A 72089-nucleotide genomic window follows, 5' to 3' on the forward strand; every position below is an offset into this window, starting at 1 on the left:
AATGAGAAACATAAAAACATCTTACAGATGAGCCCTTGTTCTTCTTGGTGTCATCCCCCTTTCCATCTTCGCCATCATCCGAATCGCCATCACTCTCTGGTGCGGGCAGTTCAGGGTCCAGTGGAGGCTCATACAAAGCTGTGTTTAATGGCAGATAGCGCAGCTCATTAGGAGAATACCTGCAAGCACAAACAGGTTATATGTATGTGATTGTATGCAAATAAGGCCACAGGTGCTGTGACAAGTAAGAGTCAGGAGTTTCTTCCATCATTTATTCTCCCAAAATGTTTTGCTTGCTGAACTGTACAGTGCGCCAGGAAAGTATTCACAGCGATTCACTTTTCCCACATTTTGTTATGTTACAGCCTTATTCCAAAATGGATTACATTTATCATTTTCCTCAAAATTCTACAAACAATACCCTATAATGACAATGTAAAAAAAAAAGTTAGAAATCTTTGCAAGTTTATTAAAAATAAAAAACAAGAAAAAAAAAAGAAAAAGAAAAATCACATGTACATAAGTATTCACAGCCTTTGCCTTATCCCTTTGCTGAAAACAACTTTGGCACCAATTACAGCCTTAACTCCGAGTATGATGCTACAAGCACATCTATTTTTGGGCACTTTTTCTGATTCTTCTTTGCAGAACCTCTCAAGCTCCATCAGGTTGGATGGGAGTGTCAGTGCAAAGCCATTTTCAGATCATTCCAGAGATGTTCAATCAGGTTCAAGTCTGGGCTCTGGCTGGGCCACTCAAGGATATTTTAAAAGAGTCATCCCATGGCCATTTCTTTGTTATCTTGACTGTGTGTTTAGGGTCATTGTCCTGTTGGCTGATGAACCGTCGCCCCAGTCTGAGGTCCAGAGCACTCTGAAGCAGGTTTTTAATCAAGGATGTGTCTGTACATTGCTGCATTCATCTTTCCCTCCATCCTGACTAGTCTCTGAATTCCTGCAAATGAAAAACATTCCCCCAGGATGATGCTGCCACCACCATGCTTCACTGTAGGGATGGTACAGAGCAGTGCCTTGTTTCCTCCAGACATGATGCATGGCATTATGGCAAAAGTTCAATCTTTGTTTCTAATGGTCTGAGAATCTTTCAGGTGCTTTTTGGCAAACTCCAGGCAGGCTGTCAAGTTTCTTTGACTGAGCAGTGGCTTCCATCTGGCCACTCTAAAATACAGGCCTGATTCATGAAGTGCTGCAGAGATGGTGGTTGTTCTGGAAGATTCTCCACAGAGGAGAAAAGAACTGGAGTTCTTTTAAAATCGGGTTCTTGGTCACCTGTTGTCTGATGTCTACAGACAATTCCTTGGACTTCATGGCTTGGTGGGACCTTATATAGACAGGTGTGTGTCTTTTCAAATCATGTCCAATCAACTAAATTTACCACAGGTTGACTCCATCCAATTTGTAGAAACATCTTAACAGTGGAAACAAGGTAAATTTTGAGCATCATGGCAAAGGCTGTGAATACTTATGCACATGTAATTAATAATTTTTTTTACAAACTGGAAAGATTTCAAACAATCTTCTTTCACATTGTCATTATGGGGTATTGTTTGTGGAATGTTAAGGAAAAATAACGTAAAAAAATGTAAAGTGCTGTGAATACTTTCCGGATGCACTGTACGGTCATGCTAGGTAGATACCACTAAGGAGCAATCAAAACAAGTTGAGAACTGATTGGTGGCTTGATCACTACATTTCAAAGTCAAATATATTTTTACTCAACTACATTTTGCGAAGTATAAGTAAAAGTCTGCCCAAATTAAAATACTTCAGTAATGTAAAGATACGTGAAATAACTACTTAAATACAGAAAATAATTACATTTGTTTTGTTACTGTACACCACTGCACCTGATATACAAAGACATATAAAGACATTTATACTTAGTACTTTGAAGAAGAAAAAAATAATAATAAATTGAAGGTTAAGAAACATTAAGGCATGAACGTAGACTACAATGTTACTTCTGTGATCAGGTTTAATCAGTGTAACTACACTAACATATAGGAGTTAATTCAGTTACGAAACGATTCTATCACACCTTTTGTAGTACTCCTGGAATTGTCCTGGAATAAGAGCAACTGGGTAGGGCCCAGTCTTTGTCCTTTCTGGTGGGAGGACTTTGTATTTCCCTTGAGGTACTTGAATGATCTGTGTGGGGGGAAAAATAAAAAATGAAAAGTTTGTGACATTTCAGTTCAACATAATGTATAAAGAAATTAGAGTTTGACAGAGCCACAGGTTTCGCTTATTAATCGGGACACCGATATTAAATTGCTGGACCTATTGGCAAAAAAGAAATAAACAAAACATTTTTTTAAAATACACAATGATAGTAGACTTTCTCAAACGTAACACGGAAGAGAGTAGAGCGGCCTCTAGAAGTGAGTCACTGACACCACGCACTGTGTGTATGATTACCGTAATTTCCGGACTATTAAGCGCACCCAAATATAAGCCGCACCCACTGAATTTTACAAAGATTTTTATTTTGAACATAAATAAGCCGCACCTGTCTACACTGAAACTAATGAACTTTACACAGGCTTTAAGTAAAGACAGTGTTTGTTACACGGTGTAACGGGTGAAATATGTTGTGGCTCCTTTAAGAGCAGAGCGGCATTTTCGGAATAGAATGCCTAATTTTTCCGGTATTACTGCATGTGTACAAGACCGAGGAATATGTCCTTATTATTTTCTGATGCTGAAGTTTCAGAAGTTTCTTTGACTAACCCGTAACGCTGTTGCCAAGAATAATAAAAAAAGCACGAGTTTTGGAAACCTGTCTGTGCTTATGATTTCTGTTGAAACTGGAGTTAGTGAGCTCTCCCTTCACCCAGACTCAACGCGTTACAACAGCTTGTATCTAAACAGTAGCCGACCAAGTAAGTCATTGTTTACTGTCTTCCTCCTTTCTTTCACAAATATTTTTTATAGAGTTTATCTTTTGGCATCGTTGTGTGTTTAAAAATCACCATCGGCCGTGCAGCTCAGAACACAGGTGAAGTGCGTTTTTTCATGCCCCGTTCGGCAATTTCATTGGTCTAATGTTATGTCGCTCAGTTTTTGGCTTGAAGTTTGTGAAACCGGGAAAAACCCAGGAAAATCCATAAATTAGCCACTTCGTTGTTTAAGCCACGGGGTTCAAAACGTGGGGAAAAAAGTAGCGGCTTATAGTCCGGAAAATACGGTAGTTCATAGCGCATTAACTAAAGTTAACATATAAAATAAAAACTAACTTAGTTTAAAAATGTATTAGTAAATATTGTAATTAAGAAATAAACAATAATTCTAAAGTATTTTTTAACTTCAGTTACATCTTTAAATGTCTTCACAAAGGACTGGGCATTTAAATTGCTTTTATCTTTGTAATAAAGTTCAGTGTGTTTGTTTCTACCAGCATACATTTAAAAAAAAACTATGGGTTGATTAATCAAATTCTGCAAGTATGATACTATCAGTATCAGTAAAATCCACTATCAGACCTCTAAAAGAACGGCATGGGCATAATAAGCAATATATAGCCTCTAAAGGGATCCTAGCACAGAATCATCAAAATAGTACAAAAGCCTATATCTAAGGACATGAAATAAAATAAACATAAAATGTAAAAAATGAATGACTGTATTAAATGACACAAAAATAAAACATTACCAGTTCATAACCTGTGTGATCAAAGGGATTCATCAGACTTTCATTCATCAATAAAAAAATGTCCAATGTTATTAGACATATTACACAAAAAAAAAGTAAATACATGAACACTAATAATCTCTGCATACACTTATACATGTTAAAATAAATGTGGAAAGCTAAAACACTATGCCTCGAGGCAGTGCATCAGTTGGCTGCTGATCTGTGTTGTATAGGCTTTTAGATTAAAATCTGATATAATTCCTTAACTGTAACCTCTCAACAGAAACGTTAAGACTATGCAGATTTGACCGTTCCATTTCACCCTGCAGTATACGCAGTCTTACATGTGTTTGAAGATCAAAGTAGGCTCTTCTTTCCTCCATTCGCTCTCTGTTGAAGTTACTATTGAATTCTGCTGCTTTTTTGGCCGCTTTCTTGATATACTCTGGTACTTTGCTGGCTTCAACCTTTTGAGGATTTTGCTGCTGCAATTGCTACAAAGCCAAAAAACATAAAAAAAGGCATTATAAAAATATATCTAAATGGAAAAAGCAGGTTGAAATATTAGCAAAATATAAACATTTTAGTTAAATGTTGTCCTTTCTCTTAAAAAATAGTGGCGATATTTTAATTACTACTCTACGTTTCTTCTAATGGTTTGGAAGCAAAAGAATGATAGTAGTAGGTGTGGAGCCTGAATCCTATGTTATATCAGACAAGAGGGAGAGAGTAATCTATTAGCCTTAAATTGGTAACTAAAGGCTCAGTTCAGACCTTGTATTACCATACTCCCCTGGAGATATGATAAACAGCCAACAGACACAACTGGCACTATAAAAGCAACTCCAAAGACCACTCGCCACTCACACCATTTAAGCTGGAGAAGGCCTCTAATGCACGTTGTAAATCACATTTTTCCTCCGTATTTATTTTCAGATATGTCGCATTTATTGTAATGAGAGATGAGACAATGAATGACATTATGGTAGGTATGGTATGGTACTGCGGGACCTGACGCAAATGAGTGCGGTGGGATTTGATGAGTGAATGCGCTTGTGTGCGTTAAAACACTCATGTGTGCAGTACAATAATTTGCAGGAAATATAAACACTTAAAAAAACTTTTTTGTTACTACATTTAGTACAATATCAGTGTGCATATAGGTGGAGAGAATGGGTAAATGATATGGTACAGTGAGCGTGTGTGTTACAGGTCCGGTTAGAGAAATGAGTAAAATGGAGAGAATAGATTCGTGAGAGTTTAGACAGTTGCCGTAATCAGTCATTTTAAGGGCAGGCTCTGAATCATCCTTTAAATGTAAGTCAATGGGAGTTTTGGGGATTTAATTTAATCATCTGTTAAAATTTCTGGTGTAAGTATGATTTAGACACCACCCAGAGAGCTCGCTGAACCAACAATGAACACCACATCATCATATGACCTGAAACATGTATGTGCATATCATATGCCTATCAATATCAATATCATATGCCTACCAGAAAGGAGAAATAAATCCTCTACATCAGGCAGCTTTGATATAAAATATTAAATTGAATAAGCTAAAATAAGTTTATAAAATAAACGTTAATTACCGCATTTAGAGTGCTCACTGAGTACTCTTTGGTGATCCTCTGCCGCTCCCGCTCTTGAAGTATAACTGAGTACTCAGCATGTTTAGTTGGATACTCCTTAATCATTAGATCAATAACCTCGTCACTGCGCAAAGCCGTAAGCCCTAGTAGAAACAAAACAATCATAGAAATGCAGACACCTTATATTTGACCAGCTGCTTTTATTCAATAGAAGAATTGAATTAGAATTCAGGTTTAGCATTATGGCAAGCAAAAAAAAAAAAAAAAAAACCCTCGGATTGTATAACTATCTAAACTATACTATAACAATGTACACTATACAGACAAAGGTTTCTGGACACCTGACCATAAGATCCGTATGTGGTTTTTTTTTTTTTTAAGCACTTCACTCTAAAACATGTAAACCATATCCTAATAGAGCTGGCTTTGTGCACAGGGACACTGTCATGCCTGAACAGGTTTGGGTCTCCTAATTTATATGAAGCGAAAATTAAACACTATCACATCTGAACACATGTACAATTGTTTGCCTCCAACTTTGTGGTAACAGTTTGGAGAAGAAACATATGATTGGAAGATACAGGTGTCTCAATACTTTTGTCCATATAGTTTGACACAATATAAGTCTGTACATTTTAATATTTGTGTGTTATATATAAAATAAAAAAATTGAAATCCTACTAACAACCAACTTTTTTTTCCCCAGATATAATAAAGTAAGTAATGGTCGACCGATTAATTGGCACGAACAGCTGATTAGTTTGTTTTTACTCGTGAGACTGCGTGCTGCATAAAGAGAGCACGGTGACCAATAAATTATATGTATTAAATAATTTATTCACATTTTGTTTTATTTAGCACATTTTTATGATTCAGTAATGTTTTTTTATTTTTGCAATAAAGTTCAATACTATTTTACATAAAGTGTTTTTTTTTTATATTCAGCATCGATATTTAAAAACTATCGGTTATTTAATTGGCTATCGGTATCGATATAACATAGCTATCGGTATCAATAAACTAGCTATCCACTATTGGTCGAACTCTTGTATATAATTTCAGTAATATCTTACTAACAGACCACAGTATTGCTGAAACAATTCCGAGTAACACGAGTAATTTAAATACAAAAAAAAATGTTTAGTCTATTTAACTACACACAGAGCATTGTGTTTCCCCACAGACCAGTATTATTGATGCACCACCTGCTAAACTCTGGAATGCTCTGGGGAACACACTGCAGAATAAAAAAAATGGCGGAACGGAGAAAAAAAAACAGCGAGGAGAAGATTTATATAGAAGTCCCTTTCTGCCACATTAAAAAAAACTTTGCCTAATTCTGAATTTTTTTTTGCCAATCGGGCGGTGTCACCACCTCTCTAGTGCCAGAAAACTTTACACATTGAAAATTAAATACAATTAATAAAACAAAAGAATTGCATAGTATTAAACTAAGCCTCCGATCCCTGTAGAGAACTCTGTCTAACAATCAGCTCTGGAGGAGACGGAACATGGTTACCGGTGGATGCACCAGAAATGTTGGATGTTTACGAGAAATAAAGTGAGAATTGTGAGGAAATGATGAAATAATGAAATAAGAATTGCGAGAAAAATGTCAGAATTAGGCAAACATTTTTTATGTGGCGGAAACAGCCTTCCACAAGATTCAGGCCAAAGAGAACAATGGCAAGTTTCCATAGTTTGAAATCATTTTAAACTAAAACACAAAAATAACATTGTACAGTGCGTTTACTTTTTATTTAAAAAATAAATAAATTTATTACCATTTTGATATAATGGCAATTAAATGCACTAAATGGGTTTAGTTTTCACAGATGTTCTTATACGCAATTTTTAAGAATAAAATGTAAATTTTTCTAAAAAGGAAACAACATACATGATCATTTTAAGAGACCAGTCTTATTTTGTCTTGTATATTTAGTATTGCTCTTAAAGAAAGAAAAAGCACTTTTACAATTACTCAATTAATTGTTGCAATAATCGTTAGAATACACAATTACTAACACAATCAGTAGCTAAACAATCGATAGCTACAGCCCTTTTTTTTTTTTTTTATGAAAATATGATATGAGATCAGTAAAGAAATTTATAATGATCGTAATTAGGGATGCACCAAATTTTCAGCAGGCAAAAAATTTGGCAAAAAAATGACATACACATGAAATACAAACCCAAAATATGCTTATATTATATAAATAATATAAGCATATTTATTTATATATATAATATATATAAATGTTTTTTTTTTTTTTTAATTTGTGTGATGTTTTCCATAAAAAAAAAATTCAGTGTGATTATTGTAGTTTTTCAGTTCAAATTAATAAAATTTTAAAGTCTAATATTAATAAAATCTATTTAAAAAATATATTTTAAAATAAGCCATTTTTTGTTTCGGTTTTCAGACAAGTGATCCTGAATTTTTGGTTTCGGTTTAGAATTTTCAATCCCTAATCGTAACATATAAAAACATTATTATTGTTAAATGGTTAAATTGTACTAACCCAATTGAAAATACGTTTAAGATTTGTTATACATTGGAGAAAAGCTTACCTAGTGTACACTGCGTCTCTGTAATGACATTCTGTTCCCGAAGATAAAGTTTTTCTTTGTGAGATAAGTCCCTCCTTTCTAGGTCTAAATAAATTTAAAACACACACACACACACACACACACACACACACACACACACACACACACACACCATATTTGTGGATCAGATTCAGTCAAAAGGTCAATTATTTTGCAATGAGAGTATTGAAATCAAACAAAACATAATTTCACTGTCTCCATGCCTATACACTTCTAATGCCTTTTCTTCTGCAGAAAACAATGCCAGAATGTAGTTACCTACTAATAATTAACCATTTAAAGAAAACCCTAACAAAAGTGTCCGTTAATTGTCGTGTTCTAAAAATAAATACATTCTGTTGTTGGTAGTTTTTCTACCAACAACACAGGTCCACATGCTGCCGCAAACCAGACTAGACCAGGTAGCTCAGGCTATCCCAATTTTCACTGCACATTTAAATAATAAGATGCAATTTGTTCAGAGTTTGACCCTGATTTTAGGAGGAGCCTGGTTTAGGTGTCCCAAGCATTTGTGTGTTTGTGCTGAATGTTTAAATTAAACAATACTAAAAATACAAATGATGTACGTCTGTCCCGCACTTAAGAAGACAGACATGAAAGCAATATTTATCAGTTATTCCAGGTCATTTCTTTCAGAAGCAGAGAAATACGCTAATGCATGTGTGGGAGATGCACACTTGGGCATTACCTGGATATTTCCGCTTAAACGAGGTGACTCCTAAATACTCGCTGACTTGTTCTTGCAGCATATAATATTCTCCTGAATCATCCGGCGGCCACTTGTACTCAGTCAGATTCTCAGCAGGAAAATACGTCGGCCTGTAACAAGGCACAGAAAATGTAAAATGTAAAAGAGGGAGAAATTTGATCGCAAAAGCCACAGGATTTTCAGTAATCTCTAAACAGATGTGCCTATGTGGCTTCTCACAATGCATGAGAAGTACAGGAACAACATACATATGAATGTTCTAATCAAAATACCACATGGAACAACTTCTAATTTAATTACAATATGCTGAAACAATACAAAAACACCAACTTGTTTATAGTGTTTTTTTAGCATCTATTGCACTAGCTTTGCCTGATAGCTACTGAAATAAATTTAATGAAAAACAAGTTTTTAAAAACACTTTTCCACCTGTGAAGCACAGTTTCCACACACGTGCAAACCCTTTTTATTGTTAATAGTTAATGTCTAGGCATATAGACAGCCCTGATGCAGGTAACCCCTCTATATAGTACACTGTTGTTTAAATACAGCTATCCATCATAGAGTTAATGGAGATATAAAGTCTTAAATATTCAATTTGGACGGTACTAATTGTATGTGTGTAAAGGTATACGTATTCGTACCAAAATTTTTCAGAATGTGGCTTTCGGTTCTGTACACAGGTGTACCGATTGCAATCCTTTTTAGGTGCAAAACATAGTTACAATCAGAGTTCCCTCAGGAACGTATTAAGAGGCGGACCGCAAGTTTGTTTAGTCTCCGCCTAGTACTGGAGTGCATTTTTTTTATTTTTATTAAACTTCAAAACATACACAACAATTCCAGGGGTATAGAAAATAAACTAGATTTAGCGCAGTGTCACTGTGGCTTTAAAAAATAAAAACTTAACATCCAGATTTAAAAAAACAAAACAGCAGGCCCTGGCATCATGTCCGGATGTGATGCTAGTCAACGTGTGAAATATGAAATCAGTGACTTAAACAGGGTAAAAGCTCATACCCCAGTTCATGGCTGGTAGTGTCACAGCTCCTCGAGCTGTCCCCTGAGCCCATTCTGCGTCTCTTGGGTGCCTGGCTTCCATCGCTCGAATTCTCTTCTGTATCTTCCTAAAAAATAAATAATCATAATAATGATCATGATGGGAAATTTGAATCTGATCATTTTTTTCAGCTTACTGATGTGAGCTGACCGTTTTAAAACCAAACCTTAATTTAGAACTAATCCTTGATGTATGTATGTGTGTGTGTGTGTGTGTGTGTGTGTGTGTGTGTGTGTGTGTGTGTGTGTGTGGTCCCCCGGAACACCGCAGCCCCTATGATACCTTAGTAAAATCATCTAGACATTATCTCACTTTAATAAAATAATTTGTATTAAAAATGTTACAAGATTTGTTAGTGAAAGCTTAGTTATTCCTAACGTTCCTGAACATTCGGTCCCGATGCGGATTCGTTTGAATTTTAAGATAATCCGCAATTTGCTATTAGTTAGGTTCCAAATGACAACCCGCAAATTTACTATGTGTAACAGACAAATATAACAGGCATTTCTGTACTGGTAATATTCCTGCTGTGTTTGTGAACTTGGGACATGCAAGACTTCCAATACTGGCGTTGTATCGTTGTTGTGGTGTTGTATTTAACTTTAATGAAAACTTATTGTAGTGTGCTTCTGTTTAAATGAACAAGCGTGTGTTTGTTTGTTTTTTCAGTCAGATATCTTAGGATCACTGCATCATTCTTACTCTCTGAAAGAAAATCTTCAAAAACCTAAAGGAAAACCATCAGCATTCTCTTTTTTTAAAGGAGAGAAAACTTTGTGCCAATTTGCATACAGTTTGGGTAGTTGATTCGTTTGTTTAATATATTGATTGATTCATTCTATTAATTTTTTTTTTTACAACAAAAGAAATCTAAGCAATTGTATTATCATTATATTAATAATAGCGGCTTTCAAAAACTATACATATTGTAAAATCGCACAGAAACATTATATTCATTTGATTATAAGAACTGATCTTGGTATCAATATCGATATTAACAATCAAATGGTCTTAAGGGTATCAATGTTCTTCGTATGGAATCGAAAATAAATAAATGGCATCGCCCATCCCTATTGTAAACAGAAGGTCTGAGTAGTACAAAACTCCACCCTTTCGCCGATGCTAGTAAACAGCCTGCTGGTTATCTCACTATCGATGGCGTCTGAATTGATTCTCAGAGAGCGATGGTGCTTCTCAAATTAATCGCAAATATTTATATTTGTTTGTCAATACAATCAGCCAGGCCGGGAGCTTAGCAACCTAGCAAGACACAAAGAGGCCGGTATGATGCACGCACTTGTTTTTGACTTATCCACTAATTTTCTTACATAATTCATAAACCCTGAGAGAAACGTATCGAAAGGAACACTACGCAATAATTGCAAATACCTTTAAGGACTGTGCTCCGGGTGTCGCAGGATTACTATCGCACTGCCTCGGAGACAGAAGAGTCGCCATTTTAATTTGATCGGACCATTACAATAATTGCACTCCGGTTGGAAACTGCGGACAAAAGAAGCGTTCCGCCTGTAACCAGCAGGAATCATTCAATACTTCATTGCGGGTTCAATAAATTAATGAATAACGATGCAGATTCTATTTAACACATATGAATGATTATTTGTATTCAAGTATATAAAACTGTATGAAAATCTTTATTTAAGATAATTACTGCCTTTATCGGGGAAATTAACATTTACTTACAATAAATTATAAGCAAAAATAAAACGTGGACAATTGTGCGCTATCTACTGGTAAAACTGGGGCACTGCGACAGATTGTAATAGTATTTTGAAGTCCGCAGGATCTCAACCCTGGCCCTAGAAAGCCTGTTTCTGTCCTGCACAACCCACCTGATAAATCTAAACCCAAAACCTTCACTGTGTGTGTGTTAGAGCATGAAAACACAGATTGTGGAGGACACGGCAGATTCCAAAGCTAAAACCGACTAACCTGTGTTGTAGGATAATGTGTGATTTTTGGCGTACAGTATCTTCCTAACAGTGTGCTGCAGTTTAACTGAGCACATAATCAGGTTGAGTTCTTTAATAGTTATATAACTTGATATTGTCTTATAGAAATTTTATGTTGATGTATTTGTAAAGAATCCTGGATCAATTTTTTACCATATTGCTTATAAAAAAGAATGAGTGATGTCATGTCTGAAGGTACATACACAACATAGGTATGTATAGCACTATATATATTGAGAGCACCCTAAGCTCCTGCATCACTGTTTTTGGGTATTGCACCATCTCTTATTGTAAAACCCTTCAGCGGATAGTGAGGACGGCTGAAAAGATCAGGTCACTCTTTCCTCCATCACAGTCATTTACACCATAAACTACATCTGCCAAGCCACCAGCATTGTGGCTAACCACAAACACCCCTTACACACACATTTTACCCCCTGCCATCTGGAAAGATGTATCGTAGCATTTAGGCTTCCACAACCAGACTGTGTAAGAGTTTCCTCCCAAGCCATCAGACTAATCAGTACAAAGATGACAAAATGAACACCTGCATTACAATTTTTGCACAATAACTGCTGCTGAATCACTTATGTTTATGTGTAACATTTATTATTTTATGGACAATTTCTTGCACAGACATTTACTGGTAGGTTCTGCATTGTTACAGTGTTATTGTCTTACTGTAAACCATGTATAGGTCTGTTAGTTCTGGTTGGTTTTGCATTATCTAGGGTTTATTTATTTGGTCTTATGTTGCACCTTGGTCCTAGTCCAATTGTCTACAGTTGAAATGACAATTAAAGCCTACTTGACTTAACTTAATATTTTTTGTTACTGTGTAGTTACTGTACTACTAAAATACTACTACGAATAGTGACTGTACTACTGACAAGCATTTCTCAGAAAACTGTCCTTGCAAGAATTCCACATAACTTTGAATGATTGAAATGTGTGTCGTCGAGCAGGAGTTGGCTGCAATGACCTGGATTTATTTAACTACATTCATAAAAAAATATTAATCAAGCAAAATCTTCCAAAAATAATCTTTATGGGGGTTTTGTGTATAAAAACATGATAATGTAGACAGTTTCTTCTTTCACTGATTTGATTAAGAAAAAAATATATCTTTCAGTAAATACAGATGGTGCATCCAGAGAGTTTTCCCAGTGCTTCACTTTTTCAACATTTTATGTCATGTTACAGCATTATTCTAAAGTGGATTAAATTCATTATTTTCCTCAGTCTGCAAAAAATACAGGTTGGATGGGGAGTGTCTGTGCAAAGCCATTTTCAGATCTCTCAAAAGAAGTTTAGTCAGGTTCAAGTCTGGGCTCTAGCTGGGCCACTCAAGGATATTTCAGTCATCCCATAGCCACTCCTTTGTTATTTTGACTGTGTGCTTAGGATCATTGTCCTGTTGGAAGATGAACCGTCGCCCCAGTCTGAGGTCCAGAGCACACACAGGTTTTCATCAAGGATGTGTCTGTACATTGCTGCATTCATCCTGACTAGTCTCCTAGTTCCTGCAACTGAAAAACATCCCCACAGCATGATGCTGCCACCACCATGCTTCACTGTAGGGATGGTATTGGTCATTTGATGAGCGGTGCCTGTTTTCCTCCAGGCATGATGCTTGGCAATCAGGCCAGAGTTCAATCTGTTTTCTCATGGTCTGAGAGGCCTTCATGTGTGTTTCCACTCCAGTTGGGCAGTCATGTGCCTTTTACTAAAGAGTGGCTTCCATCTGGCCACTCTACAATGCAGGCCTATTCGGTGAAATGCTCCTCTCCTCTCTCCACAGAGAAACACTGGAGCTCATTCAGAATAATTTTTTAATTTCAGAATTTTTTTCTGTACCCTTCCCCAAATCTGTGCCTCAATACAATTTTGTCTCTGATGTCTACCGACAATTCCTTGGACTTCATGGCTTGGTGGGACCTTATATAGACAGGTGTATGCCTTTCCAAATCATGTCCAATCAACTAAATTTACCACAGGTTGACTCCAACCAAATTGTAGAAACATCTTAAGGATGATAAGCAGAAACAAGATACACCTGAGCTTTTTATTTTTTTTAATATATAAATTTAATAAGATTTTAAGTAAACTTATTTCACATTGATATTATGGGGTATTGTTTGTAGAATTTATACCTAAATAAATATATAACTGAAAGAAATAGTTCCTATTCATTTTAAATAAATATCAAACTAACTTAAACAAACAAACAAAAAAATCCCATTTTGGTACGATATTGTATTGTGAGAATCGAGCCTCTCAATGCAACACGAGTATCGAAAGTATCGATACTTCACGATCAATTCGCCCATCCGCACCGAGGCAGCAGCAGGAAGTAAAAGCCTGCTGTTCGGCATTGCTTTACTTTGCTCATAAACTTGACCAGAAATTTTGGGTTTCTACAAAGAAATAATGGACAGCCAAGGAAGGAAAGTGGTGGTTTGTGATAACGGAACTGGGGTAAGTCGACAGGGCGGCCATTTCATATCGATTTGGGTTAATTCGGGACATTTTGAAGAAAAGCCGCAAAACATGAAAGAATGGACGCTGACAGGAAGTTAGCGCTTAGGTAGCTTGCTGTCAAAACGCAACCCAACTCCTGCTTTTAAAAGTGAGACGGTTCAATTAAATCACTCATTATTTATAGGTGGAATGATACAGCTTGTAGCTTCAGAAATATAGATTCAGATATATAGATTATTTTAGTCTTGGTCTGCTGGCTAACTTCCTACACGGCTAGTCTCTGTTAGCGCTCAGCCTGATTTATGAGGGAACGATTCCTTCGGAGAATATTTAGCAATAACAAAAGTTGGAGGGAAAATGTCCAATGTGTACAAATGTAATGTCATTTTAAGTTTGACTTCTCAAAATAGGGTGTAAGAGATGTAATGCTAGTAAACTAGCTGTCAGGGTTTGCTAGATCAGTTGCTAGGTAGTTAGCTAGCGGTGTCAGCTGTGTAATGGTGACTAGCTGTGTGTATGTGTGAGGGATTTTAGTTACTCATTTCAGCTAAGGATTCTGTCATTACAGCTTATTGCTAGAGTGACAGAGTGCATTAATGATGCTGCTGAGTTTCTGGTATTTCCTCAGTCCCGTACAGCACTATTGCTAGTGTGTTTAAATCAAGTGTGCAGGTGTGTCAGGCTCCTGCCAACACACACACTGCACTGACTCTCTTGTCCACATGGAGATTGTACTAGAATTGAGCAGTTCTTTAACTAGTAGATACATTATTATCGATAATGAAATGTAATCCAATGTCAAATGTTCTATTTTAAAGGGAAAGTAGGCAATACGTACTCAGGAGTCGCCCAGTGACGTCACTGGTGCGTTTGCAAATTTCTGAATCTTCGTACAAGCAAATATTCTAAATAAGACATTTGTAGTAGAAAATGATGCCACAACCCGTTTAGGAAGAGATTTAAACTGAACGTATGGTTACACATCATATAATTTAAATCAACATTTACATGTATGACTTTTAAAAGACACCCTTCTATAGAGTGATTCATTATGTCATTTATACAATAGAGTGGTTAAATATTTAGGGCATTGCGTAAGGGCCCGGGAGTGGCAACTTGGCTGGTTGGGATTTGAACTCCCCCTTTTGATCAGAATGTCTAAACTACTGAGCTTCTAAAAACACTGACAGTGATGTGATGGTAGTGAGTAGAGATAGAATAACACACTTGTTGCTTATAATTACAGCCGTGCTTTAAAAAGAAATAAAAGACTTATGCAATAAAAAAATAAATTAGAAAATCGAAGTCTGAGAGTGAGACAAACTGTGCTGATTGGTTTTTGAGGACATTGATTACAGCTCTGTCAAGCTTTACACACTGCTGGTAAATCGACTGAACCTGCTGTCTCAACTTGTATAATCAGCATCAGTGATCTGAACTAGAGATCCAAGTGCAGGATGGTCACTAACATTTGCTCAAAAAAGCTAAATATCAATAATGCAAAATAAAACGTTGCCAAATCTAGTTGCAGTCACTAGCTGAAGTTGGTAACACTAGATGTAGCCACCTTTACATCAATTAAGGTTACATGTTGAACAAGGCTTAGTTCTTGTTGTAAACCACAGTTTTTCTTGCTGTGAAGAGGAAGTGCAGCAGTGGAAGGCAGACAGGTTTACAGGCGATGAATCAGGAGGAAGTGAGATTGGCCCTGAAAACCACAGCCTAAAAAAGAGTGAGAAGCTGTGCTCACGCCAGACGATGCAGTATGACCATGTAAGGCAGACAAGTCATCAACAACAGCCTTAAATAAAGATTGTATGTTATATACGCAATGGTAATTTTGAAAGCTCAGTTATTTCTCTTTTATACGTCTATTGCAATTAAGAACAGGGTTCAGGGCCAGGATGTACATATCCAACTCATGACATTTAATGATATACTTATATAAAGTAAACAAGTGACAGATCTGAGTAGAAACATCCAATTATCTAGGACACTGGTTTTAGAGTGATGTCTGTGACACAATTAGCTCTTTACAGGCTGTTCAGGACTGATCTAACTATTATAATGAATATAATATCCAGTTGATGAGTAATTTCTTAAATAGAGTTTTTAGATGTAAATGTACCTACAAATGAGTTCTTATTGTGTTCAGCTTGATAAATGCTCTGTAGTGTGTGAAATGTTCAATCATCTTTGCTCATTCTTTTGAAAGTCAAAGTCAGGTACAGTACTAATGAAGTGTTAGGAAGTCTATGGTGCAGTCAGCGTTCCAATTTATTACAAAAGTGTTCAGCAGGACTGTCATGTTAGATTAGGTTGGGTCTCCTAGTTCAACACAGCCAAAAAAGTATTTTACAGTTGTGTGCCTCCAAGTTTGTGGTAACAGTAACAGACCCACAAATGGCTGAAAGTCATATGCGTACCAGTACTCTTACCAATATAGTGTATCTTTAGATCATCATTTTTAATTTATACATTTTTAAAACCCTAAACCTACACTGTACCATCACTGTCCTTGTTTATTACTCTGAACCTTCATTCTTGACGTTATGAAATGTGAATAATGTAGTCCTTAAGAGAAGGGGTTAATCGCTAAAACAACACTTTTATCTTATGACAAATATACTGAACAAATTGTGCTTTTTCAAACTAAGTTTAAAGTAATTTACTTTTGGACATATATACCGACTTTTCCTAATTCCTTCCCCTTTCCTCTTTGTTTTTCTGTCTCTGTTTTCCACGTGGGTAGTTCGTGAAGTGTGGCTATGCAGGATCCAACTTTCCGGAGCACATCTTCCCTGCGCTGGTTGGCAGGCCCATCATTCGCTCCACAGCTAAAGTTGGTAACATTGAGATTAAGGTGAGTTCCAGATGGTCCACAATGTGCCCATTTCTTCAACAGATTAATTATTTCAACTAAATTGTTGAAATTATATATAAAAAATCATGCAAATCATTTAATGCAAATCATTTAATTTTGAGAAAACATTATTTTCGATAATATACAACAAAAAGTACTTTATTTTCATATTTTTAGTTATCAGCTTGGCTTGGTATAAAAGTCTTGCTGGACAGATGAGTTCACATTTGTCTAAAGAATACAAGTTCAGTGTTGTCTTAGTGACTTTCCTAGGTTCTATGGTGCAACACAATAGGTGTTTGGTATGACCCTCATCACTTAGATTGTGAAGTTTAAATTGTTTGGATTGTTCTCTCTCTCTCTCTCTCTCTCTCTCTCTCTCTCTCTCTCTCTCTCTCTCTCTCTTCATGTGTTGAGGTAGAATAAAAAAAAGATGGTAAGTGCAGACTAGTGCGTGGTTTTGCACCGATTGCCTGCCGAGAATTGTGATGCATCATGTCGCATACCTCAACAAAAAATTTAACGCCGTAGTGTTTCTCTTTTAAATCCTCTTACTTTTGTGAATTTCATCTCATTAATAACATGCTAGCTGTGTGTTGCTTCTTTTTACATCTTCGCTCAGATATTGTTTTTATAGTTGTATGCATTATCCAAATCATCATCCATGGTCTTTCTTTTGTTCTTGTTAATAAAATGAATCTGTTACGTTGAGGCTACAATTTTAAAGATGTACATTTAAAAATGTCTATATTGAATATATTCATGCCTCAAAATCTTACCAAACCCCATAGACCGAGTTCCTCTTCTCTGTTCTGTTAGCCTTAATAGAGAATTTGGTTCAGCTGAACACCAGAAGTGTACAAATATTTTCTTTTGTTTTATTGAGACCTGAAGAGTTGACCAACTTGTATACCACTGACTAATAAGACACTTGGGTTAGAAACTTGTTTTTTATCATTTTACCTCAGTTCTTGTTGTGTAGTTTCATAATTCCACAGTAGCATTCATATACAAGCTTTTTCCAGGGCTGATGACATTGGTGTAGGTCAGATAAGACTGTAGTGCCCAGAAAGCAAGCTAGACAAGTTTGGGTGTTGTACTAAACTAAACACACAATCCCAATCCCTATAGCCATTCCGAACTCTAGTGGAAAGCCTTCACAGAAGAGTGATTTATAATGAAAGCTAAGGGGAATGAATTATGCAACTGGATATTCAACAAACACATATGAGAGTTTTGGTTATTTGTCCACATAGCAGTGGTGAGATCTGCTATGTTATATGGTTTATTGACTAAAAGACAGGAGGTGAAGCTGGAGGTAGCAGAACTGAAAATGTTGAGGTTTTCATTGGGAGTGACGAGGATGGACAGGATTAGAAATGAGTTTATTAGAGGGACAGTGCATGAAGGACGTTTTGGAGACAAGATGAGGGAGGCAAAATTGAGATTCTTGATTCCACCTCACTCACGGTCAGATCTACTCGTTGCCATGAAAGATCTACTGGACTTCCTACCACTAGTATTCAGAATTTTGGGCCCCATATATATATATATATATATATATATATATATATATATATATATATATATATATATATAATATGGGGGCCCAAAATTCTGTCTTGCATACCCCCCTTAAAACTGTTAATTGCGCCCCTGGCCAGGAGCATGGAAGTACTGGGAATACTAGTGGTAGGAAGTCCAGTAGATCTTATATATATATATATATATACACACACACAATGTTATATTATTAATAATAAAATAATTTGTATTGTTAAAGATATTTAATAATTTGCTATTGCATAATATGTTACAATATAAATGATATGATGAATATAAATGATTTTCATTTTTTAATAAAACATTTTCAAAAAGACAGATGTATAAAGGAAGAGAAATGTAACATATAAACTGACTAAATACCACAACAAGCTTCTAAACACATTTTCACTTATGCAGTCTGTAGACAAACCTCATGCGTTTAATTTTATTCATGAGTAAACACTCTCTCAAAGTCAAAAAATAAATACATTTTCATCCTATTTTCAGTTTAATTTTATTTACAGGGAATTAATTTTATTTCACCACAATGTTATTATTTAAAATATGTGTATGTCATTTAAAAATTTAAACATTTGATTTGATGATTGTGGGGCCCCCTAGCGTTCTCTTGGGCCAATATGCCTGGCATACTCTGCACCCCCTCTAACGGCACCCATGCTCCTGGCTCCGCTTTGGAGGAAGCGCTCAAGATAAGTTTGCCTTTAACGGTTCACACTGGCGATCATCCCTGGACTTACCCGCATTACGGATTCTACCCACATTACGGTTTATACCCGCAATACGGGTTCTACCCGCTCTTCGGTCCGTACCTCTCCTCAAGCCTCTGCCTTGTATATGTTCAGACTAAATAAAGACAAGGTGTTTAACCATACTCCGGTTTCAGACTCTTGGTCTATGACCGTATGGTCACGGTCCGTGACAGATTTAAAAAAAGAATAGCAACAAAAAAAATTAGCTACAGCTCACTGGTAAGTGGCTGATAAGTGATGAGCTATTTTTAGAAAAGGCTTGCAGGGGACATGTGGTCCTTGCAGGCGACCTGGTGCCCGCAGGCACCATGTTGGTGACCTCTGGGCTAAACCATGTCCAAAAATACAAGCAATCAGAAACCTATATTTTAGGTTGCTGTGCAGACCAGTGTGTTCATGTCGCTAAACAATGCTATTGATTAATATGGGTGGAGTTTGAATTACATTTCCAAAACTTACTGGAGCTGATGGTACCATGTAGAGTCAAAAATGTGGATCAGAAAGACTGTAAAGCATCAACACAAGAGGGAATTATCTTGGAGTAATGCATTTTTGCTTTTCTCCATTACACATTTATGTGTCCATTGATACATTTGTTCAAACTACAGCACATCTTTCAGGTCTTTTATCACTTTCTCAAAATAAAACAGTGATGTCTTCTCTTATCTTTTAAAAATAAAGTATATGTGATTTGATATACAGCTCAGCTTCACCAGGATTTGGGTTCAGTGTTGTCGATATTATGAGATTAAATCCTGCAAGTCCTGATGCATAAAAAATGTCCGGTTAGGGTGTGTGTGTGTGTGTGTGTGTATATATATATATATATATGTGTGTGTGTGTATATGTGTGTGTATGTGTGAATGGTTAACAGATTTCAGTGCATGGGGAGTTGTTCTATGCATGCTATACTAATGATAGTAAGCCCCCTTAAAGAGGAGTTGATCTGGCTATACATCCATTTCATCTCCATGGCTGCACATCTTAAGCTAATGCTTATTGTGAGCCCCAGCAGAATCTTCCTTGCCTTCTTAAGTCAACTACAGTGCAAATGGTGGAAGACCGAGTCAAGTTTGTGATGCAGACACCTCAATGCTGCTTATGCTATTCAAGATGGCAGCTGTGCTGTCATTTGGATGTTTTGTAAGTACAGTTTTGATCCTGTGCAGTTGTTCCTGACTGATGTTAGTCTTTTAAAAGACTAACAAAATCTTTTATCTAATGCATTTGTAGCATACAGGGGCATGGGATATTACAACTTTAACTGCACTGAGAAAAGATAGGGCAATGGTTTTCTATCAACTGCTAATCAGCCATCAAGAGTGAGCAAGCAGGTTCTCCGTTCTTTTCTCAGAACTGTGAAACGTTTGTTGTTTGTGGTATCTCTCCTATGCTGCCAACACAGTAGATATAGATTGCATTAAAAAAGTAAATTTTTATTCATTTATTTCATATTTAATTTATTTACTTCACATGTTAGTTTAACCCCTGAAATGATGAGCAAGGAAATTGTAACTCATGACCTTTTAGGACCTGATGGTGGGGGATGAGGCAAGTGAGCTACGCTCCATGCTGGAGGTCAACTACCCAATGGAGAATGGCATTGTCAGGAACTGGGATGACATGAAGCACTTGTGGGACTACACCTTTGGTCCAGAGAAACTGAACATAGACTCGCGCAACTGCAAGATTCTCCTCACCGAGCCCCCCATGAATCCCACCAAAAACCGTGAGAAGATCATTGAGGTATGTTTATTACCCTTCGCAGCGCTACTCAATTCACACCATTCTCAGTACAAAATTAACAGCAGGAAGTGACCTAAACATCAAGCACTTAGTGAGCAGCTTAATTGTTTCTTAAAGGTCAGGTATTTGATATAGGTATCAATAAGTACAATTTCCATGCCTAATTGTCATCTTAACATACTGACACTTACTGATATGTGGACATCATCAATATGTGCTTCTTGAGAATCCCAATTAAATTCAATCTTACAAAGTGGATATGGGGATTTGCTCATTCATTCACAGAGCATTAGTGAGGTTTGGCACCCTGGTCAGACATTCCAGTTCATCCCAAAGGTGTTCAGTTTGGGTTTAGTTCAGGGTAATTGAATTTTTTCATTCTACCCTTGTCAAACCATGCCTACATAGTGCTTACTTTGTTCGCACAGACACTCATTCAGGAAGCTCCTTAGTTCCCCTGAAGGGAAATGTTAATACTATAGCATATGTAGACACCCAGTAAAATTGTGCGCTTTCGTCTTTGCGGCAACAGTTTGGGAGAAGCACATATGGATCTACTGGTCAGGTGTCCACAGACCTTCAGCTTTATAGTGCGTGTTTGCTTGAAAAGAGCTTCCAAGGCACAAGACCTTTCGGGCAAAGTCCTTTATCAACAGTGCAAGCAAAGTTGTAGAAGGTTGTACCTGTTTCTCTTTAAATGTAATGTACCACAATAAATTTACTTTTATATCTGTTGTACCTCCATGGGTTTTTCTGACCTTTATGTCTAGATATGTAGTGTGAGAATGCTAGATTTATTTGGAGTATTTCCTAAAATATTGGTTTTGTTGTCATATAAATAACACAGATTCTTTTCTTGGCCCATCAGTATTTATCTCATGTCTGAGCAGGCTTTGCTCTAAATCACTGTATGTGTTTAGTTAAGTACCAGCATTCTGTGTGTTTTATTTTCTTTGTAGGTTATGTTTGAGACGTATCAGTTCTCAGGGGTTTATATCGCCATTCAGGCTGTGCTCACATTGTATGCTCAAGGTAAGTTACCACATCACCATTGTTTAAGCAGCACATGTAAAGTTTATCATACTGCCTAAATATATCAAACTATGAACAGATACAATTTGGATATAAAATGTTTTGGGGTGTAAAAGAAACCAAGATGAATCATGTTAAAGCTTTTTTCTCTGCTTTAAAGTAATAGTGTAACCAATGAAATTTAAGAAAAAAAGAAAAAAAAGAGAACTTGGTTTTATAAGTTGCACAATAGTAGCTGCTCATCCATGAGGGCAGATGGAGCCCCAATATCAGTTATGTAACAAAAACTTGTGTAGTTATTGGACAGGGTGCACCTGCCCCACTTATTGTTACACCCACTGGCCAAAAAGAGCTGTAAGTGCTAATAAACATCTACAGTATCTCTCAAGTGAGTACAACCATTACATTTCAGCGACTATTATAGTGTATCATCTAGTTATTTCAGAGGAGAGTAAATCTGTACTGCTATACAAGCTGCACATTGTCTACACTAAACTATATCCAAGTTTCTTTTCTATAGTATTGTCCCTTTAGAAGATCTACTAAAATGGTTGCTAAAATGTTAGGGGTGTACTCACTTTTGTGAGATGGAGTATAATTGCAATCTGTACAGTTGCTCTGTGTAAACATTTTTGCCTGAGCAGAATGCTCTGAACTTGCTCAAGATTCTGTTCTGTAGCAAACAATCTGAGAGAAATATTTCTAAAAAAAAAAAAATACCAAAGCATGTGTATAAGGTTGAGCGAGGGATAAAGGGATTAATGAGTAATAATGTGCAAATTGAATGTTTCTTAATAAAAGGAATTGTAAACATGTTTCCATTTTCTGTACATTTTTTCTTTTTCAAAAACAGTCTAAATCACACTAAACCATGTGTTAGGATGTGTTGCAGTCTACTAAAACCACAGTAAAACAGGCAGAAAAAAAGGAGGCTTATCCTCTAAAGAACATCATACCTATATTGAAGCATGATGGTGGATGCATCATGCTATGAGGTTGGCTCTTTTGAACAGGGTTCCAGCCAACATGGAAGGAATTATGCATAGACTGTTTTTCTATCTACTTTATATATGTTATATGTCTGTTTTGGTCTAAACTCTACAGGCATCATAGAGCTGGGGCTTTTTTCACCTTCTAGCATAACAATGAATAATGGCAATACAAATCACTAAAAGAATGGCTCCAGAAGATGATTAATGTTTCGAATGACTCAGATCTAAACCCTAAAAGAAACCTGAGGACTTTTGTAGAGGGCTGTGCACAGGAGGTAATTTGGGGGTACACTCTTATTTAAAACTTTTTTTTTCTTAATGTTTATATTTGTTTTTTATTTTATTTAATTTTTTCTTTGGTTATAGCCAATATTACCGTATTTTCCGGACTATAAGCCGCTACTTTTTCCCCACGCTTTAAACCCCGCGGCTTAAACAACGAAGCGGCTAATTTATGGATTATTCCTGGGTTTTTCCCGGTTTCACAAACTTCAAGCCAAAAAACTGAGCCCCATAACATTAGACCAATGAAATTTCTGAACGGGCATGAAAAAACACATTTCACCTGTGTTCTGAGCTGCACGCCATTAGGAGAAAAGCTTCACCGATGGTGATTTTTAAACGCACGACGATGCCAAAAGATAAACTCTTGAGAAATTGTTGTGAAAGGACGGAGGAAGACAGTGATCAATGACTTTCTTGGTAAGCTACTGTTTAGATACAAGCCGTTGTAGCACATTGAGTCTGGCTCATGGGAGAGCTCACTAACTCCAGTTGCAACAGAAATCATATAAGCACAGACAGGTTTCCAAAACTCGTGCATTTTTATTTTTCTTGGCAACAGCGTTGCGGGTTAGTCAAAGAACCTTAGAAATGAGCATCAGAAAATAAAAAGGACATATTCCTCGGTCTCCACACATGCAGTAATACCGGAAAAATGTGACGGCAGGCAATTCCCAAAATGCCGCTCTGCTCTTAAAGGAGCCACAACATATTTCACCCGTTACACCGTGTTACAGACACTGTCTTTCGTTAAAGCCTGTGTAAAGTTAATCAGTTTCAGTGTCAGTTTCAGTTTCAGGCTTATAGATATAGGTGCGGCTTATTTATGTTTTAAAATACAAATCTTTGTCAAATTCAGTGGGTGCGGCTTATATTTGGGTGCGCTTAATAGTCCGGAAATTACGGTACATGTGGAAAAAGATCTGACAAGATTTATCTTTGTTTAACATAACGATAGCTGAGGAAAAGGGTCATGTAGGCTTTCAATTGCTACAGTTAATAAGCATTTGGGCTTCAGGGTTTCTACCTGACTTGTTGTCTTGTTCTTGTAATTTGCTCTGGTTGACACTGTATTGCTTTGATACTCAGGTCTATTAACGGGAGTCGTTGTGGATTCAGGTGACGGTGTCACCCACATTTGCCCTGTATATGAAGGATTCTCTCTTCCTCATTTAACTCGAAGGCTGGACATAGCTGGGAGAGATATCACTCGATATCTTATAAAGGTACTTGCTTTAGCTTATTGGACTCAGGTGAAACAAAGACCCTTAGATTTGCTAATTAACCCGGTGTTGGAGTTTTCATGTACACGTGTTCTCAGTTAATAGATTATTGTGTTTATATTATTGTTCCCAAGCTGTTGCTGCTGCGAGGATACGCTTTCAACCACTCGGCAGACTTTGAGACAGTGCGCATGATGAAGGAGAAACTCTGTTATGTAGGATACAATATCGAGCAGGAGCAAAAGCTTGCATTGGAGACTACTGTACTGGTGGAATCTTACACGGTCAGTCACACGCAAACCCACACAAACCAATACTAATGTCAATTGCATGTATAGGTTTTAATGAAATTGTAATATGTGGAAGCAGTTTCACTTGTTTGACTTTTTCTTTTTCCAAATGCTAATGTGGTATATAAATTGTCAGTAAAAGAAGCCTTGTACCTTGAGCGCAGTGGTATTCTCAAATTTGAATGGTTTAACAATAGTTCTGGCTAAAATGTGAACGATAGGTTTCTATTAATGATCTTATTAGAATATGTTCTTGTTTTTATAGTAACAACAAATTCACTGGGACATATATGGCAAAAGCTAAGTATACTGTGAGGCTAATAAACACATCAGAAATGTTGTAGCGAATCTCTGTGGTTTCTGCACCAGGGTGGTAACCTTTCACACCACCTCAACATGTATTATTTTCACATAACTGCACTTAATCACTCTTTTGAGTGCTGTTACTTGTCTAAACACCATATATATCATTTCCAGAATGCAGATCTGCATTTTAATTTTTAAATTATAATTATTGATTTTTTAAAACACTTTCACGTTATCTCTTTGGTTGTCACCCTTGTGTTTAATGTAAGTAGTTAACTGTTTGAAGGGTTTACTCAGAATCTGCATTGTAACCAGTAGAAATTATAAGATTTATGATACAAGTATTATACGATTTTGTAATTGATTCAAGCATTTTCAAGGTCACAACAAAGTCAAATATTATATATATAATTATTAATTCCTTCTGTTGTGTTTCTTACAAAGATGCTTCTTTCAGGTTCATGTTCTTAAACTCAAGAGCCATTTTCTCAAGCACCTGATTTTTCCATTTGGTCCATCTTTTTGTTCCATCGTTTGTTTTAGAATCATGTTACTGTCCCTTCTCAAATTGTTGATCATTTGTAGGATTTATTTGTAAATATCATCGTACCTGATTAGATTAGAAATAGTGTGAACCCCTCTGCAACTAGTTGCAGGTTTGGTAAAGTGAAACCAAATAAAGTACAACCAAATAAAGTTGTTTAGTGTGCGGTATAGACTTCACTCCTCTAGATAGAAAATGCTGGCAAAGCACCAGGTTATGGATGAGTTTCTGTGAAGGAAAGGGGGAGATGACTGACGACAAGTATTTTTGTTGTCATGTCTATTTAAGTGCGAGTGGAATTTTCCGAGTTTTTTCATAATAATATTTTCCTACCATGAGAACTGATGGTGGAGTGAAGCAAAAGAAATGGTGAGTGGTGAAACAAAGAGGTCAGTGTGGCATTAGAACTGCCTAACTAGCATGTAACATCATTTCCTGCGTGGCTACAGTCCTTTCCCAGCTGGGCCACTGGGTGTTTCCACATCTGGACACCCCTCAATGGACTCTTTATGTGCCCACGCAGCACTCCATCGCCATCTCATCGCTGCTGGACTCTGGGATACCACTCAGTCCTATGGTGCAGTTCCAGATGACCAGTCAGGGGGGAGTGTGTGAATTTAAAAAACTATTTTAAGTAACATTCTATTTATATAGTAACATATAGAGGGATAAAATCTTACATTATTTAATACTACTGAATTCCAGAAAAAGACATCTATATGACCTGGCAGTTTATTTTGGAAATTTTAGTCGACCGGTCTCATCATAAATACTATTTCATTTCAGATAATTTTTTCATTTAATTTTTCTGTAGCTCCCTGATGGCAGAGTGATAAAGGTCGGTGGGGAGAGGTTTGAGGCACCTGAAGCTCTTTTCCAGCCTCATTTGATCAATGTGGAGGGAGTGGGAGTAGCTGAACTGCTTTTCAACACCATTCAGGCAGCAGACATTGACACCAGGTAAAGTTGGCTTGCTTAAGAGGAACCCAAATCCTAAGTAGTAAGAGTCCAAAACATTGTGTATAAACTCATTAAAACTTGGACATTGAAATTAAATCATAGCAGGAAAAATCATTAAATTTAGCTGGACTTCTGGTAATCCAGATTTATTGTTTTATAAATGTTTACACAGTAAATGACACAGGAATTTATATATTCATTTAAGTTAGTTTCACCTCTCCACTTCAGCACTGAATGTGTTTGTTTAATGTTTATCCATCCATACAAATTGACCTGACAAACTATTGTTTGGGAAACTTCATTGTGTTATAAAATTACATTTTAAAATACCTTTAAATCCTTTATTTTTGTGATATAAACACTTGGACGTACATTACCTTCTTTCCTTTAGGGCCGAGTTCTACAAACACATTGTTCTCTCAGGCGGTTCTACCATGTATCCAGGCCTGCCCTCTCGACTGGAGAGGGAGCTCAAGCAGCTCTATCTAGAGCGGGTCCTTAAAGGGGATGTGGACAAGCTTTCTGTGAGTATTCTCCATTCATAATCGTACAGTAATCTAACACAGAACTACAATCCATAAAGATGCCATGTATGTGATGCTTAAAATATTTTGTGTATTTTCTAAAAAAAAATTAAATCGAAAAAGCTCAGGATGGTTCATGTGTTGCAGCATCACACCTATGTTTTCTTGCTATCTTTGGCCTCTGCTGGCCAAAGATAGCAAGAAAACATATGTGATGCTCTTAAAGTACTGATGTTTGACCAGCAGGTGGAACTGTGTGAACTCTTAGTGATTCTGGCAGTCTGTCTGAACTGGCTAGTGGTACATACAACAATGTCCTTGGCCACACACACGCACAACCTGTGCTTTGCTCTCTGAATAAAGAATTAGCTTGAAAAAATTCAACGGAACTCTGAGCTGCTTGCTTAAATCAGCTGAATATGGTTGTTGTTCACAACCTATTCGATCTTCAGGCCCATTTCTTGAATTTCTTTATATTTCAAATGTTTAAGTGTCCTAAAATACTAAACCAAATGCCAAAAAATAAATCTTTGATCTATAGTCTTTACTCCAAAAACACTCCGCATCTAAAGCTCAAGAATTTCCGGAGGTGGATCGGCTGCATACGTATGCGTTTTACATGGGTTGGGATGTAAGATCTTGAGTGGCCTGCTATAGCGCTCTGAGCTCAACCCTGCTGAACACCTTTCGGAGGAATTGACATTCGAGACGTCTTCCATAAATATTACATAAACATATAACAAAAGCCTTTGCCACATTACCTGTGTTTTTTCTTAGTTAAACAATAGCACATTTTTAAAGGCTGTTTACTTTTAGACTTGGCTTAAGTGGAGCGTCTGCCATAGATGTGCTTTTCCTATGCAAACAAATAATACATTAAAACAAGCACATTAATATAAAGCTGTCATTCAGATTTGATAATTCAGTTAAGCTGAGGAATAATTCATTTTATCCAATTGTATATTTATAAGATTGTTTTACCTTTAATGTTGAGAATATGTGCACTGTAAGAGTTTCTGGACAGTTTTGTTGTTTTCCAGAATCATTCGGACACATTTGATGTTATTTAAAATAACATTTTATTTTATAGCGCTTATAACAATGGGCAATGACACAAGAGCTACTTCGAAATATGACACGCTGTTCATTCATTAAGACATTGGGCTTATTTGGAGCCATTGTAAACCTATTTTCTGTATTAAGTCCTTCTTTCTGGAAGTGAAGTATTGCACTGAGGATAATATGCTGTCTTTCAGGAACATTACAAACCTGTCAAGGGAGCGGTTTGTGGAGTCGAGAGCCCTCTATAGTCTGTGAGATGAATTGCAGTTTTAATACGAGGCCTTTGGGTGGAGTGTAGCTAATTTTAAAGGCCAGAAATAATATAATTAAAATGGCTTCAGTTATGAAGCTAGCCAAAACTACTTAAAACTGCACCTTGTCATAACAGGATTTGCACTTATTTCTAAAAGTATTATTTTTATAGTATTTTTTTTTTAAGGAATTTTATTATGTATATTGAGTTTATTGTGTTTTCTTATAGTTTTTATAGTGCTTAACAGAGGCATTTTCTGGCATTTGACTTCATGTGTATGTAATACCATGCAGAAATTCAAGATCCGGATCGAGGATCCTCCACGGCGCAAACACATGGTGTTCCTGGGTGGAGCCGTGCTGGCTGACATTATGAAGGACAAGGAGAACTTCTGGCTGACGCGAGAGGAGTACCAGGAGAAGGGTGTGCGCGTGCTCGAGAAACTCGGCGTCACAGTTAGATAAACTGTTAGTGTCCAATAAATCCTCTGCGTCCTTTCCAATCTCCCATATAGGATATCCAGAGCATCTGTCCAGCTGTGTGTTGCTAGAGCTCTCACCTACTGCATTCTGCTGCTCGTGCCACTGAGTCACATGATCACTTTTGGGAAGAACAGACTGGGAGGTGTGTTAGGGCTGCTGATAAGGCGTTATCATTATGCACCAGATCACAAAGTTGTCAGAAGCAGCCATTTCAACTTGTTTCAGTGTTTGCCCAGAAGCATTGCAATGAAGAATAGGTTTCTAACACCAAAGTAAAGTGTCTCAGTATGAAATGAGCCACGTCACTACTTTTAAGGCTTTATTTTGCAAACTGGTAAAAGTGGAAAAGGCTTCTTGTGACCACTCACATAGCACTGTCATGCCAGCCCAAAAAAGTATGATTGAAATGTTTTACCCCATATAGAATTTGTTTGTAAGGGCAAAGAAAATGTGGGGTGAAACTGAACAACTCAAAAATGATTGATAATTACTCATAGTTTTCACTTGTGTACATCACATTTATCTTTGTATGTGAGGGGACTCGCTAAGCAGTTCTCAGTCTCTCCCTGTCATCCTCTCTTATTGTTCAGGTGTCAAGTGTTTGTCATTAATGAGTTCTTGTGCTCAGGGTTTTTTTTTTTTTTTTGGTGTTTTGGGCTAGAATTAATTTAGTATTTTTCTATCAAAAAGCTTCAAATTGTAAACTATTCCATGTGTTTCCTTCCATGATCCTAAACATTTATGATCCCTTTAAAATGGGCATTAGTTGGTCCTTTCCATCTTCTATCTTTTCCAGATCTCTCTCTCTTTTTTGCACCTTTGCATTAAGTGCATTATTCAAACTGTCTCATGTTAAAGGGAGTTAAATTTTATTTGAAGGTGGAATCTAATATGGCTGATATTGTGAAGGCACAATACTCTGTCTGTATCTTTCCATAAATGTTTGTCTGGTGCCAAGGGCAGTTAATGCAACTGGATCTCCTATTGCTTTTTTTATTTTTATTTTTGGAATCATATCATAACTGCATAATGCTGATTTCAATAAAGACCCTTATTTCTAAATAATTTTTATCTTTTGGTTTATTTTCACTCCTTTGTCTCTGGTGACTTTTACCTTTTATTGTGTTTGTTCCAACTTTGACGATTCAATAATAATTTAAAAGAGACCAGCAGGATGTGTATTTGAACTATTAAATACGGTCATGAAGTTGCATACAATGCAAATGGTCTCAGTACAAATGTCTGCTTTGACCAGATGGTGGCATCCAACCAACACTGAGGCATGACTTTGATTATGAGTTCCAAAACAGTTAACTGTAGTTCCTTGCGCCAGGAACACACTGCTATCATCTTTTACAGGACGGATAATCGCAGTAAGCCGATCTGAGCAGTGTTTATTTGTTGCCAATCAAGCTCTGATGATATCTCGTGGAAAAAAAACAGCAGCAGTGATTTAAGTGATCTGTCAGGAATTTTGTTTAACATCTGGAGAGAGAGGGGAAAAAGGTCTGATCAATTGTGTTGTGGCGTCAGCATGTGCTAGAGTGTGGTTTGGGACGGAGCCAAAAAGGGCTGCGACGGCCACCTTTGCTCCTGATTACACGTCTTGCAGGAAAATGGCCCGGTGCTCAACCACGTTGCTGTTGAGTAAGAGATAAAGTTAAGAGTTACTGCTGCATTACTTTTTGTTGTCAGTACAGAAGGCTGTTGGGAAAAAAAACAGTTAAATGTTTCCATAATAAAAAGGTTTTGCTGTTATGTTTAATAGTTAATTCGAGCTGCTGTAATAGTAATAATAATAGTATCTTTAAATAGTAGAGTGTAGGATGATCTTCGGCTTGGTGTGAGGGTATCTGCGTGGGGGGGGGGGTTTTGGGATGCAGCCGGGGGTCGTTTAGCCTGCAAGTTGAAGGGGGGGGGTTGTTAGTGCGCGGTGTGACGTCAACACTTCCGCCCTGCTCGCGCTCCGCTCCGCGCTGCTCCGCTGTGCTGTGCGCCGCGCGCCTGCTCGCCTTCTCTGCTGCACAATCCAACATGGAGTAATGAGAGATGGGGCTCGTACGGGGCCACCCTCAGCAACATCAACCGCGCATTTAGCACCAAGGCAAGCTCGGAACCCATGCAAATGCAACAGGAAATAAAATAAGAATACAATATCAAACTAACCCAGGTTTAGATCCACTCGCATCTGAAGTCCTTTACCGTTTATTTTTTATTTTTTTTATCAGTAACTCCGCAGGAGAAAAAAATAGACGATCGAGAGACGAAAAGCCATTAGGAGGCACGAAGAGGAGAACAAAACAATCGGGATAAGAAAAACAGAGGTCTGGACGAGTGACACTAGTGCGATATGTGACTGATCTGTTTCGGGGCACAGAGAAAAAATGACGAACGGAAAGAGTGCACCCGTTGCGGGATTTTGTGCTAGGTGAAACGAGAAAATGATTGAAGAAACACACACAAACGAGTAAGTGCTTATGGAATAACCAATTTTAATGTTATTAATTGTACACTGTGTGTTTTTAGTTTTTCTGTTTAGTTATTTTACATGCGGTTGCTGGTCGCGCATCTACCCGTGTGAGTGGGAACCGTTCCGAGGTGTGAGTGGGAAAGAAACTATATTCGGGTTACATGTTGTGTATTGACACAGAGGGAGAGGAGAAAAAAGCAGGGGGGACTGGGCCCTCTCTCCTCCAGAGGGGAGGGAATGGGGTGAAGGGGCTGAGAGTGTGGGGCGGTTCGGAAACATTTTCAACTCAATATCGTTTTACTAATCATCCTAAAAACAACAGTCTCTCCAGATCGTGCGTCTCCCGAGCTTCACCTGCGCACAGTTTTCTCTCGGAAAAGAGAAAGGAGAGGATTCTTTCCATTGGATCTTCCTGTGCTATTATGCACCATTTTTTTGCACGCGCAGAAAACCGAAAGGACCAGTTGAGCCATTTGTGTTTGTTTTTTTTTTTTCCTCACTCGCCCCGTTTTTTTGAATCGCACTCATTTGCATACAGTGTTCCATTCATAAAAACGATCTCCTGGTGCCTTTTGCGCTGCACGAGCTTTTTTCTCTCTTGTGTACGTGCACACAAATCCAGTACGTGTATTTGGCTTTGCATCCAAACCTCGGTTCAGATTTTTATTCCGAGCTCGTGCGTCAGTAGGTTGTTTATTGGATGGATATTTTTAAGGAATACTTTGATTATTAATTGTTGTGTATATATATTTTTACACGTGTGTGTTAGTTTTAAGGTGCATATGACTTCGTAAAGCCAGACTCGAGTTTCTACTCGTAAGGCCCTGATGAGCTCTGTAGAACCGATTTACGAGTATGGCTCGTGCGTATACGTGCAACGCGCAGCTCTCGCGAGAAAAGACTGGCTGCGTTGAGGGGGGGGACGACAAACGCCGAGGCCTTGGTGTTGAATGAAGGCGGTTTGGTCGGACAGAAGAGGGCAGCGGCGGGGTGGTGTGTTTTCCCCTCCCTCGCGCTCGCTCGCTCTCATTCATAAAAGAGCTGAAGCGTCGGGGCCGCGCGCCATTCAGTAGGACGACGCGCGTGCAGAACCTGACCGAATCATGCGACCAGCCTACTGGTTGTGCCTACTACTGTGTCAGTGCTCGGTTTGGAACACGGCTATTTATTATAATAGACGGATTTATTAATTTTTTTTTACGTTTCCTGAAGCGAATCCAAAACACAATTATATGAAATAAAGATAACATATCATTTACACACACTATATATACATATATATTTATAAATACATATAAAATTATTCTTTTCGAATTGTGTTTTGAAAAAGTTTCCTGTGTACTGGTTAAGAGAAACAGTAGGCTGTTGTATAAAGTATAAATTAGCTCTGAGTGTTATGCTAGCATGTGGCTGGATATTTCTTACATCACTTAGCATTGACCTGATCTCATTTGTTTCCTTATTATTTTTTTATTATTTGTAAAAAAAAAAAATAAATAAGACTTAAACATTGTTGCTTAATCAAGAGTGGGTTACATTACAGCTAAGCATGGACAAACATCCACACTATGGCTAGTCGTGCCATTTATGTTCAGTCCTGGCAGCATTTCCCCTCAACGCCGAGATGTGCTTGGATTGGGACAGAGGAAGACCATGATGAAGAAATGACCTTCAGCTAAAGGCCATTGCAGCCATGGGCAGTCCGGTGCAGCAAGAATTGATTTCACATCCTCATTTTCAGTGTGACTCACAGGGCCTGACCTCGAATTTAATTTAATGTGGACTTTTTTTCACAGCTGTACAAACCTTACTGTCTGGATGAAGGTCCTATATCCATATAAAACCTGTATCGATATAGAGATAATCCAGGATTCATGAGTCTGACAGAAATATTGATATAGACTTAATGTTCACCTCAGACACATCAAGACACACTACAGTGTTCTCACATACAAAAAATGATTTGCGATATGCGTTCTGCCTCCTCTTTTATCTTAGATGTGCACTGATCACTTTGTTTTTGCCTTTCAGTTGAACGAAATTAAGTTTTCTGCAATCGGCTTGCATAATAAATGCAAACTTAACGCATTAAAGGTTTGCTTTTGTACAAATAGCCTTCCATTGTAACTAGAATTAGATTTGACATAATGCTGTTCTAATGTGTTTGTGGGGGAAAAAAATTGCTTCCAGTTACATGATAAACACATCATGCTGGGAGAAATTCGAAGCACTGCCCTGCTCCTTGTCTGCCTTTGCATTGACTGTTTTAACAGAGTATATTTTTCATATTTTGCATCCTATTAATTAAATCTGTATTTAGCCTTTGTAATAAAATTTAGCATATAATGTTCTTCAGTTCAGAATGGTGTGAATGAATCGTTTAATTAAAAAAAAGTTGTTTTCACCCACTTTTGTTAAAACCTTTACATTCACTCACTTGGTCTTAACAGCCTTCTGGTCATTGTAAAAATAATATCTTGAATGATTAAGTGGAGAAATCCATGTAGTTACAGCTGACATAACTCACTCTGATACAACTATATGACTAGTTGTAAACTGAGGCATGTCTTTATACAATTTACACATTAAGTTTACATAATTAGTCAGATAAAGCCAATTAAAAGTTGGGTCCTGTTTAATGACTACGTGAGTCAGCACTAATATGGAATGAAAATGGAAGAATCTTGACCTTTGTAGGCAGTTGCCTGGGGTTTTAGAACTGCAAGTTAGTAATCCTTAATAATCCAAATGAGTATAAAAGGTGCATTGAGCAGAATGGTTCTTTAATGTGATTAAAAAAGTTTTAAAGTACTACCATTCATCTCATTAGTGGATCCGTATGATCTCATGTTGTCTTGTAGTCTGTATTTAATTCCAGTTAAGTAGAACAGCAGAAAGGACCGAAATGTTCTTTGCCCAACCAGTCAGGCTGTTAATTTTTAATTTGATTGTTTCCTCAAACTTTATTGGTCAAGTTGAGTAGTAAAATGTGATGGTTTATTTGTGTAGGCCACTCCACTGCTGTAAAACAGGGCTCTCCTTCTCTTACAGAATGAGTAGTGCTTTGTCATTTTTTCCCTCCACCCATTGCCATGGTCTCTGCTGGGAGTGTGTGCTGATAGTCTTTCAGTCATGTCCCAGACAGGAAACCATTATCTGTGCTTTATTGAACCTGTTGTTCCTTTACAATTGCACCCCCTTCTTTTTAAAGCCTCGCCATAGCAAAGAAGGCCCTTTTCATTTAGACACTCTTATATGGTAATGTGTATGTGTCCTCTGGTGGCAACTGCACCGCCATCCTGATTAGTTCACTTCTATAAGCGGCCATTCCAAAATAAGTCCAGGGTCAGTAAGAGCAGTTAACGCCTTCCCTAGATAATAGATTTAGGTCTTATTCAAGTGTGTGGGGGTAGGGTTGGGGATATTGGTCAGCATTTAGTGTACAGCCTACAATCTGTAAAGTTTGACATTTGTGCGTGGTGAAAAACATTTGATTTTGCACAACATACAGTTATTTACTTCCTTATAATGTAGAAATAAGAACACCTGCTTTGAGTGGTTGCTGAAATGTTTCATTGTGTCAACAGACCAACTGTGACATCGTTATCACTTTTCATAGCAACACAGAAGTTGATCGATCACAGATCATTGAATTATCTGCATCAACATTTATAGTTCTACAGAAAATAAATCTTTTCATTTCTTATAAGTGAAATACACAGTCCTGTCATGTGATATGAGTTTCAGAGTTTCATAACAGAAACCATCCATATCCATTCTGGTTGTGTGAAATTGCTTTAGACGATAGTTGAAATGATATTGTACCCTATAGCAGTGCTACTGTCTGCCTCCTTTTTTTTTTTAGCGCATGGAGTGTGTGGAATCGGGCATCTGGTGTTAAACAGGGAAATACAGAAAAATAATAGCAGATAGTTTTCTGAATAACTGAGTTTCTCTCTCTCCCCCTCCCTGTGTGTGTGTATTTGTGTGTGTTCTCCCCCTCTTGTGCTGCTGGATTAGTGTTGTGAGTGGGCCAGGCAGGGTTAGTGAAGCCTTATCTAAGGAAGTAACAGTCTGCCCTTATCAGGTTTGGTACAACTGTTCAATTCACCTGCCAAGAAGGGCGGAAGCCACTATGCCCCAGGCTTTCCACCCCATCTTTGCCTGTGGTTTTAGTGTCTCTTTTCATGTCTGGTGATGATGCAGAATTTGTGTTGCCTGTGTCTTAACCTGGAAAATAAACCTTCATGCAGCAATTGGTGCAGCAAACATAGATTTTGGTTGCAGCTACTTAGAAAATAGTGGTCCACTAGTTTGACTACAAGCTACTAATTATATTTTTATATAAAAAATTGGTTGCATCAACTATTACATCTGTATAAAGTGTTTCATTCACACCCTGCATGGTATGGCACTTAGGCTGTGTCCTGAGTATCTTTAATGCTGGAATGTGTTTTCAACTAGTTATATGAGTGATTTACAGACAGCAAGATTTATAGAATTAATATTAAAAAATAAATTAACGTTAAAAACTAGCTCAGTGGATAAGATGTTGGACTTCTGATCAGAAGGCTGTGAGTTCAAATCCTATCACCACTAAGCTGCCACTGCTTGGCCCTTGAGCAAGGCCCTGAACCCTCAAGTGCTCAGTTGTATGAATAAGATCATTGTAAGTCGCTTGATTTTTGTGACCTTTGTTGATCGTGCCAGTTTGCAGGAGGTAAATAAAATGCACACCTGCAGCAGTGACACTGTTGAGCCTCCCAGCATGTGCTCTGTGGCCACAAATTATATAACTGATTTTAAGATCTGTTTCCTCCCTCTCTAACATTTGCTGTTCCAGTTTATCTGCAGAGCAAGGGGGCTTAAAAAAAAAAAAATACTCTCCTCTCACATGGATTTCCTCAAACATGTTTATAGTGTGTTTGTGGTGTCTTTCTATAAGTGGCTATTTTGAGGCGTTTTCCCACCTCTGCATGTTAAAGAACAAATGGACACCTCCACGAAAGCATGTATTTTGTTTGTCAGAGCACATTAAACTTAGAAAAGATTCTTTGATGTGCTTTTTTATGTCTGAGTGGCTATTGGCACCATTGTACTGTAGTGAATGTCAAACGTGCAAATGTTTTTTTTCCAGGTGGTAGGTTAGTGGGTAAGATGTTGGACTTCTCATCAGAAGGTCATGAGTTCAAATCCCAGCACCACCAAGCTGCCACTGTTGGGCCCTTGAGCTAGTGGAAAATCTTCCCAGAAGAGTAGAAATTATTATAACAGCAAAATGGGGAGTAATGTGGAATGGAATGTTCAAAAATGCATATGGACTTTTGGACAGGTGTCCACAAACCTTTGTCCAAATCTTTATAACCACTTAGACATTGGGAAGATGAATTTGCTAGAGAATCAGATCCGGTTGCTTTTTTGTTTTTCTCCAATATTGGCTGCACTGATGTCCCAATATGGATGCCGTCTCCAGGTAAAGCAGAAATGGCCCTTCTAGGCTTTGTGGCTACAAAAGCACTAACAGTAGTTCCAACTGTTTAAATAAAATCCTACTTTTTATTAAGAAAGTTGAACATATAATCATTAGCACATGATTGCAGAAGAGGACAAATCCCAATTGGTAGTCAGTGGGGTTGTATATCGCCAATTTGAAATATTGCACTTGTTTTTCCTAAAGTGTGTGTCTGCTGGAAAGCATACAACATCCTTGTGTGACTGTTCACATGTTTGCCAGCATCAATTTCGGGGTGAATAATGAACAACTGACAGAATACATCTTTCAAATGTTCTCGATTCAGGGAAATAGTTTTTTGGGCTGTGATCTCTGCTACTTCCTTGTAATTGGGCCATTTCAAACTGACTGGTTCCATGCTGTTTAAAAGTTCCAGTCTCATGTATTCTTAGGGAGAAAGGGGTGGGGGTTCTTGGGGGAGATCTTTTGGATGGTTAGCAGTTCCATCTTTTGTTAAAGCCATCTACTTGCACGGAATGTTTTCTGTGAGAGTAATTATGTTGTACTTGGAGGCTTTAAAGGTTTCCTCAGACTGCTAGTAGATAGAACCTAAAAACAATCACAGGTAGCTGGCAACATAAAAAATGGGCCTCCTATTGTAGGTTGCTTGACTCGGGCTATCATGGTGATCTACTCCTTCTAGAAGGGCTCTCAAAAAAGCTCCTTCTTTGGATTTGGCACTTTTTTTGCTGTTTCCTGATGGTTCACGTGAGCACAGATAATGGCACATGTAAGGCTTGCATTTATGCTTTAGAATTATGTGTGCCCTCTGAAGCTGAGGTGCAGGCATTTGTGTGTGTGCTTTACATGCTTTTAAAGACTGACACAGTACTGATCGGGTTTTTTTATCTCGTCGGACATTGCATATTGTAAAATGTAATTTTATTTTTTACAAGCTTTTTTTTTTTCCTATAAGTATAATATAAGTATTCCCATAATTTCTTCTTCTGACTTTTTGTATGGAATATTAAAAGCTTAGTCGATTGTACAGGCTTCAGAAAGGCATGTAGGTGGATTGATGTGGAGGTACACAGTCGGCACTGTTTCATGGTAGGTTGATCTCTGTCTCACTCGGACACACAGATGCACATGCACCTCCCACAGCATGTGTGGGTGTCATTGGATGCAGCCTTAGCTTAAGGTGTAGGTGTGTTGGACCTATGCTGTAGAGATCATATACTCTTTCAATCTTCTCTTGAGATTGCAAGAGAGGAATAAAGTAAGAGAAAAAGAGAGAGAGAGAGTGAGGGAGGGACGGAGAGGGAGTGTGAGAGAGAAGGAATATAGGGGTAAAGAGAACGAAAGCTGCACTAGGCTGTAGGCCGGCGGCTGAAGGCAGAATGGCTGCCTGTCGATGACTCATCCTCCACCGCTTGCCGTGTTTGTCAAGGAGACTGAATCATTCGTCGTATGTGAGAATAGCTGAAGCTTTGCTTGTGCACACCAAGGACTGAGGCTCCAGTGCCCATGGCCGAGCTTATCCTCCATTCTTCGTTCTGCCGATGCCCTAAGCAACACCACTGGATGTGCAGAGATGAATGAGAGTAGCCGGTAAGCCTGGTCATGTCTGGTTTTACTAGAATGTTGTGTGATTAACCTTTTTTTGGTTGTTGTTGCTTTTTTTTTGTTTTTTTTTTTACCCTCCTTTTTGGTTTCTTTTTCCGTCTCCTCCCCATGCTGCAGCACTTGTGGCTGTCTTTTTGTTTTCCGTGGACAGAAAAGACGGTTTGGCTGGATGCTGTTCCGAATTGCAAGTTTCTGGTGTGTAGGAGTGTGTGTGGGTGTGTGCACACATGTGGGTGATCAGTGCCATGGTGTGCAGGCTGACGAAGGGTGCTCTGTGGGCTGCTTACTTAAAGCCTCCTACTAACACGTAGAACGCCATGATTACTCCTTTTTTCTGGCCTGTATTTTTGATCTCTTAGTGTGTACACAGAGCATCATATAATGATTGTGTAATCGTAGTCACCAAAATGTCCAGCCTTTTCTTCTACCGCTTAATAAGCGAGGAATCGTCAGAGCATGAAACGAAGAAGGAGGTCAAGTATCCGGTTAAAAATTTAGCACCGAGTTTGTGTACACAAAAGAAAGACAATGACTAGTAGATCGAAATGAAATTATTTCAAACCGCAAGCATCACTACTCTTTTTACAGCCTCCCTACAAAGGAGTGAGTAGGTTCAAAGGTGCTTCAGGTTCTCCTCCTCTACTGGCAGGACTTCAAAATAAGCCTACTGTGTTTCTGTGCAGCCATCTACCACCTTCTGCCTAATCCACTAACCGAGAACAAGCCTACTCATTCTCAGCCTCGCCAGACCAGAAACAGTCATTAATTGCTGCATGCCATCTTTAAAAGTTCTCCATAAATAGATGACTAATACGCCGAAGTGTCTGATTCTGTTTTTAATGTCATTTGGTGCTAAAGTGTGTTCAGAGATATAAAAAACTTTTAAAATGCATTAAAACAGTATATCTCATGACTCTTATCTGAACTAATTTCTTGTGGAGTTTATCTTTATTCCTGATTAATTCCAGTAAACAGGGTATTCTATAGGCATATTCTTTTTATTGTTGATCTGGAGTTGTAGTGGCACTTATTTATGACTGCAAAAATAGACTTTTTAGACCTGGAAGTCTCCTGCTATTGAAAATAAGCTGGTAAACACAACTATGGAGGGAAAAGTCTCATAGCTCCCACCTTGACTTCTCTTTTCTCATTCCTTCGCTGATGCATGAGAATCTCGATTCCACCACATGCACAGGGGATTCTGTGGTGTTTCCTGTCAATTCTGTATTTTAAAAGAACATACCTTTTAGTCATAGCCTGGTCATCGTAGGCAAACCGGGCAGTAGAACTGTCATACAATTGAAAACAATCACTATGTCGTCCTGTGGACATCCCCATTCCTCCTCCTGTGGTTATTCAGGAAAAACATTTGTGTTTTCTGGAATTTAGTGGTCAGCAACAACTTCTTGTTTTGTCCCGCTGACTTCGGCATTTTCCTTTTAAAATTACCAAATAACTTGGCCTTGTGTACACTTACTGAGCACTTTTTAAGGAACACCTGTACACCTACATGCATTTATTCAATCAACCAGTCATCTGGAAGCAGTGCATAAAATTAGTCAGTGGCTTTAGGTAGTGTTCAAATGAAATTTGAGAAAATGGCATGAGCATGGTTTGATTGCTGGTGCTGGTTTAGGTGTTTCTAAAGCTGCTTATCTCCAGGGAGTTTTCTCAAAATGGTGCAATTAAGGACATGAACATTAAGTTGGATGAGTTACATCAGCAAAAAAAAATCATGCTGGGTTCCACGTCTATCAGTCAAAAACAGGAAGCTGAGGCTGCAGTGGCCACAGGGCTCACCAAACCTGGTAAAGGTGATTTAATGGTGTGAGAAACATTTTGATCTTGACATCTTGATGCACTCTGGGCCCGGTAATACCAATATGAATCGCATTTTCTGAATGTCACATCCTACTATTGCTGCTGATCATGTGTGCACCCCATCATCACCACAGTTTACCATTACTTAATGGCTACCTCCAGCATGATCACAAAGTGAAAGTCATCTCAAACTGGTTTCATGTTCTTCAGTGACCTTCTCAGTAACCGGATCCGAATCCAATAAAACACAGTTGAGATATGGTAAAACAGGAGAGTCGCATCATGAAAGATGGGAAATGTCTGCAGGAATTGTGTAATTAGATTGTCAACATGGACCACTACATGGACCAAACTATAACTTATAGAAACTGCCGTTATCTTTAAATCTTTATTTTAAACATAAACAAATGGAAGATCCTACACAATTTTCAGTTTTATATTTAATTCTATATAAGACATGCTAAATTCCTAGCATGAAAGTATGTTTACTCTTTTCATTTCATGACTAAAATGTATATCATATTTATTGCTGCAACAACTAATCGATAATAATCGTTAATACATAATATAATTTATAATAAATTTTGTTGCCAACAAATGCTGTTATCGATTAGTTGGGCTGCCCAAAAGCGCATTTTCGGTTTTCGGCCGAAAGACTTTGATCACCGAAAAAACGCGGCCGAAACAGTTTGTTGTGATGACGCAAACAGAAACCGCTGCCTGCACGTGCTTGTCGGTGTGGACGTATTTCAGTATATCTGAGAAAGACCCACGGATAGCGGTTTGCAAAACATGTAATCGCGAAATTTCTAAAGGAATGCGTCTGAAAGGACTTTCTCCAGGTCGGGTTTAATTTATCACCTGAAATCCAAACATCCCGATCGCTATGCTGAATATTAGAGGAACACGGCACAGAAAAACAAAACCCCTCCGAGCATGCACACTCCATCTGTGGCAGACGTTTTTGAAAAGGCAGGAAGTTTCCCAGTGATAGTGTTGTATTGTTGTATCTTTAAGCAGTTGCACTTGTTCTGAATGCACTTTGTTTTTCTGAAAGAACATATTTAATTTTACAACCTTTCAGCAGACCATTGTTATTAAAGTGCATTTAAGTTAAACATTTAAGTTTGAATTTTAATTAATTTTATCCTGTGCATTGTTGCAATGTGCTATAAATAAATATTTTCATAATTTGTAATTTGAAATGCCTTGATTTCAGTAAGGTTAGTACACAGTCATAGCCATAAATGCAATGGTAATAATAATTGGCACAATTTTTTTTGGTGTTTCGGTTTTCGGCCTTGCTTTCCTCTTTTTCGGTTTCGGCCAAGAATTTTCATTTCGGTGCATCCCTAGTTACTGGTTAGCATGACGGCAAGATAAAGCAGCCGCTTGCGAAATGGCGGAGAGTACAGGGTCAACTGGCAGCAAGAAATGTGTGAAATGCGTCCCAAGTCATGGGAGCATTTTATATTAAATGCAACAAAGAAGAATGTAACCTGCCAGTAATGCAAAGCGGAGCTTGTGTGGCATGGAAACACACTGGTGTTACAGATGAAGGCAAAACATTAACACGGTAAGCAAAAACTGCACAATCCTCATCATTTGAAAATGGTATAGTTTAATGAAGTGCTATTGTATAAACTGCATTTGTTAACAGGGGACAGTCGCACTGAATCTGTTCTGTCGTGACTCGCGAGCATCATGTTGCCCAATCAGTTTGCTTACGACATAGTGATGGATTCAGTTAAAACCGTGCAAACAAACACTAAATCTTAAAGCAGCAAATAACATCAGCAGTAAATTATTACATTAAATTTTTCCTTAACTTTAACTAGAGGACTTAAACCTGTTCCAACATGAGATATTTGCACAAAGCCAGCTCCATAAAGATATGCTTTACAAGAGTTTGAGTGGAAGATCTACTGTTATAGAGATCAAACCCTATTGAACACCTTCTTCATGATTATGGACAAATGTTTGTCCGTATATTGTATCTAAACATCAAACAAACAAATTGTATAATGTGCCATAAAATTTAATGTATTTGCATTAGTCCTGGTATCCAAAAAACATGCTATAATGACAGTAATTGTCGTAGTAAGCACTGGACTTTCTGTGTGTTACTTTTAAATACTTGAGTGTTTCTATTATTGTGTGGATATGAATTTGCAGGCATCTTTAGCCATGACTCCTTCTGTTCAATTTGTAAATGTTCCTAGTCGTGTGTGTGGGCATACTTGTGTGTGTGTGTGTGTGTGTGTGTGTGAGAGATTTTTGCATTTGCTAAAGGTCTGAAACACTATAACACCCGTTTTTTAGGTTTCGCGTCACAACCGAGTAGTTCTGAGTTTCGGAAAGATTAACAACACTGTAAGGATACGCATATGCTCTGAATGGCTAGCAGGCTTGTGGCCTTGTGTGTACCACTCTGTCCTGCAAGGCATTTCGACAGCTTGTACGTTTTTCATGTTGATCTTTGACACGACCTTCGCGGCGAAAAAATTTCAAAGATCTTCCCGTGTTGATGTAAATGGATAGATATAGAATGACAAATGGCAAATGAAATGCAGCGTAAACGTGAGTAGGAGAGATCTTGTATGTGCTGCAGTTTTAAATCATTTACTGTGTGTTTTTGTGGAAGCTTATTGCTGATACACATCGACTCTAGCCCTAGGCTATACCTGGAAGTATGTACTTGTTTTTCATGATGACATGAAACAGACCTGATTTATCACATTTTGTTCTGAGAGGATTTTGCCTCTCAGTTAAATCAGCATTTCTGCATGCGGCTTTATTTGGTTGTGGCTGCAATCTAGCAAATGTTAAATGCAGGATCAAGTTTTGTCTCTGTCTTTCTTTGTATATACCTGTCTTGATAAATGTTTATCTGTCTGTTTAATTGTTTTCGTATCTGATCTCTGAGGAAGAAGTTATAGCATTTGATTGCAGTAATAAAGAAAAGTGTGGATGTAATTGAATTTATTTTTTTACTTAATAAAATATGTAAAATAAAATATATAAATAAAATGTATAGATTTTTAAGGCATTGATATGAAATTGTCTTGGAAATATATAATGAAAAGCAGTGTAAATTATTTCCTCCTCCAGGACGAGAATGTTAATGTTGCGTCAGGTACCCGGGTATTTAATTCTAGTATGTTTCTGCGTGCTACGTTGTTTTAAAGGGCAAAAAATCCTCCTCACATAGTAAAAGACAAAGTGTAACACAATGAGAACTATTCTGTTTCAGTGACACTTATAAGAACATATGAAAGTCATTGAAAAAGAAAGTTGTTTATTGCCCAACTACTATGCGCTGCTTTCTTGTTGTATTTGTCCTGGATTGCCTTCAAGCCTGTTTTTCTCTTTAGCAGTAAACAGACTGCACAAAATCTTCCACATTTTTTTTTTGCCTGTTATTCTTCGTATACTCCTTTCTATTTAGTTTTGTTTTAGGACACACTTGTATGTATGGTTATAATAACACACTGAACATTGTTTCAGCCTGCTTCCCTGCAACATGGTTTGCATAATCCTGGGCAGGATTACTTATATAAAGATGGCTATAATGAATCCTGTCCTTATATCACCAATGTATTATGCAATGATATCTTAGTGGCTGGAAATGCGATTGTTGTCGATATAAACTCGAATTGCAGCTGGACTTGTACTACCCTGTGATTTCTCACCAGGTATAAAATATTTTCAGATTATATTCCACCAAACTGGTAACTGTTGCTTGTAAAGCGATTAATTAAACAAGCATATATGGCAGGATGCACTTGGCGCTGTAGCGCTCAGTGATCATCTCGAACCCTCTGTGTGTTTGTTTGGCACAAGTGCCCTGTCAGGGGAAAGCCATCAGTGGGTGATGGCTCCAGAACAGAAGATGAGAAAGAAAAGCGGAAAGAGGTGTTTTTGTGAAATTCTTCATCACAGATGGGATGGATGACTCACTCGGGGCGACACACACTCACTCTTTTACATACAGGCATAAACAAACACACTATCTATCCATCAATCTATATCTGTCTGTCTGTCTGTCTGTATCTATCTATCTATCTATCTATCTATCTATCTATCTATCTATCTATCTATCTATCTAAAATATAATATATTGCTGACATTTTCTCTCTGTTTGCTACATTTGTGACAAGTCATGTGTTCTCCAAGTTTTATCGTATGTCTGTTTCAGGAACTAATTTTGTAAATTGCCAATTGGTTCCAAGCAGATCTGCCCTAAAATGCATGCTTTTTTAATATTTTGTTGAAAGAAAAGAATTAGCCTAGCAAGCTATTTATCTAGCTATGCATAAGCTTGAAACAAACTGACAATTATTTGCTTGTAATGCCTCTCCCAGTTAAACTCTATTGCATTTGAAGCAGAAAGCAGTGTTGTCAACCTGACAAAATGGTATATTCTTTTTTGTTTTATTGAGCGTGTGCTGTATAGGTAGTGCTGTGAGTGGGTGTATCAGCACACTAACACTCCTCACACAGACAGATAAGAGAGGCAGAATAATGTTAGCAGTGTTTCTATATTTCCACTACTTCTCCAAGCATTATCCATTTATAACTCTTTTTTTGTTCTGAAAGCTTCAGCTCCATTGTTGGAGGCAATACTGGTGTTTCCATTAGAAATTTTGGTGGTGGTGTGGATACTTCTGTGCAGTCTCCTCTCTGCCCTTCGCTGCAATACTGGATGCTTTCTCCAGAGCTGCTGATGCATGGCCACTCTGTTCTCCCCCTCGGTAATGTTTAGTACATACCGCTGTCCCCTTTCCATTAACAGGTTGTCAGTGTCACTGCGCAATCCTATTACTGGTAAAACTTTTTAATTAATTAATTAAATTATATTTAATATATATATATTTATATATATATATATATATATATATATATATATATATATATATTTATATATATATATATAAAATTATATTAAATGTTTATTTTTGCAGCACCTTTTATAACGAGCCATTAACAGATGGCTTTACAATAAAAATACTAATATAAACAAATAGGATCATTTTAACACTGAGGAGCATTGAACTAATTGGCACATTCATGAAACAGTTTGAGACAACCTTTGCTTTCTGACAGTGCATTATAATGTGGAAAGTATCCAGTAGAAGATGATCATTTGTGGTCATGAAGGGGTACACATGATTAGATACCATATTCAAATAGGCTGTGCCATTCAAGCTATTGTTTATTTGTATAAACGGCCTGGTTGGGTCTATGAATTCATTTTGTTAGTGCCAAATTGTGAACCTGCAATTTATGTGCCTAAAATCAATATTTACTAGAATGTTTTTGAATTTTGAACCATGATATGTTTTTATTTTTGCTCTTGTAGCCCTTCCACCTCAAGGTTCAAAAGGTTTTGTGCATTTTTGCGATCTTTTTCTGCTCATCAGAATTGTACAAAGCCTGGTCTGACCATTCTTTAGAGATTTTTAATTTAGATTTTTGATTTGAGCACTTCCAAAAGCTGCTGGCCAATGTCTGCATGTGAATTGCCTTGCTGCCACATGATTGGCTATTTAGTTAAATGAGTGTGTTTCTTGTGTGTTTGAGTGTATAGTACTAACTACGTATTTGAATATATACGGTAGGTCTAATACTTGTTGATCACTAAACTTTCTGGTAGTTTCCTTAAAAAGACTGATTGCTTGATCATTCTGAGTCATCCCTAAGCGAGCGAGTAGTATCCAGACCTTCTTCCGTCATTTCTCTCTCGCTCTCTCGCTCTCTCGCTCTCTTTCTCTTTCTCTCCTTCACTTTCTCTCCTCTTGCTCAATCTAGTTAATTATTGAAGACATTGAATTAGGTTACCATACAAGGCTGACTCTCGGCTTGCTAAGCATTACAGAGGAAGAGCAGGAGAGAGGACTTGCTGAGCTGTTTGAGTGAATGTAAAAGTAAATGGCACCTAAGCGTTTTGACTAGTTCCTGTGCAGTACGTCAACAGGAGCTATTTTCCTCCTTCTGTGTTATTGTCTCTTGGCCACAAGTAGCATTTCCACTCACTGGGTTTGTACGGTCACTCTCAAAACTAACATGCTGTCTGTGTTGATACCCGATTGCCTCATTGGTATGTGCGACATAACACAGTTGCTCTGTTTTGTTTTTGTGTAAAGTTCTGGATGAACTGAAGTGACTGCAGAGTTTGCTCACATGCATGAGGAGAGTAATAATCTATTTCAAATATTTAGTCTCTCTCTGTGAAATGTGTTAAATTGCGTTATTATTTCATAAATTTCTGCTAATGAAATGAAGGTAATGAGTTCGAATCCCAGCACCACCAAGTGTTGCCACTGTTGGGCTTTTGAGCAAGCACCTTAATACTCAACTTCTCAGTACTATAAAGTGAGATAACTGTAAATCCTAATGGATAAGTACATTTTAAATGTGTTCAATCCATGATTTAATGCAAAGTTCTCATAAATTGTTAATGAAGTCTTATGCCAAAGTATCTTGAAGATATTAGCAGAAGCCTTTGGTTACTGTTGGTCCTATTTAACCATCTGTTTCTCTCTCCTTCTCTTTTTTTCCCCTCTCAGTGACAGTTACATCGTACGCGTCAAAGCGGTGGTAATGACCCGGGATGACTCGAGTGGGGGTTGGTTAGCACAGGAAGGTGGAGGGCTTAGTCGAGTTGGTGTGTGCAAGGTGGCACCCGCTGAACTGAGCGGCCACAGCGACTTCCTCATCCATGGAGAGCGCCTCAAAGACAAGCAGGTAGAAACCTGAACTATATTGGGTTCACTACTCCAGCACTATGCCTCTACCTACACAGCTTCATCATTTCCACATCATGCCCAGTGTAGTTTGTCGGATTTTTTGTGCAGTTTGCTACATCATTATTGCAGTGCTAAAAAGCTGGTAGACCGTTGGTGATGAGTGGTGTTTTGTCTGCCAGGTGGTCCTGGAATGTTTTGTGAGGAAAGATCTTATCTACACCAAGGCCACACCCACGTTTCATCACTGGAAGGTTGACAACAGAAAGTGTGGCCTCACGTTCCAGAGTCCTGCTGACGCCCGTGCTTTTGACCGAGGGGTACGGAAAGCGCTGGAGGACATAACAGAAGGTAGTGTGGTGAGAGTAGGGACACAACTAAGCCATTCTTTACCTTTCTGTGGATAGCAGGTTTTAATGTAATATACAGAATTTGTGAAGCTCAACGTTTTGTCTGGTCTGAAGACTAATGGGCCTATGGAGAAACTAAATACCAGCTGTAAAGAGTACACAAGCTGTTTGTTGACAATGTGATCATGATACAGTCCACAGAGAGCTGCTTCAGAGTGGCCATTCAGAGTTGGATTTCAGCTTTCGCCCCCCCCCCCCATTTGTCCCTTTGTGTGCATTCTCTTCCGCTGTCTTTCCATCCCCCACCCTTACTTACTGCATCTAACAGACAGGATATGTGAGGTTCTGTCCGGTCATGCCTTGTGTGTGTGTGTGTGTGTGTGTGTGTGTGTGTGTGTGTGTGTGTGTGTGTGTGTGTCTGTGTGTTGCATTTTAGGTTCCACAACTTCCTCTTCAACACTCCAGAATGAAGCTGAACTAGGAGATGATGATGTTTTCACAGTAAGCCACTTTTAAAACACACACACACACACACACACACACACACACACACTTACACACAGTTTGCCAGGTCCAGTATGAAAGAACATTCTTTTGTCCCACACGTGTTTAAAAAGAGCTTAACAATACGAGTGAATTCCACAGTAATTTGTTAGTATATTGTAATCAGGGTGTTTGTGTGTGGTTTAAGTGAACCAGAGAGATTGCAAGGTTAACTTGAACATTCTCACCCACATAGTTCACACAAGTCCATTTCCCCTTCAGCTGTTTTTTCCTGTTTTTTTCTACTGTCTGGATGTGTGTAAAGCATCTCAAAAAAGGTCGGGTCCTTGTGATATTTTTACCCCTGAAGCAGGAGAGAAGACCCTTTGTTTAAAAAATGGTGGGATGGTAGCGGAACACGGGTCAGGTTTCCTGTCGTTTTTGCTTTTTGCTTTTGTTTTGTTTTGTTTTAGTTTTTTAAATAAAACTCGCTAGTTTCTTGCCAATCGTGGTAGACAAGGAGCAGCAGGTGGGGTCAGGAGGTGACTTCCTGTAACCCTCTGTAAAACTATCATTAGCAGCTGCCTTCTAGCTAACTGCCATCCTGATTTACTGCAGCCTAGGTATGGGGGGAGGGAAGGAGGTGAAGGGTGCAGGGGAAACCTCACAGGTTCTCTTTCCCTTGCTGTCTGTCTCATTTTTAAGCCAAAATGAGTCAGTGGCTCAGCCAGGCACCCCAAATTTTTCAGAGAAACTCAATCCCTGTCCTTTTCCTGGTATATGCACATTCAGGACAGTTCTCCAATCAGAACCATATGGTGGTGGTGGTGGGGGTGGGGGGACTGCATTGGTGAATTTGGGGTGGCTCATGACCTCTCCATATATTGCTGTTCCAGAATTACAGCTCTAAAAGATTGTGTATGGGGTGTTGGATGGGGGGAGGTCCTGGGTGTGCATTCCTCCCAAAGTATTTCTTCTGAGCTAACCTATACTTAACCCCAGACTATTTTAGTTCATTCAAAATGAGGCAGAGGAGTCATTCAAAGACTGTTGAAGTGCTTCCAGTTAACAGGGTGTGTCACATAAATACACACACACACACACACACACACACACACACACACACACACACACACACACACACACATTGTAGAAGGCCTTGCCACTTGAGAATTGATTATGCACTGTATTTCCTTAGAAGCAAAGCAGAGGTCCTTCATTCTTTAAGCTTGTGAAACCTGTGTGCTTAGCTACAGTGGGGGCGTGTACACGTGCCTCGCATGGTTCTGTTGCATCAGCCATAACAATAACGTGCCATACAGAAGAAAAAGAGAGAAAAGCCCAACACTGCATGAGTCACCTACAGTGCACTCAGTGGTTGAGCAAGACGATCCACCTCGCATATTGTTTACAGCTTCACTCTTTCACCAAAAAAATGTATGACAGGTCAGTCCTGAGAATCAACATTGACGTACACAAAGATTGTGTGTGTGAATGTCTGGTGCATGGTACTTTATGTTGCTATGGTGTGTAGGACAGAGATATGTTTTAGTTCAAGAGACAAGAGCCATGTTTTGGAACACTGAAACGTCAGAGTTGTGGCTATGGCAGTATGGAGCAAAAATATACACTAAATATGAACAAGATATAAAGCCACTATAAAAATGGGTGAGGAACTTTAGGATCTTGTTTCTGAGTGTTTACTGAAATGGGTTTATGGATTATATATTGCTGCACACACAGTGATGCGGGTTGGGTCGGTAAACACGCACACAACTGTTTGAGAAAAAGGCTGTGTCTCTGACTCGGGCTGCCTGTTGACTGGGGGAAGGGGGTGGAGAAGGACAAGGGTGTGATTGAGAACTTCCTGTGCTACAGCAGCAAAGCCCAGATGAAAGAAGGGCCTCACTGTATAGGGAGCTTACAGCCAGGGCCTTGGAGGAAACACAAAGGAAGTGGGACATGAAGGACTAACATAAGAGATGGAGCATGTCACTAAATCATACCCATGATGCAGCATGCTGGTAGCATTTTGCTTAGGGCTGTTTGTTCTGGATTTCCATAAAAATGGAGAGAACGAATTGCTGCAAAAGATTTTAGAGTAAAACTTTCAGGCTGCTCATAGTAAGCAGTAAAATGCATCTTCAGCATGACAGTGACCCAGAACAGACACCTAAATCAGCATGGCTTAGACCAAAAGTTGTTCAGTGTTTTTCTTTTTTTTTTATGAGCTCAGCCCTGCATCCCACTAAAAATCTGTTGGCTGACCTAAAGCAGGCTAAACAGGACATACATTCACACAGTGAATTTTTGCCTTTTCTACACATTATGTGGTTATACAAATTCTCTTGGTGGTGCTTTTGCTGGCCATAATTTAGCTGGTATGATTTGAAGCTGCAGGCTTAGTTGCTCTGACTATTAGACTTAATGAATGGAGTCTAATTTGAGAAATTACCCAAAAGTCTGCAGTTCCCCTAAATGTGTTTGCCCCAACCCAGCTCCTTTGCCACTTTTCCCTATTATATTGCTTTCCTCTTCAACTTTGCCACTTATTGCGAATCATTAAGACTGCTGTATTTGCTGTGCTTGCTATGAAGGTATGCATTTGAATTGGAGTCAAACCACATGTGCCTTTTGAGGTCGCTCTTTATCTCTACCACATCACTTACTTTAGAGCCCTTTGATAAAGATGACTGATATAAAAAAAAGTGGTTGAGTGTTTTGGTTAAATGTGCTGCATCTGCTTTCCCTGTGTCTTGTTCTTTCTTACTTGTTTTGTTCCTGCTCAGTTTCAAGTTCTCCATCCTTCCCTCTCGGGCTAGGAACTAGGGCCTGGTGCTTTCTGGCCTGCCTTGTAAACACTCGGAAGGGTCTGTGTTTTCAATTATCTTGAGCATGCCTGGTCCAGCTATCCTTCTAAGCATATATTTAAATCATGTTGGCTCAGAATCTTGGCAGCACTGTGAGGGATGTCTGTATTATTTTTGGCCCACAGTTCTGAAGGCTTGATGTGAACATGGAGGGGAAGCGTGGACCAGGCCTGCTCGGTCGAGCGATTTGGTTGGAACCTGGAGAGAGCGTGAGCCCTGTCCAAACACTTGTGTTTGTATTCAGATGCAGAAAAAGGGAAAAGTTCAGTTTGAGTGGCACTTCGGCAATCTCTTGTACTGTATCAATCTAATTTTAAGCCTGCTCTCTGTGAACTCTTTGGGTGATTCGCTCCTAAATAGGACATTTATAAAGCCTCTTTCACTGGCTACAGTTTAGAAGGGGCAGGTATATTTACCCTGCGCTCAGGTCTATGTGCATATAGGCTGACTAACAATATCCTTCATTAATACCTTACTGATATTTTACTTGAGTCTAATATTTGTGTAGGAGTGCATTTGACTGTATGCAATGTTCAGGAAGCTGTGTTTGCACATGCAGGCGCTTCACCTGGCAGGTGGTGGTTTCGGAGGCGGTAGTGGTGGACGCAAGTGATGCAGCCAGAAAGGAAGCTGCACATCCAGTGTCTCAGCCACTAATCATTGAGGCTGTGTCTCATCCGGCCAGCCTGTCTGTCTGTCACCTTTCTGCCTGTCTGCCAGTCTGTCTGCCTGTCTGTCTCTCCACAGGCTGCTGGCCGTCTGCACCACTCTTATATTTTGTGTTTTGCAAGCGCGCCAAAGTTTACATTGGAGAGTAGCCTTGGAGAAAAAAGGACTGCATTGCTGTTCACGTGTTGGATGTGGGAGCTGTGGCCAGGCTGGAAAGGGAGGGAGGAAATGAGGGAGGGAGGAGGAGGCCATTGATTCTCAGACAGGTTGAAACAGGGCTGTGTTTCAGTGCTTCGGTTTTACTCCTACCTGGCACTGAATGTGGCTGCTGCAGTTCTGCACAAATCCACCCTCACTTCCCTTCTGCCTGACTTTATACACACATACACATTTAAGCATGCACAGTAACATTTACATGTTGTTACAGCACACGCCTTCATCTTTCAGGAAGCTGGCTGGGCAAAGTATGTATAATTAGTAACTTTTTCCTTTGGTCATGATTTAGTGTAATCACTTCATGTGGTCACATTAATGGAGCTCTTGAAAGTTAATTTGTTTCAGAGGCCCACTTTCCTCCTCCGCTTTCAAAAAAAGAGCTGCCTATAGTAAGTATTTGCCTCCATAGATCTCTGCCTGGTGATGTCATCAGCTGGAGCTCTGACTTTCATGTGAAATGGCCAAAAGTCAAACAGCCTGTATTCATTTAGAGCTTCTCTAATAACAGGGAGACTTCAGAAAAGTTTCTACAAATCTTGCAGCCTAAGGGATTTTTTTTTTCTAGATTGCATACTGAAGTTGAGCCACGTCTGTTTCACTACAATGACGTGTGTGTGTGTGAGTGTGTTTTGTGTAAGTATTGTAAATAGCTTCAGAACAGCTTAGCCTATTAGATCATGGAAAGGTGCACTTAACACAGTACAACACCTACCGGTTATGTGTCTTATCTTGCTTCGGAACTTTGGACCACAAATACCCATCCTCATCCTCATGCTGTTTTGCTTTCAGTATTTACACCACAAAAAAAAGCTGGTCAATAAGCTGTGTTTGACCTTTTCCCACCTCTCCTCTGTATCGCAGACTGCTACTGACAGCTCGTCGAACTCATCCCAGAAAAAGGAGCAGATCATGCAGCCACTGACAACCTCCACCTTCTACGAGCCACACCGACATCACCATCAGTACATTCTGGGTCACTTCCATGAGCAGTACAGGTCATCAGAACGCTACTTTCTGGACCAGGTGGGTGAAAGCAGTGAGACGCAAAAAGCACAAATCTGGGAATGGGAAATAGGAGTGTGGGGTTTAGTTAGTGCAGGTGTGCTCCTGGTACACATTTGACTTTCTTACCAATGGCAGGTCTATCTTTAGACCCCTCTTTTTTAATATATGAATCATGGGGCAACAGTCTCCAATTATTTATGCCTGTGTAGTCCTCAAACTTTGTACATCTATTTTTTTATATTTTATTGCTTCTTTTTAACTACTGTTTTTCTAACATTTTGATTTTGATCAGACTTTGGTTAGCATCAATTGTTTAAAAAAGTGCATTTTGCATGTCTGTCGTGCAGGCAGCCCCCAGGTTGGCACGACGTGTCAGCTTCCTAGATGAGGAGGAGGAGGTTGTGCGCATAAACCCACGCGAGCGTGCCTGGCTCTCAGGCTATGAGGACTATCGCCATGCGGCAGCACGTGCTCAGGGTCTCGACTCATATGTGCATTTTGCCAAGGGTGATGCACTGGACAAGCATGACTACAGCTATCCGTATGCACCAGGCTCGGAACTGAACAAGGGCCCTCCCCGAGGCTCCGGGGTTGGAGCTGTGGTTTCACAGCCAATCAGCTTCAAGCACAAGGAGGATGAGGAAGAGGGTCTGGGTGAGCGACGACACTGCGTGTACTGTGGCGTGTTCTTCCGGCATGAGGAGAACGGCCGCGGACGCTGTCCTGACGCCCCGGACCCAGCACGCTTGTGCATCCGACGCTTCAGCTGCATGTGGTGTGCAGACAGCCTGCTCTACCACTGCATGTCAGATCCCGAGGGTGATTACTCTGATCCCTGCTCGTGTGACACAGCCGATGAACGTTTCTGTCTACGCTGGCTAGCCCTGTTCGGCCTCGCACTGCTTGCACCCTGCCTCTGCTGTTACCCACCACTGCATGCCTGTCACCGATGTGCCGTGGCCTGTGGCTGCTGTGGTGGGAAACACAAGGCCGCTGCATGACCCTTGACACTGATCCAGCCCAGATATCACATGGTGAACGCACCCAGATAAATGGCGGCATTGAGGAACACAACAGGAGGCGGGAGGGAAGTTTCTGTCTTTTCACAGACAAAAAGAACAAAAATGGTGCATTTAACTGGCTTAAAATCTTTTCTCTCCATATATAATTATATTTGTTCTGTGTGTGTGTGTGTGTGTGTGTGTGTGTGTGTGTGTGTGTGTGTGTGTTTGTATGTGTATATATATATATATATATATATATATATATATATATATATATATATATATACACACATACAGTACATACATAAATGTATATTATATAAATGTGTGTGTATGTGCGTTCCTGTGTTTGTTTCCTTTTTTTCAACTTCTGAACATTTTCTTCCGTTCCGTACATTTCCCCCCTCCCACCCCAACAAAAAAAAGGGGTGGCCCTTTTGGAGCCAACTAATTTAGCATTACTTCTGCAGGTACTTTATATTTTTACACTGATTTTTTTTTTTTTTTTAGAACTTGAATTCTTTGTTTTTAATGGTGCACGCACTCAATTGCAGAATCAGTTGGTGTCCGGTTTGTTTGCCTTGGCAAACAGCTGTGAGGTGTTGTAATCTATCTGAATCCCTCCAAACTTACTAAATAATAACAGTGATATTTGCCTCAGACACTAAACCTCTAGTGAGGTTCATAGTGTGCGCTTGATCGGGACTGAGTGTGAGTGTGTGTGCGTGTGTGTAATAGTGCAGAAGCCTGCATGTGTGTTTGTAAAGGAATGAGAACATTGACATTGTATTACAGCATAGTATTGTTGTTATTGTATTTAAGCCAAATTTACATAAGCTGCAGTGTGAGTATATGTAAATACTGTATACTCATGTATATGTTTAAAATTGATTGATTATTATATCCACAACCACATTTTGCATTTTTTCCTTTTTGTTGATTAGTTTAGTGGATAAGGATTTTTTTTGTTTTTTTTAATGACCATGATTGATATCCAAAGATTGTTTATTGGATTTTTTTTGTCATATTTATTTACTTAGTCAGTTGAATCACCAGCAAAAGGAAGAAGGAAATATGGACATGGAGTTTGGCATTTGAGTTAGAAGCCTGGTCATATGAGAAAGTAGAAGAAGCCCAGTTGGAATGGTGTATATTATGCTTGGAGTGCAATGCATAACAAGTATCTGCTTTCCCCAATCCGACATGTGGCTTTTAACACTTTTAATCTAATAGAGAAAAAGTGTTCTTGTTTTCAAAAGCGATCCTGCTCTATAGGAAGCCTGAATGGAACGGAACACCTATTAGAGGGACATTTGCCAAAATGATCTCTAATGTTACGTGAAGCCTTAATATTTTGGTTAAAGAAAAAAAGAAAAAAAAGAAAAAGAAGTGATTGCAATTCCACTGCGTCTGGAGCGACGTTTATGTGTGAGACAGGCGCACCTTCGTGAGTTCTTTTAAATCTAGAGAAAGTGAAGAATATTTTTGTAATATATCAAATATGATCATGTCTAAATGAGCCTTTTTTTTAAATTAAGAGAATGTGTTTAAATTGTAGAGGGACATTATAGGGAGAAATGGCATCGTACAATCTGTGAGGCAGCTTTGGTACATAGTCTGTCTCAATCATTAGAACCTGCTCCAACCCCATGAATGTCATTGCAATCGTCCACTCGTTGTTCACCCATGAAGAAATTATATCTGGTTTAGCTGGTAAAGTTGTACATGCACGATTCTGTCTTTGAATGTACATGGCTATTAATAATGTCTGTGTTTTCCAAATTATAACATTCAACCTCGCAGTCATAGTGTGTCATTATTAGTACATTACAGTCACAACTGTGTCTTGCTGAAAACGTAGGCTGTGTATCAGTACATGGGAGGGTTGGGGAGGAGTGGCACTGTATTCTTTATCCACAACATATCCTTTTTGGCTCTCCCATCAGCTTTGGCAATACTGAATAAACATCATCTTGTTCACTAAGAGCCCGGGATACCTGTGGTTTCAAACAAACAAACAAAAAAAGTCTGTACGTCTGTCACAGTGCAGTCTTACTTCTACAACACAATTCCATGTTTAAAAAGTGCCTAAAGCATATTGTTAATTTGTCTCCTTGTATACTAAAAGAAAGATGAAATAAAACCCTATTGTATTGTTAATTTTTTTTTACACAATAAGAATTTTTACCTCTGTAAACAGCAAAAAGAAATCTCAAGTGTATGATGTAAATTTGTTTTTCTTTTTTTTTTTTTATTGTTTCTAACATTATATGTTCAATGAAGCTCTTTTTTGCTTTTGAGAGGACAAAAGAAAGAAAGTCCTTTGTAAATACAGGTAGATCATGTCAGAACTACTAGAAGTATGGCCTGGCCAGTAAGTAGTTCTACATGTGTGTCCTAGTTCCCAATAAAAATAAAACACAAATTCACTTACTGGCTTCAGCTTGTGTTCATGCTGTTTGTCACCGGTGCTGTCACAGTTTTACAGGTGGAGCTGCTTATCCTCAAATAACCTGCAATCGTTTTAACTAAATCTATAAAATGTGTGTTGGTGTGTTGCTGGTTGCTTTTGAGTGTGTGTGTGTGTGTGTGTCTTAGACTCATACCTGAATCTGGCTGTGTGAAATGCAGAGAAGGACATTAAGCTTTTTTATTTTTATTTTTTTTATTCAGAATATTTCTGAAAAAGCACCTGGAGGTTTCTTTTTTGTTAGTGGGGGGTGGGGTTTGGTGGAGGAGGGAGGAACGTCCCCAAAGGTTTGGCTCGCTGTGCAGCTTGATGACTGCAAATAGTATTAAACTCCACATGTGCAAACATTTACATTATGTTTTCTAATAATGAGTTCACTTTTTTCATCTTCCTACTTCTTGAAATAAGCGGTTCTTTACCTCTTTTTCTAAAGGCCTTATTGCTGCCATCTTAAGGAGAGCAGAACATGGCCCAGATGCTTCTTTTCTTTTTTAGCTTCATTCAGCAGTCGGTCCACTACATGGCTATAGCAGTCCTCGGTTTATGTTTTATCGAAGCTTGTGCTCTCACCCGACATTAGACATTGAATAAAAATGCTGGGTTATTTTGTGTATGCTTTATTTCCTCGGTCTTTTAGACTACAATGCATTTGAAAAGCAAAAACCATGCACAACCTAAAGATTTGGCCCCATATTTCCTGTCTGGTGGGAGTGTAAGACAGCTGTCTGAACTTGCTTCCTGTTTGCCTGTTTGGACTGCTACTCCACCTGTTGTTTACGTCCTGCAGCGGATGTTATGCTGTGCTCATTCAGACCCTGCTACTTCTGCACCATCTGGTTGCTTCAGGCCAGAGGTCACTTTCTTAATACATGCACATATAATGACTTTTAAAGGAACCATTTTTTTTTCATTCATTAGTTTTATTGATGCTTGTATTAATTAGAGTTAACCTTGGATCTGGATGTTTTTGGTTACTTGTATTAACACCGTACCTGGTATTTCTGTTGTGTACCCAATATTCACATTGAGTTTGGCATCCCCAACTGTCCTCCTGCTTTTGACAATGATGTACTTCCACCTTTGAAGGGAACACTGTGGTAAGCAACACGTACCAGGATGTTATTGTGAACAGATAACACTTGCAGCCCCCATATCCTCTGCTTAGATTGGGAGGACCTCCCGCTTTCCCACATTGGTCAGCTGAAGCCAAGCCAAAATCTCCTTTATCGACCTCATCTCTAGCTGCCCGTGGGCATGGTGGGAGGCACCTTGTGTTCACAGAGGATGAGAAAGGGGACTGCAAGGCTTCCCATCTGGCCACACTTCCCTGACTGACCTTGCCACAAAAAACAGCCTCTATGCAACCCCTCCAGCTTTCAATGGGTGATTTGGTTTCCACAGAAGTTGCTTCCAGAAACTTAACAAATTCCTGTTTGATTGATGTTGAGTCCCTTAGACCTGGGTTCAATTAATGAGTTCAATTAATGCGTTTAATGGGTTGGGATGCTGCAGCAGACTGCATGCAGTTTATTTAATACGTTTATTCAACAATTTCCAAAGTAAGTTTTTTTGTTTTTAATATTTAGCATATTGATTTTACCTTGGCTCCATCTTTGTGTTATTTAAAGGCTTTTTTTTTGTTGTTGTTGTTGCTTTATTTTGAAAAGCTGAAATAGACATTTATTTATAGCCGTTATTTTTGAAGGGTGGACTTTAAGGTAAGCTAAATCATATGAGAAAAAGCCTTCATCCACACCTCCGAAATCCACCAAAAGCCTTGCACGTTTGCTAACTTAAACCAGGGAATAATTACAAAAACAATAATTGTTGGCAAAATCAAACTTGGAGCGCATCAAAGGATTTGGGCTTTATGTACAGCTCAGGGCAGGAGGAAGGAGGGAGGGAGGGAGGGAGGGAGGGGTGGTTTCAACAGATCTTATTGGGACCTAATTTAAACGGGCCCCGGCGTGTCTGCCTGTCTCCCTTTGTTTACATGGCTGAAATCTGAAACAAATGTGAACATGATACCCGTCTGTCCCTTGCAAAGTTCCTTATAGTGCCTCCATGTTAGGACTTGGCAGTGTCTGCTCACTTCCCCCACTGTTTTACAGCACTGGGTTCAACAGAATCAACCATGAAACAACATTACCAACCAAACACAAGATTTAAATGGATCCAGTACTAGTGCAAATATTTCCATTTGACTTTTTAAGCAGTGCTTATGTGAAAACGATTTACCATTTAAACACAGCTTACCAAAGCACTCTTTAAAATTCCATCTTGATATTCTAATAGTTACATTAATTTTACTATGTAATTATCTCACACTAAGATTTTTCTATCTTGATTGTCATTTTGTGACTGCTGTTAGGTTGCTTGGTAATTGACCTAGAAATAGTTTCAATCTTGGACACTGTGGCCATTTGTACACCAGGTTCTTATGGATAAGCTTACAATATGCCAGAACCAAGTAACTCACAGAAACATATCGTTTCAGTTAATTGAAATATGTCTAGGGAACCATATCCTCATGTTTGTTGTTGGACACGAATAAAAGGTCTGTATTGTTTACAATGCCAGTAAAAAAATCCTCTTTGTAGAACATGTCAAAGAATTTCATTCTCATTTTTAGATAAAGAACCTGTTTATAGATTAATAGTATAGACATTTTCCTCACACAGGACAGATTGACTGCAATAAAGGCTCCCTACAAAGCACATTTAATGTTACATGCTGCTTCTTTAATCCTGAAATAAAGTAAATGAGACCTATTAGGAGTTGTTGCTGATCATGTGCTGCAGGAAGTGTTCTGTGCTAAGTTGAGTTACTTTCCATCCTTCCTAGCCTCGGTGTGGAGACAGTCATGGCCAAAGGCTAAGAGTGCATTGTGTGACAATGAGCTATAACGTTCCACCTTGTCCTTGCTTGTCTATCTCTATTCCCCTAACTTGGAAACTGTGTCTCTTGCTTTGAATGCTTCCATAATTCCATGCCACATTTACATTTTCTTGTACTTTGTCTATCTGTTTTTGTTCGAACTGACACCCACCCACCACACCAATCCCCCAAACTCTCTATCTTTCGTTCTCTTTTCTTCTCTATTTTTTGTTTCCTTAGGCTTTCTCTGTTTAGGCTTCAAAAATGACTTCCTTCCTTCCTTTACAAGCACTTCCCTGGAGGCCTGGGGGTGGTGTGCTTTACAGTCTAGCATGTAATTACAGCCCTACCACCCCCTTCTCAAACGTCATACACATTCTGCCAACCTATTCTTTCTCTTGAAGTCCCCCTTTTTTTTTTTGCAGTTTTCCAGCTGCTTTAAATTAAGATTTAATGGGATAAAAAAATCATTCATAAAAGTACATCTGGGATAACAGAATGCCTGAAAGAATGTATAATGTCATGTATGTGATTTCTCAATTGTCATTTGTATGCTGTATAGTTTTAGCCTACGAACAGGATTTTACTTCTGATCTTTGCTGAAAGGGGAAGCCCTTCTGCTGTAAAGTATTTAAATTGTAAATTCAGATTGGTAATAGGCATGCAACCTTGAATTCAATTGAATCAAACAAGTTTATGATAAATCTGTTTTAAGTGCTTCATTTAACTAACTACAATTGGCTGGTCAGACCTAACTTTTTTCGATTCTTCTCAGAAATCACATCATTCATAGAACAAAATATTGACATTCTTATGTCAGTGAAACAGCACATGATATAGTAAATTAGCAGCATCAACACATTTTAAGAATCAAATTAGAATAATCTTTATAACATTACAGCACAGTAAAATTTTTACCTTAAAGTAGGGATCAAATGAATGTTCACAGCAGTTAACAACCTTTAATAAATAAATTTAGTTTTACACAAATGCATTATTAACAATGAGGTGCAAAACTGCAATATTACATATTGGATATTATTGCTGTTGTGGTATGATAGGATTTATATGATAATTTATTCCAGTGGTTGCCAAATTCATTTATTATTTTAATTAAGTAACTGTGATGGAAATGATAAAGCACCATTATCCCAGGCATTCAATTTGTTATTTAATTATTACAGTTATTATCTTGTTTGGCTGCTTAACTGAACTGAATGTTCAAACCTCATTGATGCCAAATTTGGCCAAAATTACTGCACAAATTTAACTAATGTTCATCAAATAAATCTGGAATTTATTATAGAGCTCATTGTTTTTGACTATATTATTTTTCAAAAACCCTTGTTATTATTTAATCTAGGCTCCTTATATGTACACTATACAGATAAAAGTTTGGTCTGGTTCTGCTTGTTGTTTGAAGATCATAGCATCATTTGTGAGGAATTTCCACTGTGATTCCCCCTTGAAACTCCTTTGCTTGTATAGTACACGACCGAGGGCAAATTTTTTATTAACTTCCCTGATGCACAAGGAACATTGCATCTCCTTCACTTCTTCGACATTTAGCAACTGCACATTCACACTAAAGAGTCAACGTGCTGCCGAAATTCATTTCCTAATGTTTAGCGCCATCTTGTGGTCGATTTGCACAAATTACTACAAATGATTAATGAAAAGAAAAGAAAAGAAAAAAAAGAAAAGAAAAGAAAAGAACGAGAATAAAGACAATTACTTTGGACAGTATCATTATAAAGGTATTAGTGGACTAATACTGTTTTAGACTTCAAAATGAGGCTCAGATTAACTAAATAAGAGAACTTTGCTTTCCATATATACAATTTAATTCAATTCAATTCATTTTTATTTGTATAGCACTTTTAACAATGAACATTGTCTCATAGCAGTTTTACACAGACAATATGGTGATTAAAAGTGAGTATAATATACAGTCCATATTGGTGTTGCACAGTGAAGACATTTAGTTTGAAATCAGATGATAAATAAGAGATGATGAATCAGAATTTCAGCTTTTATATCTTAATAACATGACAAGAAGTGAGTAATTTACAAACTGAGAAAAAAGGGAAAACTTTCAGAGCCAGTGCACAAGCATGGTATTTAAAAAAGAAAACCTGGGATACTAACAGCCAAACAGGAAATGGGTCAGCCTCCTTTTTAGCTGGATTGGGGGGACATCAGTTAGTGTGGATCATGAACATCACCCCTCCAGATCTGCATGCTCAGTCCACTGCTTTTCACTTTGTTGAATAATAACGAATCAGCATACACATTCACTGCACTGTCCTTCACTGTGCTAATTGCCCTGTGTTAGTAATTATTTTACTGTTTGTACATATATAGTTTATGTGGTCCTGTGTACTTCTGTGTTGTTTTGCGTTGTCTTTGAGAAACAGCTGTGTACATTCACTGTGCACTGTACCAGTTATATATGTTTGAAATTACAATAAAGCCTTGAAATAACTTGACTTGCGTGAAGACTTGGGCTTGCGTGGCTGCTTCTGAAACAAACTAAATAATCTTTACTGATTGATGATCTTTACTAAAGTAACTCATGATGGCAGCAGCAAAATAAATTCAGAAGTCTACAGAAACATTGTCTTCCAATTTACAGAGAAATGCATACAATCTAATTAGAAGCAACTTCATCATTATATGCCAAAAAACACTGTCAACACAACAATGGACTGGAACAGTTTTTTTTCCCAGTTTTTTCCCCAGATTTTTTCTCCCAGATTTCACCAGATTGTAACTTGTTTTAGCAACATTTGAACTCCTGAAAACAAGATTGAAGGCAGAACCTTCATATTAAGATATAAATATATTTTTTGTATATTGTCTCATATCTGTCTGATCTGACAGTTCAAATGAACTTTAGTGTGAACTAAAACAAAAGAAGTGGCCTTGTCCTTCCAATACTATATTTTAGTTCATTAAGTATGATGTAAATAAAAGTCTTGTTATATGTTTTGTTAATAGCTTCCCAACTGAAAATACCATCTGATCAAGCAGAGAAGAAAAAAGAAAGGAATACAATAGTAAGACAGTACAAGAGTAAAACACTTAGTATATCTTATATTCAAATCTCAAAAAGTAGGGAAGCTGGAAAAGACCAACTCAAGAAAAAGAAAACTAATTACATCCTATACATTTCTTAAATCAGCTAAAAAATTGTTTTTACATTGTAAAACAAACATGTAACAAATACGTAACAAACATGTAACAAAAAACGAATACAAAAAAAAAAAACAATACAAAAGTGTAATTCACTATATGATTTCTATATTTCTTTAAGTTATTCAGTAGAGAAGATATTTAATAGTGGACGCTATTTGTTATAATATACTTGCACACATAAAACCATACATAATTACATTATGGATTATGAAAATTGTTGTTGAATATTGCATATATGTTTAAACAGACAAACAAAATAAAAAATTGATTGGGGAAAAAAAAATGTACAAGAGTGTAAAAGCAAGTGTGTTGAGAATACACTGGTATAGCTGTGTTTATAAAGAGCCAGGCCAGACTGTGTGCCTGATGTATAATTACACTCAGCATTGGCCCCAGGTTATAGAGCATGGGTAGATATATGTCTGTTTGACTTGTCCCATGGTAACAGCCAGGTCAATGAGGGCAAGTTTTGTGTTTAGGCCTTTTGATAACAAAGAAAGCTGCTTTGAGTGTGGGACGGCCAGAAATGCCAGCATGGTGTCACATGGAGCTGGAGCACTTCATTACCCAAGAGTAATGGGTTGAACAGTAACCTTCAAAACTAACTGTGACCTTTTGACTTCACAGCTTCTATTACACACACTGCATCTTTTTTCTCTCTCTTTTTTGCAATGCAGGATTCTGGTAGCCTTGTGTAAGTGTGTTTCTTTTGATTTTTGCAATTGCTTTGTCGCTAACTCACAAGACTAAAAAAATCCTTGCACAAGGCTTATGCGTATCAGTGCACATCCAGACACTATTCATTGCCAATCAGGGACCTGCAATGGAAAATACCTATTCTAAGTTCAAAGGTTACTTAAACAAATAAGTGATTAAAGGAGCAGAAGGGTGAATAAGGTGATTTCAAGCCTTATCTTTGTTTATTGTGACTGCATTTCAGTGACAACACAATGAAAAATAAATGTTTATTTTAAAATAGTCTAGTATAGGATCTCACTACAAGGCAGCATTGTTTTTGTTTAGCTCTCTCTGTGTTTTGGAGGTTGTTAGCCATTCAGACAAAAACTGGAAAATAAGAGTAGATTAAATAGCTGCATTAAAACAGAGATGTTGCCTTGACTATGCTCAACTGATTGTGACAACTACAAAGTGCCTTTTCCAGACAATTTAAATGCGCATAAATTGCCCCAGATGCTCTCCGGTGTTGTTTATGGACACAGCAGGGACAGCATGGAAATTGAATTTGGGCATCAGTGCATGGGATTTGTGTACTGAAAAAGGATCTAGACAAGAAAGGCCTTGACCTTGTTTACAGAAGAATCGTAATGACAAACTATTGAAGAGTGGAATATATACAGTGTATGTACTTATTATATAGCCCAAATTTTAAAGTTGATTTTATTTTATTATATTGTTAAAACTGTACATGTGACATGGATCTGGATGAGGATTACTGAGGGATGCATGGGGGAAATTATATTCCCCTTTTAATTAAGACTTGATTTGGAATTTTAGATCATATTAAAGAAAAAGAAAATGCTCTTAATATGTCAGTTATGCAGAAATCTTAACTGAAGTAGTCTTTTATTTCATACTTACTTAAGTGTGTCCCTTTTCGTATTTTTAGACTATAAGAAATATAGGACAGTTCTTGATTTTTTTTTTCCCTTTCCATTTCTTCCTTTTTTTCTTCAGGTTTCTTCCTGTGGAGATCAACATAAACAACCCGATTTAAGTGGCCCACTAACAAATTCACACACTGGTGTTCTGTGGCTTCCTGTGGTTCTCCAAGCTGATGTGAAGACACATTTTTGGGTGTTGGGGATGTAATCAGCACAGCACACGCTCCCATGCACATGCACACACACAGAGACTCACACTAGGCCTTAATCAGAATGTAATCAGAGCCCCCTGCCTCCATCAAGCCACCACTCAGCCCCATGATTAATGTCTCCAGGCCTGTCAGAAAAGTGGACACGTTAGACTAGATCAACACCCAACATCTTGCAGCTTATAAACCTTTGGTTTTTAAAATCGGCAGCATTATTTTTAATCATCTTTGCACTATAATGTCAAAGACGTTTCTTACAAAGAATGATGATTATCTCATAAAATGATGGAATTTAGTAAATCCAACAGAGGGAGACAAATGCTAATGCAAAAACTCACACAGAACATGATTTATATTTTACAAATTTAAATTACTGCCTGTAAAATACTCTAGTCTGACTGGTCAGCAGCCCTGACAATAGCAAAAACAAGGTTTAGGTTCATACTTATGTGCTTATTATAATGTGTAATGGTTTCTATAGTAAATGGTCATTAATAAGAAAGAAAAGTGCTTTATAATTATCAAATTTGTTTTTACAACACACTGAAATTCTTTCTTCAGTTAGAGTTCAGGGTCAGACATTATACAGCACCCCTGGTGCACTGAGGGTTAAGGGTCTTGCTCAAGGGCCCCAAGAGTGGCAGTTTGGCGATACCAGGGCTTAAACCTTCAGATTAGTAACCCAGAGCCTTAACCACTGAGCTTCCACCTCCTCATATTAGGAACAGTTAATAGGGATATGTAGAGTAAACACTACACATAAGCTATGACTTTCAATAAATGGTTAAACAAGTTGAATACAAATGTATATTAATTAATACAGGAGATTATTTATTTAGTTCACATTCAAAAAAGAAAATCTTAAGTATAAAATGTGACAGTCAGTACATATTTGCCACAGGAATTTCTTTAGGAAAGATAGCTTCACAGTTTTTACATAAATATATGAAGCATCAAACTAAGCCCATTGGAGCATCCTTTATTAAGGTATGCTATATGACTTCTTAAATCACCCAACTAATCCTGTCAGTAAGGTAGTTGTTTTCAAGAAGTAATGACTTTTAACTTCATCTCACATTGACTTATTACAGTTTTTCTAGGTTGCTTTAGAGCATTTGTCAGATCATAAATTAAATTCTCAAAACTACCTGTTTTACCTCCACATAATTTATTCATTTGTGCTCATCATAAGAACATTTCTTGTTGCTTTAATCAAATTGCGAAGGTTTTTGTACATTCATTTAATCGATTGTGTACAATAGTCTGCTGTTTCCTACAATATCAGTTGTTATCAGTTGTGTCATGTTAATCAAAATATATATTACTGATTTTACCTAAATAGTCTTCAGCATCAGTTCATTGCATAAGTCATTGAATGCAAAATGGTTAAACCAGTTATCATCTGTCATCTAAAATGTCTATTAAACTTTTTTTTTGTAAATGTGACTTGAATTGATGAATTGTGCAGGTGCATCTTGAATTTCACTAATGAAGGTGATTGAGCGGCATTGGATCAACCAATGATCAACTAGTTTTCTAAAATAGGTCAAAGGTGAATCCCGTGAACCTTCAATTGGTGAGCGTATACAGAAAGAGTAAATCATAGAATTACAATTTCTGAAAATGTATGAACAACCAAAAAAACTAACGAACAATAGTACAGTACAGTAAAAGTGTGCATCCTGTCCGATCTCTTGCAATCAATAAAAGTCAATCATATTTGTGCTGCTGAAATTTATAGATGCCAAACAGAAGGAAGTCAAATTTTGTGCATTTTCAGTCACTGTGATCCAAACTATAGTTTATCTCAAGAAATCCTGAAACTTTGTGCCATCATACTGACAACATGAACAAACATTTTGTTGATTTTGTTTGTGAACAATGACAAAGGGACTTTTCATTGTGATGGGAATGACATTGACACAAATACTTACTTTTGAGAGATGAACTAAGAATTTTGAGAAAAGTACAAGCTTTTGCAAGAAATCCAATGTGTTGTGCTATTTGTAGAAATTGTTTTGAAAATACACATACTGGTTTGCAAATATTAAGGATGATGCTCCAAAGCAACTAAGAAAAACTGTAAGAGAATTAAGTGTCCTGAGTCAGTTGTATTAATTAGCATTTGATAATGACAATGTAACCTAACTTTGCAGGGACTTCTGGAGTCTTAGAGTTTTGGCAGTAAAACATATTGTTTATACATAATTTAGACTCTATGCTTTCTTAATAAACACAGTATACAGTATACATAAGCTTATTGTTTTTGTGATTTATGGTATGACTGATTACATAAAACTGTATTACATACACCAGTGTGTGCAATATAGCAGCATTTGGAATGTACATATACATATTTGGTTTTTTTTTTCCATGTGGTGGATTAGAAAAGAACACTGCCTCCCTCCAACACTGGCAGCTGACCAGCACATCAGAATAATTGCTTAAGTAAGTCAGCCTTCTGTACACACACTTTGTAGCTGTCCAAAAATCTAACAAATCCACGTCTGAAATGCCATCTGAATTAATCCTTAAACATTGGGCCATTGTAAAAAGAAGTCACTTGAGACGATATGCCTTAAAATCCTATTTAAAGGGGAGTTTGGGAGGATTAAAGGGTGTTTCTCTCATTTTTATCTAGTGTTTGAGCACTTGATCACAGAGGCGTGCCCTAATCCGAACATCAATGCGGCCCCATCAGTGCAGTGGCGTGGAGCCGCCGGGTGTCAACGGGCCTCCAGCTTGTTTAGGGCTACTTGTGCTGCAGCTATTAAACCTGCAGTGCTGCTCGCTTTGATAGTTCACCTCCAAACGTCTCTAATCTGATTCACCCTGCCCTGTGCTCTAAAGGGCTTTTCAAACAGACCATCAATGAAAGCATCCTTAAAGAGTCTTTTCTCTTTTGGGTTTTGTAAAGATTAGGTCAGGTTGGTAGAACATGACTTAGATTTTGAATTCATCAGAGATGCTTTGTCGTGCGAGTCAGATATGTCATGGAGGATTAGAAATTTTGATTCTCCAACTAATGATGTGCCCTCAGGCCAGGATTCAGATGTGATCCAGCATTGAGAAGGCTGCTTTGAAATAAGCCTGTTTAATGTAAATTTATTTTTCTTTTAAATAGGTTGTGTAAGGGTTCAGCAGTAAACCTCAACCAAATGTGCAATATGAGTTTAAGCCCCGAGTAGTACCAGCGTGTATAGACTTGAATATTGAATAGCAAAGCAAGATCCACAAGTTGAACAAATTCCACAAGGAAAGGAAAAAAGAATGAGCCCACAACACAGGGTTTGTTTTTCTAACAGCTTACCCTCATGGCAGGCGTGAGAATTGGTGTGTGACAAAGACCAGGCATTGGTAATCTCTCCCTGTGGGGGTGGAATAGGTGTTTCTAGGTATTTTTTGGTCTTATGTGGTTTGACCTTTTGGGTTCAGTTCAGCCTTGGGGTAATTTGGTAAAAAAAAAAAAAAAAAGTAAAAGAATCTAGACTGAGCGATATCTGACTCAAATGTAATATTATATCATTTTTTATCTTTAGATATCATTTGTGTGCAATGGCTGAAAAATATTGTCAATTATTTACTGATCATTATCATGGAGCTCCTTTCCATCTCATTCTAAATAATTATTATAGCATATGCGTGAATAAACATAATCTCTGTTCAATTGTACTCTGTACTAAGAAAAGCCACTCAGCTGTAGGTTGCCCATTTTAGCATACATAAAAGGAGATTTGAATTCATGAGGAAATTACACTTGTATAGATTACACACAGTTTGCGTAGGGCTCCACAAAGGAGACAGAGCCAGTCTCTAGAGTTCATTACCAGGCTGGGGTTGAATGCTGGGGCCACAGGGACAACAGCGCCATGGCGACGGGATAGGTCAGGCTTAGGGTCAGCATTGTTTAGTCTGTGCACTGCAGCTTTCCGTTTGCAAATGGTCTGCGTTTATGTACAGCACTGTTCATCTGTGAAGGCCTGGGAAAGCTGTGACTCTGGCACTTTCATCTCAACTATTGACTTGAAAATCAGGTAGACACACACACATGGATATATATATATATATATATATATATATATATATATATATATATATATATATATATATATATATATATATACACTATAGTTTTATTGCTGTTTCTGTTGTCCTTGTCATACCTTGTCAACAAAAACTCTATTATATTATATTATATTATATTATATTATATTATATTATATTATATTATATTATATTATATTATATTATATTATATTATATTATATTATATTATATTATATTATATTATATTATATTATAATATATTATATTATATTATATTATAACAACCACTGCAATTTTCCAAATTCTAGCTAGGTGAAGTTTTGCTCAAGCATAAAGAAGCAGACTGACCGGGTAAACATCATGTTTGCTGATGCTGGTGTTATCAAATGCCTAATTTTTTAATGCCATTTTTGTAGACCTGATGTCACAATTAAAAGAATAGTTTCTTATAACTCAAAGTAGTTTAAATAAAATATCTAGACAAACTAAAAATCCTTACCTTTTACTTTGTTTTTCTTTTACAATCAGTGCTAAATTCACCACCCACCAAAAAATAGTAAGAAGCTAAAATAAATTATTTTTCTTCTTTGTAAATGCCTTTATTCAGAGCAAATTACAATTATTATATTCATGGCAGTGGCAGTTTAATTGTTGTAGGATTTGAACTCATGACCTTCTGATTAGAATTTTATCATCTTAACCACTGAGCTACTGAGCTCTTTGTTTATGCTACTGCATTCAAAGATGTCCTATACAACTGTGTGACTTAAGTGTTTCGAAAAGTTAGATGTTCCATTTTGTGCATATAGTATATTTCATTTACCACATATTTTTTATGTGCTTATTTTATATTTATATTTTATGTGCTTATTTTATATTTAAGTTTTTGTGAACAGACTGTTTCTATAGAAATGTTATCATTCATATGTTAACATTTATACGTTAACATTTCGAGAACATTTCTAAGCAAATTATTGTTACTTGCCTGTTAGAAATAAATGTAGCACCCATTAAAAGCATGTCACTGATATTATTTTGGAGGAAGGACGTTTTAAATTGAGATCATTTGTAAAATTTTTATATCTAATTCACAATGTTTTGGGGGGGTGTTTTTGACTCCCTGTCCATTTCTTTTGAATTTGAACTTTAATAGGTAGTAAGGCCCATGTGTTTTGTTGTGTTTCTCATCTGAAATGAAACTCTCTCAGTCCACTGAGCAAACAGCTCTCAAAGACAAATAACCATCCTTCAACAGAGGTGATATATATGAACAGGAGAGTGCTACACTCGATAAGAGCAAATTCTTGGTCAACTCCTTTCATATGAGATTTAGCTTTAATGGAAATACCTTACTTCTTTTTTCCCATTGCTCATTTCTCACATTTTGCCTATGAAGCCATGGAAATTGGATGATAAAATATCTGTGTTTTAACAACCTGTCAGGCTCTGGTAATGTGTGAAAAGGTAATTTCAGCAGGCTTTTCAAAAGAGTCACTGTTTACTTCACAACTACCGCCTTCTCATCTCTCTGACCGTGAAGGTAAACAACAATGCAGAAAGAAAATAAATCAGTCTGCATAATTGGGAAGAAGTGCAGAATATGATATAAAGAAAAACTAGATTTATTGACTTGGTGAAAATATTTTATTCTTTTATGGTAGAAACAGAATATCCTTTAAGCAAAAGCTGCCAGGAGCCTGATTTTCTTCTGTGCAAATCAAAAAGCGACTCAAATTGAGCAATTCTTTCTTTCTCCTGGGACATCCGAGCCCCGGTCTGTGACCGAAAAGTAAAATGTAATTGTAATGGTGGTTAAAGCAAAAATCGCACAAGGTCATTAGAATAACAGAGACTTCAAAATACATTACCCAAAGTGTCATCAAGATGTTCCGCTATCACTGACAGAGCTCTCTATCCAATTTTCCTCTGCTCTGCTTGGCAGATCCCCAACAGCGAGGGGCTCATGGAGAAAAGCTCAGCCTCAGGATAAGTGGTTATGATTTCAAGCAGTGCGACCCAGATTGCGTTGCAGTCCTAATGTGTAAGTACTCCTCAACCTTTCACAATAAACACAAGGCAAAGGAGATTCCTTTTCACACAAGATAAATTTACTCCTATCACCAGCTGCACCAGTGAAAGTCATAAAATAGAATCTGGCCCTCTGCTTAGGGTTTTTTGTGTCCTAATGGCTCCCTTGGCTATAAAGGATATAGTGAAAGTTAAGATCCCAGTTTCAAAGCCAGCTGATATGAATTTTGACAATACTAATGTATGTCCTGGATTGATTTGGATCAAACAGTGCTTTTCCCCCCTCTCTAATAAATAATTTTATAATTAAGATTATATATTGCTACTTTTTGCTGCTTATATATTGCTAGATTTTTATGTTATATATTTTTATAAGTTAAAAAGGTCAATGAATCATTCGGGAGATTGACTTTATTTACAGTGTTAACCATTATACACTGACCAGTAACAATCGATTATATAATCACATGATTTTTCATGTATTCACCTGACTGTGTTATTATCAGTCACCATGGTGTAAGATCACCTATGGCAGTTAATTGTCCGATGAAGATAATCGAAGGGTTTTTCCAGGGTTTAGCTAAGCGTAAATTACTTAATTGATTTGTTAATATTAAAAACACTTGTTGGTAAACAAGAGCTTCATTATGTCTGATGGAATAGGGGAATCCATTGTGTAATTATACATTCATCTGTGATGTTAAAAGGTAATGTGATATTCCCCCACAGAGCTCTGATTAACTCTGGCCTGTTTAAAATTCAAGACTACAAATTAAAGATGAGCAGAGATCCGGTATATTTTTTTCACCCCACCCCAATCTCCTAGAAAGTGAATACATAAAAAACACCCTGTTCCCCTGGTGTCAGCACAATTAGTGGCTAAATAAAATGCCACTCTGTTGTGTGCATTGTTTTAATTACACAAACTGAGTGAATTAGTGCCTCATTTAAGTAAAATAAATAGCTATGTTTGCTGAAAGTAAATTTCCCCTGAGAAGTGTGCAAAGAGGGAAATTTTGGAAAAAAATAAGGAAATGTGGAATATCACCACATCAACATGGGAGAATTTTCTAAAAAAAACAAAAAAAAACCATGTTGGGGGAAATAAGGCTGTTAAGAAAAAAGCAACCTTATAATCATTAGACAGGTGTTTCATGAATGCCCACAGACATTGTCTATAAAGATTCTGGGAAGATGGTCCAATAGATTTTGGCGTGTGTTTGTGGAGATTTGTTCTCATTTAGCTTTGAGTGTTAGTAAAGTAAGGTACTGATGTAGGGTGAGTGGTCCTGGTTTTCAAAGGTTTTTAACAAAGTTGAAATCAGAGCTTTATTGCAGGCCAGTCAAGATCTTCTCTTCCATCCCATGTAAACCATAGTATCCAAAATATCATCTACAACTGTCTGGATTGGCTGGAAATGTCAGGTGTCCCAATATTTTTGTCCATATAGTGTGGATGCCTACAGATGCTTTATCATCTGTTGAGTTTTCAGAATGCAGGAATGGAGTCAAGCCTTCTCTGTACTGCACTGTGGCTTAATGAGCTTTACACTCAATGGCATTACTTTTTTCCCCCCACCAATCTTTAATGAAACTTTAATTAAATCCTCTACACAACCAAGCTAACAGATATGATACAGTACCATGTGGTGAAACTATTTGATATTCTTAGATACTAAATTGCCATCTATTTTCTTACAACCTTTTACTCAATTATATGTAATTGTTTTTAATAACTAAATTGTGCTTTTATGTAGTTTTTGACTGTCATGATAGTGGTACATTTTCTAAGGTGGCTTAAAGAACTTAATCTGACTTTGTTTTTGACTGTATTGAGATTTTAGGTTTTATTTTACTCGCACCATTATGAAAACTTGTGATTTATTGCATTGCACTTTATTTGATTCTATTGATGCAGTTTTATGAGTGTTCTTCTGCTTAATTTTAAAAGGATTTGATCATGAGGAGTATTTT

General features: G+C 37.8%; 3 protein-coding genes across 4 annotated transcripts in view; 2 read left to right on the forward strand and 1 right to left on the reverse strand.

Annotated features, from left to right (window-relative positions):
* The window catches only part of phf10 (PHD finger protein 10), a 16782-nt gene extending 5642 nt beyond the window's left edge, over window positions 1-11140 (reverse strand). The window contains exons 1-8 of the mRNA XM_046834429.1: window positions 11014-11140; window positions 9585-9691; window positions 8544-8674; window positions 7817-7900; window positions 5246-5388; window positions 3998-4147; window positions 2059-2168; window positions 26-179 (exon numbers count right to left, since the gene is read on the reverse strand). Of these exons, the coding sequence (XP_046690385.1) occupies window positions 26-179; window positions 2059-2168; window positions 3998-4147; window positions 5246-5388; window positions 7817-7900; window positions 8544-8674; window positions 9585-9691; window positions 11014-11082 (948 nt within the window). The 5' untranslated portion in view covers window positions 11083-11140. The remainder of the gene's footprint in view (window positions 1-25; window positions 180-2058; window positions 2169-3997; window positions 4148-5245; window positions 5389-7816; window positions 7901-8543; window positions 8675-9584; window positions 9692-11013) is intronic.
* A 2775-nt stretch (window positions 11141-13915) lies between these two features.
* actr2b (actin related protein 2b) lies at window positions 13916-30017 on the forward strand. Its single transcript, XM_046866850.1, has 9 exons — window positions 13916-14075; window positions 16831-16941; window positions 20787-21002; window positions 21962-22034; window positions 24398-24534; window positions 24666-24815; window positions 26486-26631; window positions 27023-27155; window positions 28764-30017. The coding sequence occupies exons 1-9, from the start codon at window positions 14028-14030 to the stop codon at window positions 28932-28934; spliced, it is 1185 nt and encodes a 394-aa protein (XP_046722806.1). The 5' UTR covers window positions 13916-14027; the 3' UTR covers window positions 28935-30017.
* An 877-nt stretch (window positions 30018-30894) lies between these two features.
* spred2b (sprouty related EVH1 domain containing 2b) lies at window positions 30895-56093 on the forward strand. Of its 2 annotated transcripts, none has more exons than XM_046875472.1 (6): window positions 30895-31419; window positions 46891-47068; window positions 47250-47418; window positions 47854-47918; window positions 52517-52678; window positions 53008-56093. In XM_046875472.1, exons 1-6 carry the CDS (start codon window positions 31394-31396, stop codon window positions 53659-53661), a joined length of 1254 nt encoding a protein of 417 aa, XP_046731428.1. In that variant the 5' UTR covers window positions 30895-31393; the 3' UTR covers window positions 53662-56093. The 2 variants fall into 2 exon arrangements, with proteins under 2 accessions (XP_046731428.1, XP_046731437.1); XM_046875481.1 differs by lacking the exon at window positions 30895-31419 and adding an exon at window positions 38294-38485.
* Window positions 56094-72089: the final 15996 nt, after the last annotated feature.

This window comes from Silurus meridionalis, chromosome 2, assembly GCF_014805685.1.
Source record: "Silurus meridionalis isolate SWU-2019-XX chromosome 2, ASM1480568v1, whole genome shotgun sequence".
NCBI classification, from domain to species: domain Eukaryota; kingdom Metazoa; phylum Chordata; class Actinopteri; order Siluriformes; family Siluridae; genus Silurus; species Silurus meridionalis.

Bases quoted from the DNA above. Each gene is read 5' to 3' on its own strand.
- actr2b (XM_046866850.1), top strand. From the start codon at position 14,028: ATGGACAGCCAAGGAAGGAAAGTGGTGGTTTGTGATAACGGAACTGGG. The intron at 24,816-26,485 runs GTCAGTCACACG...ATTTTTCTGTAG, and splicing joins TACTGGTGGAATCTTACACG to CTCCCTGATGGCAGAGTGAT. The intron at 27,156-28,763 runs GTGAGTATTCTC...AATACCATGCAG, and splicing joins GGGATGTGGACAAGCTTTCT to AAATTCAAGATCCGGATCGA.
- spred2b (XM_046875472.1), top strand. From the start codon at position 31,394: ATGATTGAAGAAACACACACAAACGA. The intron at 47,069-47,249 runs GTAGAAACCTGA...TTTGTCTGCCAG, and splicing joins AGCGCCTCAAAGACAAGCAG to GTGGTCCTGGAATGTTTTGT. The intron at 47,419-47,853 runs GTAGTGTGGTGA...GTTGCATTTTAG, and splicing joins GCTGGAGGACATAACAGAAG to GTTCCACAACTTCCTCTTCA.